General features: G+C 42.6%; 1 protein-coding gene across 2 annotated transcripts; it reads left to right on the forward strand.

Annotated features, from left to right (window-relative positions):
* The first annotated feature begins 10,226 nt into the window (after window positions 1–10,226).
* Lca5 (lebercilin LCA5) lies at window positions 10,227–58,467 on the forward strand. 2 transcript variants are annotated; one of them, XM_052187729.1, is made up of 8 exons: window positions 10,227–10,286; window positions 24,918–25,284; window positions 28,165–28,694; window positions 50,795–50,932; window positions 51,768–51,861; window positions 52,787–52,929; window positions 53,887–54,016; window positions 55,954–58,467. In XM_052187729.1, exons 2-8 carry the CDS (start codon window positions 25,086–25,088, stop codon window positions 56,811–56,813), a joined length of 2,094 nt encoding a protein of 697 aa, XP_052043689.1. In that variant the 5' UTR covers window positions 10,227–10,286; window positions 24,918–25,085; the 3' UTR covers window positions 56,814–58,467. The 2 variants fall into 2 exon arrangements, with proteins under 2 accessions (XP_052043689.1, XP_052043690.1); XM_052187730.1 differs by having other exon boundaries at window positions 10,227–10,282.
* Window positions 58,468–72,089: the final 13,622 nt, after the last annotated feature.

Below are 72,089 nucleotides of genomic sequence, written 5' to 3' on the forward strand. Positions count from 1 at the left end.
TTTTTTTTTTTTTTTTTGTTTTGTTTTTTGGATTTGTTTTTTTTTTCAAGACAGGGTTTCTCTGTGTAGCCCTGGCTGTCCTGGAACTCACTCTGTAGACTAGGCTGGCCTTGAACTCAGAAATCTGCCTGCCTCTGCCTCCCAGAGTGCTGGGATTAAAGGTGTGTGCCACCACTGCCTGGCTCCCCCAGATTTCTTATAATAAAAAGATTCTTGGGCTGGAGAGATGGTCAGAGGAAAACTCTGAGGAGTCGGTTCTCTCATTCCAGCTCTCTGTACTTTCATGAGTAGAACTCGGGTGCTGGACTTGTGCAACACAATCTTCTATGACTAGCAGAGCCATCTTGCTGGCCCCAGGCACCCCCTTTTAACTGTTAAGATTTTCCAAAGACAAGTTCAGATTCTCTTAAACCAATGCTTTTCAAGTTTCTCTGAACCTGGCATTGCCTGACATGAAGATCTTCATTCTGTAGCTCTGGACTGGGGGGCTGAGCACCTAGCTGTTGTGTGAATGTTGTTCCTTTGCGGATCTTGCCTTAAAAGGTTAAACCTCAATTGCAAAGACCCAATTCTTTATGGACTTTGTTTTTAGGAGACAGCACCTTACTACATATCCATCCTCCTGTCTCTGCCCTTCAGTGCTAAGGTTCCAGGCACAGGCCCTCATACTAGCCTCCAGCTGGTTTTTATATGATCAAGTGCACACACCTGCTTGGCTCCCTGAACATTTCAATACTCTCTCTTGTTCCAGTATGAATATTAAAGATGGGACTTTGTCTGTTCTTTAAAAAAAATTTTTTTTGTAGCCTGCATTGGAAAAAAAAAAAAAAAAACAGGAGAGGAATTAAAAAGAGCCTTTAAAGAGCTAATAAAAAATGCTGTTCAAAAAGCAGTACCTCTGGGGCTGGGGAGACAGTTCAGTCAGTGAAGTGCTTGGTGTGCATTTTGAGGACTGGAGTTCAGATGCCCACCATCCATGTAAAAAGCCAGACAACTTGGCAGGTACGTGTCAGACTAGTGCTGGGAGGCGCAGACAGAAGGGTCCCTGTGGCATGCTGGCCAGCCACTCTTGACAAATCGGTGAGTTCCAGGATCAGGAAGAGACCTCATTTCATAAGAGAAGGCAGGGGTTGGAAAGATGGCTCAGTGGTTAAGAGCACTGGCTGCTCTTTCTAGAGGACCTGGGTTCAAGTCCCAGCACTCACATGGCAGTTCAGAACCATCTAACTCCAGTTTCAGTAGTTCTGGTGCCCCTTTCTGGCCTCCTTGTCTCTGATAATTTTGTTAGTAGCAGATGAAATGGCCAGCCTTTTCTCTTGTCCTCAGTCTCTTCCCTTCAGCTAAACTAAATATTGCTTTAAATCCTTCATTTCTATTTTTGATGCTTGACAGCAAACTCACATTTTAGTAGGTGTGGTCTTGGAGAACTCATGTCACTGTTGCTATATCTGGGGCTGGGCTTGGAGGTTTCAAAAGCCCAAGTGAATTCTCAGTGAACTCTGTCTTTGCTTCTGTTGCAGATCAGAGAGTAAGCTCTCAGCTGCTGCTCCAGAGCCATGCTGCCTGCCTGCCTGCCTGCAGCCATGCATTTTTGATGGCCACAGAGTCACCCTCTGAAATGCTAAGCCCCTGACAAACTCTTTCTTCTATAAGTCACCTTGGTGATAGTGACTCTTCTGAGCAATAGAACTATGAAAGGCAAGCATTAATACAACTGTCTCACTTCTTTTCCAGTCACTGCTCTCCACTATACATTGGTTGAATTCTAGGTTCCCACCAGTCTAACATCTTGAACAGATTCCATAACATTCTGCTGATGCAGTATTTGAAACATAGTCTAGGCATAAAACACTCTTGTTTCTTTAGGAAGCTCAGAGAGAGACACATGGGAAGTGTTTTAGCTAGGGTTGTATTCTGTGAACAGACACCATGACCAAGGCAACTCTTTTTTTTTTTTTTTTTTTTTTGGATTTGTTTTTTTTTCAAGACAGGGTTTCTCTGTGTTTCCCTGGCTGTCCTGGAACTCACTCTGTAGACCAGGCTGGCCTCGAACTCAGAAATCCACCTGCCTCTGCTTCCCAGAGTGCTGGGATTACAGGCGTGCGCCACCACCACCCGGCTCCAAGGCAACTCTTATAGGACAACATATAATTGGGTCTGGCTTACAGGTTCAGAGCTTCAGTCCATTATCATCAAGGCAGGAACATAGCAGCAACCAGGCAGGCATGGTGAAGGAGGAGCTGAGAGTTCTACATCTTCATCTGAAGGCTGCTAGCAGACTACTGACTCCCAGGCAGCTAGCACAAGGGTATTAAAGCCCACACCCACAGTGACACACCTACTCCAACAAGACCACACCTCCCAACCACACCACTCCCTGGGCCAAGCATATACAAACCATCACAGGAAGATTACAAAAGAAGAGATGTAAGGATTCAGAAACAGATTCTCTGATTCAGAGAGAGGGAGGGGAATAGACTGAGATAGAGACATGTGGAGGGAGAAATGGAGACTCTACTTTGCTCTTGGGAATGGATGATGTTTAATGATGCCAAGGCTCTGGGATTGATATTAACCCCATAGTGAAATATGAGGAGGGCAAAAACATCTTAATCCTAGTTTCAGAAAGAAGACCCTGAGCCAGGCCTGGTGGCACATGCCTTAAATCCCAACACTCACAAAGCTGAGGCAGGAGGATCTCTGCAAGTTTGAAACCAGCCTGGTCTGTATAGGGAGCTCTAGGACAGCTACACACAGAGAGACTGTGCTTCAGAAAAACAAAGACAAACAAAGAAAAAAATAAAACAGAAGAACCTTTGAGTGGCTAAGGATTAGTGTGGTTCCCATGGTTGAATTCAATCCATTTTTACCCGGATATAAAACCATGAAGATGACCAGGCTGAGGAGCAGGAAAGAGGTTGTGCCGTGGGTCTGGGGGAGGGGAGGGCTGGCATCAGCTTTTTCCCAAGGGACACCATCAGGGCTTGAGGACGCCCACTCTCTTGCTACAGTCCAGCATGCTGAGCTGGGACCATGCTCCAGAGGCCTGGATGTTTCCAAGGAGTCAAAGTCTGGTTACCTTGGCAATGCTTGGCTCTACTAAGATCCACTATGTCTTTGAGAAGGGGTGGAGTTTGCCTCAGGGCTAATTGCATGCCACTTCTGACAACCTCTGGCTACCCAGCATCCCCTTCGTCCAGCCTCCTCCTTTCACATGCAATCAAGAACCACAGTGGCATTTGCCATGTCTTTTTACACGGAGAAATAAACTGGACTCTGGTCTGTATCACAAAGTCTTTCTAGCCAGGGTCATTTTGGTTCCAGTTTCAGATATTGCTACACTAGAAATAAATGCTAGCATTTAAGATGTCTCCCACTGGTGGGAAACTCTTTCATCAAGTGTCTCAAATACTCTATCCCAACGAAACCACAAAACCACTACACAAAGAGGTTGTAGTTGACCAGCATCAGTCATGAGATGCTAACATCCCTTTTTTAGACACTGTGGATTAATACAAGCTGTGCGATTGGATTTCCACATCTCGGTCCCCACCCACTGAGCTACCGAAGAGTAAACAAACCTCCCAAACAAAAAAACAAACAACAAATCTCAGTATAAAGACAACTAGTTTCTTCTATCTTTTCCCAAACTCAGGCCTCCCTCTTCTGCTAAAGAGGAGGCATTTTCCAGGGTGGGACTTGATACCCATATGGAGTCCTGAGGAAGGTGGTGGGTCCTAATTATTGTTCAAAGTTTCCAGTAATCAGGGGAAAATATCCCAGGCAAACTTCTACTTATCAGGTGGGAATGGGAAGCCTGAGACACTTTGATAGAGTCTTTTCCCACTTGGTGTTCCAGGAGTAAATGTTTTCGTGTTCCTAAATGGGTTGAATGATGTCACAGTGTTGTGGCCGACTTCACCTTCGTCCTGAGTACTAATTATGGTGTTCCATGCTGGGGCGAGGCACATAGAAGTTGCTCCCTGAGAGAGACACCATGACCTCATCCCTGCTTGCTTCTTTGATCCCTGGAAGTCTGTCAATTATAAGTGGACACTAACAGCATAGGCTGCTTTACTTAAGGCCGTGGCTTGCAAAGACTTTGTGCAGAAAGCCTGCCTGCCCCTTTGTTGTTTTCCAGTAATACCGTGCTGGATCAAGCATATCTGGGAGTGGCTCAGTGGACACAGTGCTCTCCTAGCGTGCCCAAGACCCTGGTTCCATGTCTAGCACGGCATAAAACCAGAGAGGTGATGCAGGCCTGTAATCTCAACACTTAAATGGTAAAGCCATAAGGATCAGAAACTCAAGGTCATTGTCAGTTACGAGGGAATTCAAGGTTAACCTGAAGTAGAGAATGTCTCAAAAAGAGGGAAAAGAGGAGGAGGAGGGGAAGAGGAAGAGGAGGAAGAGGAGGGATATGAGGACCAGGAGGAGGAGGACCAGGACCAGGAAGAGGAGGACAACGAGGAGGAGGAGGAGGAGGAGGAGGAGGAGGAGGAGGAGGAGAAGACATAAACTTGACCAAAAAGATACAATAGTACCAAGTGTTAGCAGGAGGCTGAGGACAGGCTTAAGTATTCCTTTCAATAGATCTGCAGTCAATCATTTAACACTGCATTTGCATACCAGTAATACAACTTCAAAAACTACTGACTGTTGTTAAAGGACCAGTGTCTGGGCAACCCTTCTTCACAAGCATCTTTACATTTTTGTCACATTTTTCTTTTCATTCTATGATGTAGGTCACTGGTCTAACAGTTACTTAGCTATACGTAGTAGGAGGGAACCAGAAGAGTCTTTTATAGTTTGTTTTCCTATGAAATCTTATTTCTAAAATTGCTTTCCAATTGTTTTGATTGCCAAGATAAAACTTCAGGTGGTGAGATCAAAGATGAGTTACACTTAGAGAGGCAGGCCAATAGTTAAAACAGAAGGAAAGAGGGGGAAATTAACTTGATTTATTCCCAGATTTCACTCATCTGAAAGCTTTGGTTGGAAAGCGCCTGAGAACGAAGCTATGCATCATTTTAACGGATTCAAGTCCAAATGACTGCAAGGCTGCTGCTTGTTTTTCTTCCACTGCCGTGGATGGGCAGGGCAGGGCAGCTGATGCATCCTGCAGGCATCACAGGCCTGGCCAGGCCCTAAGCCAAGCCAGACGCTGCAGACGCTGCGCCACAAAGAGCTGCCGCTATGGAGGGAGGAGGAGGAAAGGGCAGCGTCACGGCTCAGAGGAGTGAAGGTTCAGCTGAGAGGCTTAAATCCGGGGAGACCTGCGGCTCCTTGTGACCTCCACTCACCGTCCTCTCAATCACCGTCTGAGCCACAAATAGAACCAGAGGGCGGCGAGAGAAGGTAGATCAGCGCTTACTCCGCAGGCGGCACTTTCGACAGTTGCTCCTTAATTTAATGCTCGGGCTTTGACCTTAAACCACACAAACCGTGTGTAATCCTAAACATCTGAAAAATAATTCCTAGATCTTTTTCTTGGCTAGATTGCATATTATTATTAAAAATTAATTCTCAGAATAACCCTCTGATCTAAATAAGGGCTTGTGGCGGAGAAATCGGTCACACACTGGACAATAGGAACTAGCATACACCACTGCTGGGAAATATTGCTCTTTGCGAGCGGTATTAAAGCTTTTGCTCATGAAAAGACACAGTCCTACTGGGCTATTTATTTATTTATTTATTTATTTATTTACTTTTTGTTTCCCGTCAAGATGCAGCGCGTCCCTCCCCAGGTTGCTGCCTGAGTAGAAGGAGCCTACTCCTCGGATCCCTGGATTAAGAGGTGTGCTGATAAGGACTAATGACTGGCTCTGGGGAAAGGTCTGATTTGTGGCAGTCTTTCTGTTTTTGTGGCGTGAATATCTTCACCGCATCTCATCTGGGACCAATGTAATATCAATTAGTTTATCAAATTGCTGCCAGGCAACAATATGCCTTGGGGAGCCAGTACCATGTTGGGTGCTGCGCGCCCTTTAGGGGTCTCACAGCAGCTGCAGGTGGATTTGAACACCTCTCTGAGGTGAGGATGGGATTGGAGCTGGCCTTCAAATTTGGCCGCGCATTTTGATTTGCTAAGTGATTGAGAGAATTCCTGAGAACCTCTAGAATGCCTTATCGGGGAGATGCTGAATTGCTGGGGGCTCCACCTTCTCCCATTTCAGTTTAGCACGGCAAGGAAGGTCTGGAAACTCCAGTTTTAGAGAACAGGAATTCTAGCACTCAGGAGGATGAGACGGGAGGATTGCACCAGGAAAGGTCAGGCTGGACTTCAGAGCAAGACACTGTCTCAAAATAAAAAGGTAACTAACAAAAGTGACAAAAGTAAAAATACACACAGAGTGAGGGAGAGACAGAGAGAGCAACAGAGAGACAGAGACCAAGAGACATAGAGAGACAGAAAGAGACCAACAGAGAGGGAGAGAGACACAAAGACAGAGAAAGACACACAAACACGTACACACAGAAACAGACAGGCAGATAGACACAGAGAAATATACACACATAGGGAGAGGGAGAGAGATAGAGTCAGAGAGAGACAGAGATAGGCAAACAGACACAGGAACACATAGAAAGACAAACAGAGAGACATACAGAGAGAGAGAGAGAGAGAGAGAGAGAGAGAAACACACACACACACACACACACACACACACACACCCTGGGCGGGAGGTAAGGAACAGGGATTGAGATTGATCCTCAAACCAGCAGGGCAGTCTCTGATTTCAGAGTTAACTCTGTCCGAGGTATTGTTGGAGGACAAAGGCCTAGGTACCGAAGAAAAGATAACAGTAGAAACCATGTGAATGACTTATGTCTGTATTTTCCATTTATAAAGTCTGACAATGACATGAACCTATTGATATGGATCAAACACCTATATACTGGTGTGAGTGCATGAACAGTACTCAACTTCCTGCACTTTCTCATTCCTGACTAAATGCTGACCCTGGCTAACAGAGACGGACTGAGTCTGAATGGAGCTGTATTCCTGGAACCACAGACCTGTTTAAAACAAGAAGGATCTTAGACATGGTCTCTCCCAAGGATTTTCAGATGCGCTTAGCAACTCCATTAGAACCTCCTTAGAAGGTGTGTAGGTGGGTGGCATGCAGGGAGGGAGGGAGGGAGACAAAGTCCAGAGGCTGCAAGCCGTTGTACCCTCTGCCATGGAGGACTGCCTCTGGCCCTTTCGCAGTAGGGAACTCCTTTGATGAAATCTGCATCCTGTATTTTATTTTATTTTTTTATTTTTATTTTTTGGTTTTTCGAGACAGGGTTTCTCTGTGTAGCCCTGGCTGTCCTGAACTCACTTTGTAGACCAGGCTGGCCTCAAACTCAGAAATCCACCTGCCTCTGCCTCTGCCTCCCAAGTGCTGGGATTAAAGCCATGCTCCACCACTGCCCAGCACTTTCTGTATTTTAAAAATGGGGCTTTTATTTTTGAGGCTGGTGGTGGCAACTGATGCTGTAATTCACTGTCCTAAAAATAAAACAAAAATGAGAAAAAAACTGAACAAAAGCAAGCAGGCAAGCAAACACTGCCACAGCTAGTGAGAGGCAAAGTCAGATTTTGAATTAAGGATGCTTCTAGTGGAGCATCAGTTTTCGTTCCAGAAGCTGGCTTCCCACCACTACCTCATGTTAACACCTCTGTAAGTAGTCTAAACATGCGCTTAAGGAGTGGCTGTTCTGAAGTAAGATGTGTCAGAGGTTGGAGACACTTAGTTGAATTATCCAGCTTTCCAGGATGGGAATTCTAGCACTCAGGAGGCTGAGGCAGGAGGATTGCCCAATAGAAGTCAGGTTGGAATATAGGTTCTCAGGTTGGAGAACTTATAATTATGTGCTTTTCTTAAATTTCAAAAGGAAAAAAAAAGTCCACCAGATTGGTCCATACAAATAAATGGGCAGTGAAATTCAACTTTTGATATAGGCGTTTTTTTTTTTTTAATTTAACATGAATGCAAAGCTTCTCCCCCAATTGAAATAAATGCTACAAAACTCAGATACTATTAGAGATTCACCTTCCAATTTTAAAGAAAGTTATTAGTAATATCTAAGTGGCTCGGTTTCTTTTTCAACTGACAGTAAATCACTCGAAAATTTCATCAAGGATTCAACAATTAATCTTTTACATGGTGAAATAATCAACAGCTATGAAATACTATAGCTTACTTTTTATTTACTTATTTTATATATGTGAGTACACCAGAGCTGTCTTCAGACATACCAGAAGAAGGCATTGGATCCATTACAGATAGTTGTGAGCCACTGTGTGGCTACCGGGAATAATTGAACTCAGGACCTCTGGAAGAGCAATCAGTGCTCCTAACCACTGACCCATCAAAGATGAGCAGAGATGATCAGATTGGACTGCATGGTTTTCCCAGAGCAGCCCCATCTTCTAGGTCTTCCGTTTCCTTGAGCCTTATCTTCAGTTCATTTTTTTCCTAAGTCATTCAGTTTCGTTAAAATGCCAACTATAGATGCTCTTTATTAATTTTATATGCTAACAGCCTATTCACTTAATAAACAAATCAAGTAATACATTTAAAGCAGCATGAACAACATGAAGTTCTATTTTTAAATTGTCAAACTTCAATATCACATATTTAGGTTAACCCCCCCCAAAAAAACTGTGACAATTGTTTTTGTTTTTATTTTTTATTGATTATTTATGACTTTCATATCATCCCTTCATATCCACTCTTCACTCCTGCAACCTTCTCCCCAAAAGACACACACACACACCCCAAAACAAAATCCAAAGCATAGAAAGGCATCATTGACCTCAGTGCTTTAAGCTGTCCCCACCCCTCACAGGTGGCAGCGCTCAGGAGAGCTAGCCCTGGTATTGAACACATGAAGATGTGTGGACAGAGGGATATTCTGTGGGATGCACTATGACATACTATAGATGCTACAACTGTAGAGGGACAGGGCTTACTCACTTTCAAGATCCTAGGGCCAGCTCTCCTGTCTGTCACAGGTAGCAGGGGTGAGGAGAGCATCACCCCCACACCCACACCACCTCATGGCGGATAAATGATGGAGCCAGCCCCCCCTCGCTCTCATCCTTGGGACTGGCTGACTCATTAACAGCCTCTGAAGCAAGGACAGCCTTCTGTATTGCCCAGGTGAGGTGTAGGGCCTGCTCTTGGGGTCAGCTCTTCAGACTGCCTCTGGTGGCAGTGTAGAGGGGTGAGAGGGCAGCCTTGCCTTCCCAACTCCCAGACTCATCTCTCCCACACTCAGTGGGCTGGCTCACCCACATCCCTGCCACCAGGGCCAGCTACCTTCTATGGCAAACTGTGTACCATAGGAAATTACATGGGAAAATATATTGAAAATTACGTTTACAGTATTTAGGCAAGTTAGTCTGTTACTTGAAGGGAAAAAACACGAAGTGAGGCGAGAAATGGGAACGGCGATCTTTATTGGGCAACGGATTGGAAAATATTTGCATCAAAGAATTCGATCTGCAGTTGAAGACTGAAACCAGAGAGACACTAGCAGGCTTCAATCAGGAACTGGGTAGTCTTATTAAACGGTCTGGATGAGAAGCTCAGAGAGCTTCAAAGCCCCCGTGGAAAAGATTTTCTTTATAGCTTCTTTGCCTACTGCAAATAATGCTTCTTAGTGTGCGCTGTCAGTTTAAAAAGAAAAATTAGCCGATTGGCATGCGCTTTAGAATATTTCCTTTAAATTCTGCACAAACGTATTCCCATTATTCTTTAGCCCCAAATTTCAAATCATCTTCAAGATGATTATCTCAAGAAAGCCCAGACCCCAGGCAGGAGCACCATTAAAGTATCAAGTGCACACCTTCCTACTGATCAATTTCAGTGGAACCAGAAAAGTACATTATGATTTCTTTATAACGAAATCCAAAACATTCGGAAAGAAATCGGGGCAGTTTCCAAGGATTTTGTCCAGGGCCCAGTTTCACAGACCCTTTCCAGAGCCGGCGTCCCTCTACAAGAAGGGTTGGCATTCTTTTGGTCCGTCCTGGGCGCTGGGCTCCGCGCAGCAACTGTCCTCGCCGTCGCGGTCCCCGCAGCGGCCGACCAATGGCGAGTGCCTCTCGCCTCGCTATCCCGCCTTCCGATGCCACAGTAACCAATAAGAATGGCTGTATGGAGCCAGTAACCAATGGGAACTCAGGGAGGCGGAGGCCGGTCCTCCCGCGGTGCAAGCTGGGCCTCCGCTCCGTTGCCCGGGAGCCGAAGCCGCCGAGCCGCCGCCCGTAGCCGTGGTCCCTACAGTGAGTAAGTTCATACTCTCGGCAGTCGCAGTCTGCAGCGTCTCTAGGGCTCTGGCCGTAGCTGTCGGTCGGACTCGGGGATTGGCCGATGATCCAGGCAGGAGCAGGAGGTGCCAGCTTGGAGGGTGAGGGGTGGGCAGCGGCCGAGAGAGGAGGTCTGCGGCCAGGGGATGGGTGTGACGGGGCGGGATGGGGCGGGACGGGGCGGGGCTGGACGCCCGATGCTTTGGAGAGAAGCGGGAGAAAGTTGAGAGAGTGGGTTTTGTTAGCCCTCCAAAGCAGGAGGAAAGCAAGTGCAGACAGATCCAAGAAGAGTGATGTTACCAGAAAGAAACCTCTAGAGGCTGGTGGAGATCAGGATGGGAAAGAGGGCGCGCGGAGCCTTTCAGAGACTCTGGAACAGTCTAGGATATTATTGTTACACTGTCGTTAAAGGAGAGTGGCACTTTGGTCCAGGCTGTGGATTACTTTTATACACCATTGAGGGATGGAATGGAGGGCATAAAGGTAGTTAGCAAAACCTACCTGTTGGCAAGACTGAGTTGGGGTGGATACAGATGTCTTTTGTTTCGCACTAGCTGAACAAGGGAACAGTGTTTCCCAGTGCGAGGGGGCTGGTCCAGTTCACTGAATGTAAATTCTTAGTCATTTCATAGGCTTGAAAAGTAATGGCATCTTTGGTTGGTAACAAGTTGCTAGTGACAGTATTTTTCCCCTAGAGGAGAGGTGCACTGAATAGCAGACACATTATGAGGATTAATTTTATGGAGGTATTTGTGCCTATGTTTGGGTAAGTGGGGTTGGGGATGTGGAGGAAGGTTTTATAAAAATAGTTTTTCTTTTAGGATTGAGTGTGTGTGTGTGGTGTTTCCTGTCATGGGCCAGCTCCTGTCTGCACATCTCCATCCCGAAGTTTGTGGGTCTTAGCTCTTCGCCCAAGCAGAGAATGCTTGACCACATACATGTTTATGCGCAACCGTGCATTTGGGATTAGGTAGATGTCTTTGGGATCAACAGTCATAATCTAGGGCTTGAGAGATGATTCAACAGTTAAGAGTACTAACTATTCTCCCAGCAGCCACATGGCAGCTCACAACTGTCTGTAACTCCAGTTTCAGGGAATCCCATGCTGCCTTCTGGGCCTTCTGAGCACCAGGAACTACATACATGGTGCACAGACACGCATTCAACAAAACACCCATGTAACTAACTTACTAACTAAACAAACAAACAATCAAGCATAAATAAGTAAATTTAAAAGTCATTTAAATGTTGAGGGTTGGGGTGGAGAGCTACAGGCATCAAGGAAAAAGGTAAATGGAGGTTTCATTTCTCTCATGCTCACTAATCTGTATTCTTTCTAGCCCCTTTCCACACTCCAATTTTATATTACTATTTACAACATTTCACCCTGTGTTTGGTTGTGTATTGGTTAGTATGTTTATTCAAATGAATGCCAGGAAAGACGAGTATGCTTCAGTTCTTTAAATTGATAAATTGTCATTCGGACATCAAAAGCAGTTGACGCTTCTGGAAAAGAAATATTTCCAAAGCTGTATCTCTTCAGCATCACGGAATCACTCAAGCAGCACCTCCTGTTGTCAAGTTGTGGGGACACCCCTCCCTCTGCCCACAACTCAGTTTTCCATTTTTTTTCATTCCATAGTGTCTCGGCCAACTCCATTCTTGCTGCTGGCTTCTACTATCTATAAGTTATTAGCACACCCCCAATTTTGCATCTCTTCAACTCCTGGGTAGATAACTGTAGGTACTACCAGTTGGGTTAACCTGCCCATAGGTGGCTCTGGCTCAGTATGCCTGGTAAACACCATGCAATCAGACAATATCATCTGCATCCAGTTTTACAAGTCAAAAACTTTGAAACTCTTCCAGGTTCTTCTCCTCACAGTCTGCATTTAGTCCATCACCGAGTCTGGCTTTAAATGATTTGTTCATCATCGCCAGCATCTTCGAAGCTCCATTACCCTGGCCCTGCTACTGTAGCGCAGACCTCTGGCTCTTGGCTTAGGTGGACCTTTGTAAAGGTCATGTCTAAGCGCTTGATCCTTCCTAAAGAGCCTTTGTTCCTGTAAGCAATCTGCCTGTGATGGTAGCTTCCATCCGATCCAGCCTCATTCATTACGTACTGATGCCCACAGCCAGTGTACTCATTTCAAACCAGAGTGGTCCTATATTTATATAATGGGAAGTACATATTTTTCAATAAGCATACAAAAATATAAGCAGATAAAGTTAATTTTAATATATGGTAACTGGATAATCCAAAATATTGTTTCACCACATAACCAATATAGAAAAGATTGTTAAAGTGTGTGTATTAAAATGTCAAAAGCCTGTGTGCTATGTGTGTAAGTTTTTGGTTACTAGTCAAAGAAAATGAATTTCATTGTCCTGGCTTCCTGCTCACTTCCGTTAGCTCACTTCCTCCATTCTCATCATATATAAAGTGATGCCTGCATTTCACATAGACATGGAGTATTTGACTTTCTGGGTCAGGCTTACTTAAATAACTTGAACAACCTTAGGCTCCATTCATTTTCCTGCAGCGCGGTATTTACAGGTGAATACACCTGCATTGCACGCATCTGCCTTGTTTTCTTTACACCACCATCTGCTGATGAACATCCCGACTGGTCCATATCACGGCTATGGTGAGTGCTACAGCAGTAAACATGGAATCCCCCACACTACTCCCTAGCCATTTAGCTCAGGTCTGTCTGATGATTTCCATGTCACGTGCTGAGGAACTATTTACAGTTTGAAAGTATGCCATTGGTTTGTTCTTAGGCCCTGGCTGACTTGGTACCGGGATCAGGTTACCCAGGTGTGGCCGCTGTGCCCAGTCCTTGCTAAACCGCGTTTGCCAGTGCCCATCCTAGCCCCCTCCCCCCACATCACGCTGTGCTTAACCTCCTGTAATACATGAAAACGGAAACGGAGGAGCAGCATCGTCTCTCTGGAAACCTCCCAGCGTCCTCCTGGCACCAGCCTTGGCTTGTTTTTTATCACCTCTGCTGCCTTTTACCTCCAGCAGTTGTGTTCTGTTGGTATTTTTCTCTCTTGGCTCTGGCCTTGTCCATGCTGGGGAATCAGTGGGTTTTCACTCCTTTTTCATTTCTAACTTATCCGATGTGCACTGCCTGACATTTGGTGGCCGTTGAACAAGTGTCCAGTGGACGAATGAAAACATCCTATGATGTTTTCATTTGATTCACTAAACTCTGGGCACACATACTACAGTTACGCTTTCATTTGGCTGAGTATTTAAAGTGCTGTTTAACGGAAGCTAGCGCTTGCTGTGGTCTGAGTGACTGTAGTAAAATCATACTTAAACATCCAACATAGTTTAGACGGTTTTAGTATTTTAAAGTTTTATTTTAAACAAAGATAGTTTGATCTTTAAAGAAGAAAAGATCTCTTTCTCAAATAAAATGATTTTTCTGGAAATTTGCAGAAGCATGTAAATGGAGTGAGGAGTCTGGATTTTAATCTTTTTGTGTTTTTCGGTAAACCAGTCTGCAGTTGCAGGTCTGGAGCTGCGCTGTGGTCTTTACCTCCACCTCATCCTTCTAGACTTAACCTCCCTTCTGAGGAGACAAAGCTCCTCATTTCCATTTTTCACTTTGTTTCTTTTACTTTTCTTGTCCCGTTGCCTGCCAGAGGTAGAGGTAACCAGGGAGCAATGTTTTATACACAGAAACCCAGCACAGGGTTTTGTTAGGGAATCAACAACGCGTTAGTTTGTAAATGCTTGGTGAGCCGGACGATCTCTGTGACGCTGCTCATCCAGAGAGCTCTCTACGGATCGCAGCTCACTTTAGGATCCATGCGAATCTGGTTCTGAAGGAGCCATCCCGGCACCGAAGGAATCTTTGGTATGTTATTTCCTGACCAGTTATGTGCAACCTGTATTATTGGAGACTCTTGTTTTAAAAAATTACTTTTAGATTAAAAAAAAAATGTTGTAGAATTGATAGTTTCCTGCTATAGGAATGTTCTTGGCCAGTTTTAGGAAAGTAACTGTTTTTAGCGATTGAATTAGCAAGACGTGTATGTGCATGTGTATGAGCATGTACGCATGTGTATCTTAGTTAACTTTTTTATATAATTAATACATCAAAGCATTCCACCACACTCCTCGGTGACAGGAGAAACAGATAAAACACTGGCTCGTTCTTGGTCGCAGTGCTTACTTTAACTGAGTTGGAAACCTACACACGGAACATCTTCAGGGTTCTCTAAAGCTTCTCATTTTTTTAAAAAAAAATTGAAAATAGTTTTTTTGATACAGTATATTCTGATTGTGAGTCTTCCTCCCTCAATCCCTCCTCCAGCTTTTCCTCTTCCCCTCTTGTCCAAGTCCCTTTATCTCTCTCTCTCTCTCTCTCTCTCTCATTAGAAAAAAAAATACAGGCATCTAAAAATTATAATAATAAAGTAAGATAAAAATAGTCAGACCAACCAGAAAACAAAACAAACAGAAGAAAAATATTTAAAAAGGTCAAGAAACACATACAGAGAAACATACAGACATAGAGACGCATAAACATATGGAATTGCACACAGAGAAATCCCATGAAAACACAAAACCAGAGGAAACCATGATCTATACACAAAAGTTCTGTAAGCAAAACAGACAGACAGATGAAAGCCCAACAAAGCATTATGAGACAAACCCCTTCTCCCAAAGACGCCATTTTGTGTTGGTCACCTACTGCCAGGCATGAGGCCACCCCTTAAGAGTTCTTTGTACCCCCAGTGAAACTCTGTTGGAGAAAACGAACTTTTCCATTGCAAGTGGTTATCAAATGGGGATAGCTCTTGGGTTAGGGGTTGGAGTTTGTGCCTCCTTACCCGCTCAGTGCTGGGACGCCATCAGGCCCAGGTCTGTGTAGACCTATACATACATGGTGCCCGAGTCTCTGAGTTCACATGCACTGAGGTCTGCTGTTTCATGTGTGTCCTCCACCCCTCTGGCTCTTACAATCTTTCTGCCTCCTCTTCCACCCACGGGGTTCCCTGAGCCCTAAGGGGAGGGATCTGATGGAGATATCCCATGTAGGACTGCGTGGTCCAAGGTTTCTCACTCTGTATAGTGTCTGGCTGTGGGTTTCTGTATTTGTTCCCATCTACTGCAGGAGGAAACATCTCTGACGATGGCTGAGCGAGACGCTGCTCTTTGAGTGTAGCAGTGTCATTAGGATTCATTTTCTTGCTATGGTTCTTTAAGCTACACATTTTTTTTTAAAGGAAGGAAGTACTTGCATTTGTTTGTGATGTGTCTGAGCCCGTTGCAGTGTCTCACACTTGTAGTCCCAGCACTTGGGAGGCACCAGTAGGGACCAGGGACATCTTCAGTTGCACAGTGAGTTGTTGGCCAGCCTGGGCTACCTGAGACCCTGTCTCCAAACCAGAAATATTAGTTGAACACAAATTGAAGGTATAAATGCAGGTAGATTTTTACTGAATTTTGTCTGAAGCCCCATTAGATCTCTCAGTTACTTAAAATAAACCCGGAAAAATGTCTCACGTCAATAGAAGAGTGTTGCCAGTGCTAGTAAGATCTGTACATACAGTAAAGTAGACAATAGAAAGGTGTGACTGGGCTCACTGTAATAGAATCCATTCCATAGTGTTATAGAAGGTGGCCTTTGTGCTGAGACCAGGATGAAGGAGTCAGGAAGGACTCTGTGGAGAGCGAAGCCTGTACAAGGTTTGGCAGGTGGGAAGCACCGAAGGCCATTTGTCCCAGGGAGGGAGATGACCGCAGTGTCCTGACAAGGCTGGGGAGGAAGCAGAATGCTAATTCTGGGCAGCTTTGACCACAAGGAATCAGATGGTCTTAGGAAGTCTTTGAAGTGGATTGAGCAGGGAAGCCCCGCTGTGTAATCTCTGCTCCAGGTTGCTATTTTTGGCTGCCGCATGAAGAATTAACTGTGGGAATGAAAGTCTGCTCTCAGCAGCCAGTGCAGAAGTCCAACTGAGACAAGATGGTGACTCAGACTCAGGCAGTAACAATGCAGGTCGTAAGACACGGGTAAGAGATGGTAAAAGATGGTTTAAGACACAGCATTTGGAGGCTAAAAAGTCAGGGTTTGGAGACATGAAGACAGAAGGACCCAGGTGAGCTTACGTTTGTAACTGGAGTTCTTTAATAGAAAGAGGCCCCTTAGTGAAGCCAGGAAACTAGGCAAGCGTCACGGATGGAGGCATTTTAGTTTTGAACATGTGAATTTGAAATGGGAATAGGAAGAGGGGATGTTTGAGTCTGAAAGTCAGTTGTAGAGGTGACCTAAGGATCGGGAGTGTAGGTATGGGAAGGAAGCCAGCGGGGATGTCTGGTACCTTGGGTGTATACGGTGGCAAAGAGATTGCTTTCTGAAGGTGGAGATGCTGTAGTCAAGTAGGAATGGGATGGGAATTAACTGTTGGATGTAGGATGATATCACTATTATTGGATGTAGCATCATCACTATTGGTGATCTTGACAAAAGCTGTCTCAGGAAAACATGACCAGTGTAGGTTTCGAAGCAAATGGTTACAAGTGGAGATTCCATTCCAGATTACAGATGACTCTCCGAGAGCTTGGAGACTTAGGCTGTAGGTGCAACAGGACATGGAGTCCGGCATCCCCGCCTCCATCAGGGCATCACCATCGGCAGGGAGCTGCCAGTAGGGGGCGCAGTGGCAGGAATACAACCCCGAGCACCAAGAGTTTGAGAAAGCAGCAGGGTGAAAGGGGTAGTTTTCTTTCCTTTTTCCTTTCCTTTCCTTTTCCTTTCCTTTTCCTTTCCTTTCCTTTCCTTTCCTTTTTCCTTTTTCCTTTTTCCTTTCCTTTCCTTTTTCCTTTTTCCTTTTTCCTTTCCTTTCCTTTCCTTTTTCCTTTCCTTTCCTTTTTCCTTTCCTTTCCTTTTTCCTTTCCTTTCCTTTTTCCTTTCCTTTCCTTTTTCCTTTCCTTTCCTTTTTCCTTTCCTTTCCTTTCCTTTTTCCTTTCTCTCCTTTCCTTTCTCTCCTTTCCTTTCTCTCCTTTCCTTTCTCTCCTTTCCTTTCTCTCCTTTCCTTTCTCTCCTTTCCTTTCTCTCCTTTCCTTTCTCCTTTCCTTTCTCCTTTCCTTTCTCCTTTCCTTTCTCCTTTCCTTTCTCCTTTCCTTTCTCCTTTCCTCTCTCCTTTCCTCTCTCCTTTCCTCTCTCCTTTCCTCTCTCCTTTCCTCTCTCCTTTCCTCTCTCCTTTCCTCTCTCCTTTCCTCTCTCCTTTCCTCTCTCCTTTCCTCTCTCCTTTCCTCTCTCCTTTCCTCTCTCCTTTCGTCTCTCCTTTCGTCTTTCCTTTCCTCTTTCCTTTCCTTTTCCTTTCCTTTCCCTTTCCTTTCCTTTCCTTTTTCCTTTTTCCTTTTTTCCTTTTATTCCTTTTTTCCTTTTTTCCTTTTTTCCTTTTTCCTTTTTCCTTTTTCCTTTTTCCTTTTTTTCCTTTTTCCTTTTTCCTTTTTCCTTTCCTTTCCTTTCCTTTCTTTTTCTTTCCTTTCTTTTTCTTTTCTTTTCTTTTCTTTTTTTTTTTTTTGTTTTTTGGTTTTTTTTGGATTTGTTTTTTTCGAGACAGGGTTTTGCTGTGTAGTCCTGGCTGTCCTGGAATTCACTCTCTAGACCAGGCTGGCCTCGAACTCAGAAATCTACCTGCCTCTGACTCCCAGAGGGTTAGTTTTCAAACTTGGTAGATATGCATCTCCAGGATTACATGGGCTAGGAGGGTGAAATATGGGACAGGTGGGGTGGGCATAGTAAGGAATAAAAACTAGATAGCTGTGCTGGCATGCCAATTCTCTATGTTAGCAGATGTTATTGTTCATAGAGATCAAAGTATTTCTAGTAAGAGAATAAGCACAACAAATGACTCCCTGAACGTTAAAAGCCAGGGCAGAGGAATAGTGCTCCAGGAGAAAGTGACCTGACCTGGACCTCAGAGCCTCTAAAGTGTCAAGTATGAGGACAGACAGGGACTTAGAGCATCCCTCCCTAACCTTTACATACAGCTCCATACACAGAGCTTCTCCCCTAAACGGTATGTAGCCTTTCTGAGAGACCTATTTAAGGATATAGACCAGTAATCAATTATGGAAAGTAATAAAGATGACCCCCAAGGATCATACCCAAGATATGGACTCTGATAAGAGCAGCCGTGTGTCAGCTTTAGAAATGAACCGGGCTAAGGTGGAGTAGGGAACTCGAGCAGCAGCAGAAGAAGAGTGGAGTGGATGCAGGCTGTTGGTAACACGAAAAGCTAGTATTTGTTAGGGATATAATAACAGACATGCTTTTTTCTCTCAGCCAAAAAAAAGGCTAATTATATATTCTAGGCTTTAAAATTAGCATGTGGCTGTATGTCACAACCATCTGAAATGAAGAGTGAGTTGAATCCTCATAGTCCACAAATGGTACTTCAGGGAATAGTATACACTAGCCTCACTTTGTCCTTAGTGAACGTGTTCTTCAGCCCTCACCTAAAATTGAGGATGGCGTAAAACCCTGTATTGTCTATTTTTTTCTAGTTTATATTCCTAGGATAAAGTATATCTTTTGAGCTAGGCATTTTGATTAGCAATATTAACTAGGGCAATTATAAAATGCGATAATAAAATTATGTAAATATAGTGTTTTCTTGCAATATCTTGTACTATAGTTTTTAGTGTATAATGGGCTTTGGGATTTTGTGTGCTTGTTTTATTTTGTTTTGCTTTTCCTTTATTAAGAACTTCCAGCTTCTTCACTTAAACAGTTCACAGGGCTCCCTGACTTCACCCATCTCGACTATCAGTGTGCTAGCCGGCCATCTGTTCTCACAAAGGGGAGGAACACACAGAGAACGGTACACTTCCTTCCTCCAAGGGCGTACAGTTAAACCTCACGGAATCCTGCGCCCCGTTATCCAACTCCTCCTAACCATGACAAGTACTTCAAAGGCTTATGTTTTTATGCTTAGCCTCCCATCATCCATGGTCAACTGGGTCCAAAATGATTAAATAGATCCCAGAAACAAACTGCACAACTTCCCATGGGCGTCTTTGTATACACAGACTGCAGCATCTCTGCTCCTCTGCCTGATGACCAGGCTGGCTACGACATGAGTAAGGGTCAGGTAGCATCCACGGTGTGGATACTCTGGGCAAACGGTGGCTCACATCTCAAGCTGGACAGGGTGCAGTGATGGGATGTTATCGTGCTGCTGAGACTCATGTGCAGTTCACAAGTTGTATGTTGTTTATTTCTGAAACCCCCATTTGATAATTTTGGATACAGTTGACCATGCATGAAGGGGGATGGAGCATGAAAAGTATAAAGCTTTTAAAATCTTTGTTGTGGGGAGTAGGAGTTGGATAGTGGGGATAGGAGTTCTTTTCTGATTTAACTGTGAGTCCTTGGGAGGGGGAAGAATGCTGTTCTGTGTGTTTCTTCTCCTTTGTCAAGAACAGCTGGACAGCTGCTTAATGGTCTAGATGGGTGAGGTTGAGGAGATACATCTTTACCGCACATGACTGACTTTAACATTATCAGCATTTAAATGGGGTGCACTTACTTGTGTGGTAGTTACTGAATTACCCCGTTTAATTCTTAAAACAGTTCTCTACTTGTTGCTATTAATAGTCTTGATAGTCTCATATGTGGATGGCAGAGGGGACACATTGGGCTGATGTTTAGTTATTTTTGGTGCATACTGTGTGTGTGTGTGTGTGTGAGTATGTGTGTGTGTGTGAGTGTGTGTGTGTGTGTGTACATGTGAAGGCCAGAGGTTGACACGGGGTTTCCTCAGTCACTCACTCTCTGCCTTTTTGTGTGAGGCTGGTCTCTCGCACCGGACCTGGGACTTACCAGTTCGGCTGTGCTGGCTGCTCAGTAAACCCCAGGGATCCTCCTGTCTATGCCCTTCTGTGTTGGGATGCTGGAATGGTTCAACAATGGAGTCGTCGAGGAGAATTCTGAGCACTTGTGAGAAAACTCCAAGAGAACAAGACAAGAGTCTTCTGACCACAATTTCTTCCAAACACGGAACAGTCCTTGGAATGTGTTTTTGTGTTCCTCCCTGGTGTGGCAGATAGGAGTACGTTTACTTCAGATTATCACTCATTAAAACTTGACTAGTATTTGTTCATATGCCTCTATGGAAAAGTGTTTTGTTTTGCCACATGCATCTTGTCCTTGTGATTATATACCTTGCTATTAATAGTCTCGTGATTCTTCTTAACCCTCAGAGTATGCATTGTCTGATGCTCTGTGTAAAGTTGGCTATTGCATGAGACTTTAGTCTACCTTATGCTTAGCCAGTTACAGTGGCAAATGACTGGGGTAACTGGTATGCGCCTCTGCGACTGGTACTTTAAATGCGGGTCAGGGTCCAAACTCAGGTCGTCGTACTTGCACGGCAACCCCCTTTTCTGACTGAGTTGTGTTTTCTCTCTAAACTTGAGTTGTGTTTTTTCTATGTATTAGTACTTTGCCATTAAGACTGTTGAATTCAAACCCTTTGATGAATTTTCAACACCCTGAGGTTGCTGGACATAAATACATCAAACTAAGATCAAAGTATTAAGTCTTCAGTGGAGATATAGTTTGGTGCTAAATTATGTACTTAGCATGTTCAAGGCCCTGCATTGGACACCAGGGTTCTCTCTTCCCTTCTCTCCCACTCCCATACATTCAGAGAAACCATAGCATGATGATGAAGATGTTCTTCATCACCGTGTTCATACAGTTGGTGATCTTTCTTCTCTGACCTCTCTGGGTTATTTTGAAGCAGGCCTCAAACATCATTTAATTTTATCTGGAAGTATTTGAACAAATATTTTTAAAAGGTAAAAGATTCATAACAAATACAATTTGCACACTTGCCTCTCACCCGAAGCCACAGTAATCCTTAACGTCTACTGCCCAGCCAGTGTGTAAGGTTGCTGAGTCTTGTGTTCTCTTATGGGAGTTGTTTGAGTTGCAATTGACATGGCATACATAGAGCCCAGCCTGTGGTGGTTTCTTAAGAGTCAGTATACAGGCAGCATCTTGAGCCCTGGTAGGTTGTACGTTGTTCATGAAGATGTTTTATTGCAGGGTCACCACCACCTGCACTTTCTGTGAATTGGCCCTAGATTTGTAGGCTGGGTCAGGAGGACATTTTTCTTGGGAGTTGTGTCCCCTCAGGAGGTACATGTCTGTGTGTTTCTTTACTATGGCTGCTGACAACGGCCGTTTGTCTCATTGTTTCATGAGTAGTTGCAAAATGACAGAGTTCTAATCTTGCATTTTAATATTTCCTTTCTACTGTTTACTAAAACTAATTCTATAAAGAAGTGTTTTTATCTCATATTATTTTGAGATACAGCTTTGGCAACAGAGAGGCAAGGCACATGCCTGCTGAATCCCACCTCCCGCCCTGCATCTTGCACAGGTCATTAATTGAGGTACACTTAGCATCTCATGAGCTTGTGGAATTAAGTATATTTCATGTTTTAATTCTTTGTTGATGTAAACCTTATAAATGAGTAAAGTGTTCTTTGACCAGTAAGAGCTTCTTCAAGTTGGCACGTGAGCCCTTTGTACATCCTCTCAGGACTTCTTTGCTTTCTAGAATTACCAACAATTCCGGATTTTTCAGTTCATCTTACTTGACTCCTCCTTCAGACATGGTATTAGATATCCGTGTGCCTTCGCCTTCAGACTTTTTACAAGGAGGTGATATTTAGAAATGATTTGTGGGAATGCCTTGTTTGTTTCTTGTTTCTAGTATTTCTCATTGGACAGAGATATAAAATGTTTTCTTTTTCTTTAAAAAAAAATTAAAAGATAAAAGTCACTGTGCATTCCTATTGATGCTTCTGATTTCAGATTTGGGGCTTAAGGAGGAGTGGCCCCTTGTTCTGGAAAGACTCAGTGAAACAGTATTCTGCAAAACCAGAACGGGGAAGTGGGAAGGGGGGGTGGGTGGGAGGACAGGGGAAGAGAAGGGGGCTTACGGGACTTTCGGGGAGTGGGGGGCTAGAAAAGGGGAAATCATTTGAAATGTAAATAAAAAATTATATTGAATAAAAAAAAAAAAAGAATGTTAGAGCTCTGCCGGGCGGAGGTGGCGCACGCCTGTAATCCCAGCACTCTGGGAGGCAGAGGCAGGCGGATTTCTGAGTTCGAGGTTAGCCTGGTCTACAGAATGAGTTCCAGGACAGCCAGGGCTATACAGAGAAACCCTGTCTCGAAAAAAAACAAATCCAAAAAACCAAAAAACAAACAAATAAACAAACAAAAAGAATGTTAGAGCTCATACAAGGTGATTTTTATTTTTTCTTTATATTGAAAATTCCAATGTCCATGTATCGAAACAACTGTTTTCTTGCTTTGTCCCCGCTATGCAAGTATTAGTCTGTTACATATTTAAAAAAATTTTAATGTGTACTTACTAGTATGTGTGTGTGTGTGTGTGCATGCTCACACAAGGACAACCTCTTCCCCCCTGCACATTGTGTTTTAAAGTAATTTGAACTAGTCACTTTATACTTTTGCCAGCAATTTTATAGTAGTTACCTTATTTGTTTGATTTCTTTTGGTTCATAGAAATTGCTTTAAAAAACCCTTTCCCCCCAAATTATGGTTTCTGAAGTCTTGGCTCTGAAGTTATATACAAAAGAGGTTAGTGTCTCTCCTGACCCTGTTTTCTGCTCTCTCCTCCCTAATAGCTATTTTTTTCAGTAAGAAAACTACCAGCACATGTGGTTTTTAAAATTCAAATGCATTAAAACTAAATATTTGTTCTTTAGTCAGACCAGCGCTATTTTCAGTGCCGTTGCACAGGTTGTCAGCGACCTCATAGAACACAGACTGTGGAACCTCACTGGCATGCTTGAGAGTTCTATGGCCCAGCCCTACCCTAGAGAACTCATTGCTTTAAACATTTTATTTATTCTTTTAATTTTTAAATAAGAGATTATATATTTTTCCTGTCACATCACAAAATACCTGAACCCGAGTACTTACAAAGAAGAAAGGTTTATTTACTTAGCTCACAGTTCTGAGATTGGAAACCTAAGATTGGGACGCTGCAGTTCTGTGGTCTCCTGTGAGGACCTCGTGGCAGGTGATGGGAGCCCTCCGTGGGGGAGATCTCATGGTGAGACACGGAGTCAGAGCGATTCACGGGTCAGACCTGATCCATGGGCCTCCATCTGAATATAAGGTCTCTGTTTTCTCTGTTGGAGGAGCTCTCGACCGCTGGGCTGTACCCTCCCCCTTTGCTTTGCTTTGCTTTGAGCCTTGCTTAGCTGCCCAGGCTTCTCTGAAACACCCGATCTTCCTGCCCCATCCTTTCCTGTAGCTGGAATTACAGTTATGTGGCATCATGCTTGGGCTAGGCTTCTTGTAACTGGAATTATTGGTCTAGGTTTGGTTTTGTATAAACAACCTGCCATCTCAAGAACTCACTGTGGGAGACCAGGGTTAATTCCTTCCCAGGGTAATACTCTCACGACCTAATTCCTTTGTATAAATCTGGTCTCTTAAAGGCACCATCGACCGGAGCGTAGCCCTTGCAGGGACAAAGCTTCCAAAAATGCCTCCCGCACTCTTTCTGAGCTTTGTGTCGCCCTCTGTCAGTGCTCCCTTCTGCACTCCACGGCTTCTCACATGCTGCTCATGTGACGCCAGTGGTGGGCCTCTGAGACATGACCCAGTCGGTCCTTTTCTTACTAGATCTTGGACATTGTCCCAGACTGTAGAGTGACTACAGAGCCAGGAACATCCTCATTATATCAGTAAGTTAGAGGCCAGCTACTTCCGATGGCACTGTCTTGTGCATATGTCTTCTCGTATATTAGGAAGTACTCCATTGTTAATAGTAACTTCATCAATAAGGCGCTGTCTTCTAAATAGGGAGAGGGAGGGAGGGAGGGAAGGAGAGAGAGAAATCAATCTCATTATAAAAGTAACCCCATTCCATTTTTCTCATTTAAGTTTTTTGAGGAGTGCTTTTTGAGGCAGGTTTCTCTGAGTAATCTTGGCTGTCCTGGAACTCACTCTGTAGACCAGGCTGGCCTTGAACTCAGAGATCCACCTGCTTCTGCCTCCCAAGTGTTGGGATTAAGGGCATGCGCCACCACTGCCTGGCCTCATTTAATTTTCACCTTATTTTTTATGGGGTGCTATGGCATACTTAAGTGCTACGGATGATTTTGTTCACCAAGTATGTTTTAGCCTTTATACTTTTGTTTTCCATTTTTATAGTCAGTCTTAGGTATTTTTCTTATTTGCAGGCTTTTTACTACTTCCCTACATAGAAAAAACAAATTGTATAGATAATACAATTTGATCGTACTATCTTGTAAATTTTTAGGATCGTGTTTGTAATCCTCAGGATTCAAGGGCAATCAAAATCAGTTGACATTTATTCAGGAGGATTGTTATCTTCTAGGCCATGACAAACCTGTCTTATTTCAAATATGTAAGTTAATATATAAAAGTGTACACTTACAGTGCACTTATACTGCAGATAGCATCTTCCTTATCATTGTCTTTTGCCTTTAGTTACTCTGTTTTGATTAGAGAACTTATTTCATGACCCTTTGATGAGTCTGCTTTCTCTTTCCACACTGTAGCGAATGAAGTGTATCTTCTGTTTACTGGTGTGGACTACAGACATATTGTGAAGAAAACAAACTGCACATAAATAAATATTATTACCAGGACACCAAGGCTACGAAAACATTCTTCAGGATTTTCATGAATCTGTAAAACTATGTGACTAGAGGTCATTTTTCCAAACAATGGGGGAAAGAGCCCGAAGCCCAGATGCTGAACAAGAAAGAAAAGGAGGCAAACACCCTTTCTCTCACTACTCGTCTGACTTTGGGTCCTCACCACAGTCCTCTGGCCCGTCATCGCCTATCCACACGACGTCATGTGCCAGTACGAGGGAGAAGAATCCCAAAAGACACTTGTCAGACAACCAAGTGCATCACCCAAGTAAGTGTTTAGAGAAGATTCCCGGCACCTGGCCGCTCAGGTGCAGCTCCGCGAGACCCGGCATGAATGCGTGGAGCGTTCTCTTTAGCGTGTTTGCTGTTGTGTACCTGGGGTAGGCTGATTTGCATTTCGAATAGGCTTTATTTTTTATAAATTATATGTTGCTTGTATTTAAATATTACCATGTATTAGCATTTTTACATTCAAGTTCATATAGAAGAAAGCACCATGAGACAGCTCATTTTCTCTTCTTCCTGAGGAACTGTCTTGTGATCTCTGAGGCACTTACAGTAAAGGCAGAAGCTACAAAGCGGTTGTACTTTTCCCCCCATATCTTTGCTTTTAAGTAACTGAAAGCAGCGACATTAATTGGTTGTGAGGTATTTCCTTCTGCAGACCTGTGACCTTAGGCAGGTAGCACAGCGCTCACTGAAAACGTGCAGCTTGGATCTAGGGATGGACTTAGGACTCTGCATTATTGTCCAGTTTGTTTGCCATTCACAGCCTTAAAGGAGACTACACTATTATTAGACATAACTTTTGCTATTAAAGTGTTACTATTCTGGAGCATGCTTAGCTGTGTAGTATTAGATAAATTTCTTCATTTTAATAAATCTCTGGGTCCAGGAGATCCCATCATACTAAGCAACAAAATGCAGAGTCTGTAAGAACAACACAACAGTAAGCTATGGCAAGGGGAGTAACTGTGACGCACGGATACAGGCAGCACACTTAGGATAACATCTGCAGATGATTGAAGCTTCCTCAGGCCAGGTAGGGAGTGGGAAACGATAATAATAAAATAATAAATAAATAAAATTTAAAAGTAACATGAAAATCACAAAGATGTGTATCCCCATGAGAGCCGCCTGTTCAAGCACCCCAGGCCAGCTCCTCAGGATGCCCAGCAACTGACAGCTGAGTACTTCACTTGTTCCATTCCCTTTTGCCCTTCCCCCCTCTTCTAAGCATCATCTTTGTTTTTAACCTTTCTCTGAATCTGGTTCTTACAATTTAATGTAATGGTCTCAAGTCTATACACCCACAAAATTTGTGTCCAGTTGAACCTTAGAAAATACCTGGTATTCCTAAGGATAATTTATGCATCTAGGGTATTATTGGCTTGAATTTTTTTCTTTTCCTTCCCTGGAAGCTCCCAGTTAAGGAGTTGGGACTTTGTAAGCCTCACCTTATATTTTGAGAAGATTGCTGAGAAGCAGAGAAACGTGACTACAGCAGCAGTCAGGAAATTCAGTTATTATCTCCCCTCTGGTTTGCCCACTTTCTCCGTGTTGTCTTTTGAATTAAACCCTGAGGTTGTCTGCTTAGACTAAGCAATAGGATCAAATTAAATTAATTTCTTGTCTTAATTTTTGCTCTATTTCTGTGAAGAGACACCCATGACCATGATAATTTTTATAAAAGAAAGCATTTGATTGGGAAGTTGCTTAGGATTTTAGAGAGTTAGTCCATGATCGTCATGGCATGGAGTATGGTGGCAGGCAGGGAGAGAGAGAGAGAGAGGGAGTCTGGGCCTGGCATGGGCTTTTGAGCCCTCAAAGCCCTCCTCCAATATTAGGCCACACCTCCCAATCCTTCCCAAACAGTTCCACTAATTAGGGACCACACATTTAAATGTGAGCCTCTGGGGACTGTTCTCACTCAAACCACCATACTCCCACTCCTGGTACCAACTTCTGTCATTGTCACTGTGAATGAACCATGACCAAGGCAGCTCACATATTAAAAGGCATTTAACTATGGTGGCTTGCTTACAGTGTCAAGAGGGTTAGTCTGTTATCATCATGGTAGGGAGTGTGGGGGAACTCGGGCAGCCATGGTGCTGGTAAAATTAACTGAGAGCATTATGTTCCGATCTACAGGCAGCAGGTAGAGAGTTTGATTGGGCCTGAGGCGGGCAGGCTTTTGATTTTGAAGTTGGTTTTGTTTGATTATTTGGGTTTTGCATTTTGTATTTTAACCTTTTGATAGGCTTTTAAATACCTCTTTTAGAGAGTAGTTCTGTATATATCCTGAGACTTGTGTTGAATAAATTTTTAGTGAAAATACTTTAAAAACTTGGAGAAATGTTATAATATGTGTATATACATATATAATGTAATATGTATCCTTTTAAAATTTTTATATACTTTTAAAACGACATTCATTCTATTTATGTGTATATGTCTTTGTGTGTGTGTGTGTGTGTGTGTGTGTTTGGAAGTTGGGTGTGATTTCTTAGGAGCTACCTACCTTGTTTTTTGAGACAGTAATTTGTCATTGGTTTGTAGCTTGCCCAAGTGGCTAGGCTAACTGGCCAGTAAACCCCAGGGATTTCTTGTCTTCACCTTCATAGTGCTGGGATTACAAGTTCATACCACCATGCCTGACTTTTTACTGTAGCTGGCTTTTTTACATAGGTTGTGGAGAGCAAACTTGGGTCCTTCTGTGATAAATACATTGCCACTGAGCCATCTCTCACCCCAAAACTCTCTTTAAATAGAAACCAAGACAAAACAAAAAAAGACTTTAAATAGTATCAAGACTTTAAAAAAAAAAATCCCTGATATTTAAATTTTACATTAGTACTAGCTCGCCTGGAACTCATAGAGATCCACCTGCGTCTACCTCCCACTTGCTGGGGATTAAAGATGATGCCACCACATTTAGCCTATAAAATCATTTTTAAGAACAAAAACTATATATGTGTGTGTGTACATACATACATATATATATATATACATATATACACATGTACATATGTATAATATACATACATACATATACACATACAGATATACATATGTATCATATGTTCTGGATGGATAGATTGTAGCATAGGTATGGCCTTCACTAAGATTATTACTGTTTCCCTTTTAGCCATTAGGAAAGTGAGTCCTAAGGCTGTACCCAGCAAAAAGGGGATCCGAGTGGGCTTCCGGTCCCAAAGCCTCAACAGAGAGCCACTTCGCAAAGACCCAGACATCGTGACGAAGAGGGTTCTCTCTGCACGACTTCTGAAAATCAATGAGCTGCAGAACGAAGTGTCTGAGCTGCAGGTCAAGTTAGCCCAGCTGCTCAAAGAAAACAAGGCTCTGAAAAGTCTTCAGTATCGTCAGGAGAAAGCACTGAACAAGTTTGAGGATGCAGAGAGTGAAATCTCACAACTTATACACCGCCATAACAATGAGATTACTGCGCTCAAAGAACGCTTGAGAAAATCTCAGGAGAAGGAGCGGGCGACAGAGAAGAGAGTCAAAGACACAGAAGGGGAACTGTTTAGGACGAAATTTTCCTTACAGAAACTGAAAAAGATCTCCGAGGCCAGACACCTACCGGAGCGAGACGATTTGGCCAAGAAACTAGTTTCTGCAGAGTTAAAATTAGATGACACCGAGAGAAAGATTAAGGTAAAATTGTACGCCTTCCCATCGTGTTCTGTGGCTGGTTGTCACTGGGTGTGGGGTTCTGAGCAGCCCATCGCGCTCAGCCTTTGCTTAGACCTGAAAGTAGTTTTTAATGTTAATTTTTGGGATAGAGATGAAGGACAGAGCTGGGCTGATGGTACAGGCTTTTAGTCCTAACACTCAAGAATCAGTGGCCAGGGCGTCTTGGTGAATTTGAGACCAGACTAGACTACATAGATACCCTGTTGCAAACAACAACAAAAACCACAAAAGAAATTCAGGACGACTGAGAATGTGGGTTTAGGGGCTCGGGAGAGAGCTTAGTGTATAGAATGTCTGCCCTTTAGGCAGGAGGACCTGGGCTCCACACCAGCACTTACTTACAAGTAGCTGGATGTGAGCTCTTCAGTGCTGGGGACAGGGTGCAGACAGGCCAGTCCATGGGGCTTACTGAGCAGCTAGCCTGGTCTACTTGGGGAGCTCCAGGTCCTAGTGAAGGACCAAGGTAGACAGAAGCTGGGAAGGAAACCCAAGGCTGAACTCTGGTCTTCACACATGCGCACACCTGAGAGATTATATATCTAAAGCTAGATGTCAAAGACTGTGCGTATTATTAATAATCCATATGTGGATGGATAAGTTTGAATCTTAGTCACTTTTGGAAATATTCTCTTTGGCTTTTTGACTCTTTTAAAAAAGTGATATATAGTAAATACTTTGAACAAAATAACCCCTCTCCGCGAAGCTAGAAGTTCATGAGGGAGGAGAAAGATCATAAGGGGGCAGTGAGAAGGTGCTAGAACACTGTGATCAAGAAGCTAAAGCAAAAAGGAAGACTGTCTTGGGGGAAGAAGGGTCCACGTGGGCTGAGGGACATAGGGGTGGCAGTAAAGGGAAGCAATGAGAAGGAAGGATGGTGGCCCACAGGTATCAGATGGGTTAGTGAGTGTGGGAGCCCTTTGCATAAAAGACCCGCACAGCAACAGTCTGTGTGTAGGGAGAGGGTATGTGGGAAGCGGAGGAAGGCCTGAGTTCAAAGCCAGCCTTGACCATGTAGTAAGACTCTGTCTCTTAAAAAACGCTACTGGTTTTATTGTTCTTAGGTGTTATTGTTTTGCAGTTTTACGTCCTATTTTCCAGATCATTGTAGATGGAATGTGTTAATAGAAAAACTACATAGAAAGAGTCTCTATTCCTTTTACCTGGTGTCTCCCCATATTTTATAACCATCATACAATATTAGAGTCTGGGAGTTGGTTTTAATACAGTGAGATGATTCAGCAGACTCCTCTTTCTACTCATGAGTATCATGATGCACAGTTTAATTACATGCAGTTGTTTTTTTGTTTGTTTTTTGTTTGTTAGTTTGTTTGTTTTTGTGGACATGGCTCCAGTCGAGATGCAGACCAGCAATGCCTTTTCTCCTCCTCCTCTAACCTGAGACGCTCACTGTCTTAGTCAGGGTTTCTATTCCTGCACAAACACCATGACCAAGAAGCAAGTTGGGGAGGAAAGGGTTTATTCAGCTTATACTTTTCACACTACTGTTGATCACCAAGGGAAGTCAGGACTGGAACTCAAGCAGGTCAGGAAGCAGGAGCTGATGCAGAGGCCGTGGAGGGATGCTTCTTACTGGCTTGCTTCCCCTGGCTTGCTCAGCCTGCTCTCTTATAGAACCCAAGACTGCCAGCCCACGGACGGTACCATCCACAAGGAGCCCTCCCCCCTTGATCGATCACTAATTGAGAAAATGCCCCACAGCTGGATCTCATGGAGGCACTTCCCCAACTGAAACTCCTTTCTCTGTGGTAACTCCAGTCTGTGTCAAGTTGATACCCAAAACCAGCCAGTGCAATTGACCCCTTGTCAACTTGACACACAAATACATCACTATTAAGCCTCAACCCTTACTTTTTTATTCATCCCAAGATCTAAATAGCTTTAAAAGTCTCACAGTCTTTACATATTCAAAGTTCAATCCCTTTAAAATATCCAATATCTTTTAAAACTCAAAATCTTTTAACTGTGAGCTCCACTAAAATACTTTTCTTTCTTTAAGAGAGAAAAATATCAAGGCACAGTCACAATCAAAAGGGAAATCAGACTCATCTGTCCAATGTCAGGGATCCACTCACAATCTTCTGGGCTCCTCCAAGAGCTTGGGTCACTTCTCCAGCTTTGCTCTTGTAGCACACACCTTGTCTTCTAGGCTCCAGATGCCTGCACTCCATTGCTGCTGCTGTTCTTGGTGGTCATCGCATGGTACTGGCATCTCCAAAACTCTGCTATCTTCCACTGCAACTAGGCGTCACCAATAGCCTCTCATAGGCGCTCTTCATGGTGCCAAGCCTCAACTCCTATGCATGACCCCTTCAGTCCTGGGCCATCAATTGCAACTGAGGCTGCACCTTCACCAATGGCCTTCCATGGCCTCTCACAGTGCCGAGCCTCAGCTGCTCTTCAGGACCCCTTCATGCCTTCAAAACCAGTACCACCTGGGTGACTCATACATTACCAAGTTCTACAAGGTACAACCTTGGCTATCTCTGAAACATAGCCTCTTTGTGCTCTCAGAAAACACTCCCAGAAGATTTCACCTCAATGATGTCGGTCTCTACTTAATCACCGCTAATTTCTTAACCTGCAGCTAACCAGCATCAATAGTGCTAGTAATGCAAAGTTTTTGCTTTAGTACTTCTGGTATCTTGTTAATCACAGCTGATTCTTCAGCCCCAGCTAACCAAAACCACAGAATATTTACACTCAAAACAGCAATTACCCTGATAAGAGTCTTTAATCTTCCCCCTGAAATTTCATCAAGCAGAGTCTTCATCTTCTGCACTGTTCTCAACATTATCCTCCAAGCTCCTACAGAGCATCCCACAGAGCTCTTAACATCCCAATGGCTGTTCTAGCTCAAAGTTCCAAAATCCTTCCACAGTCCTCCCCAGAACATGGTCACGTTGTCACAGGAATACCCCACTATGCTGGTACCAATTTGTTTTATTCAGGGTTTCTTTTCCTGCACAAGCGTCATGACCAAGAAGCAAGTTGGGGAGGAAAGGGTTTATTCACTTCCACTTCCACTCTGCTGTTCATCACTGAACAATCTATTGAGTGCCAGGACTGGAACTCAAGCAGGTCAGGAAGCAGGAGCTGATGCAGAGGCCATGGAGGGATGTTTCTTGCTGGCTTGCTTCCCCTGGCTTGCTCAGCCTGCTCTCTTATAGAACCCAAGACTGCCAGCCCAGGGATGGCACCACCCACAAGGGGCCCTCCCTGCTTGATTACCAATTGAGAAAATGCCTTACAGCTGGATCTCATGGAGAAACTTTCTCCGTGATAACTCCAGCCCGTGTCAAGTTGACACACAAAACCAGCCAGTGCACTCACTGATGGGCATCCTATCGTTCTGTCATTTCAAGACTGCTATAGAACTGGAGTTGCTTATTATAGAGGCTTGACACTGCCATACATCACTTATGCCCTAACGCCAGTTGTTAGGTAACGCAGTGGCTTTTGATTTCTGAGTCGTGACTGACAGTGTAGTGACAGAATGTCATGGCGTAGCCAGTTGAAGGATATCACCCCCCTTGTTTTCACACTAACCAGTAAAGCTGCTAAGACCATTCATGTATACATTGTCTGTATGAACATGGCTTTCATTTCTCTGCTATGTGTGCTGGACATACATGTTCTGGATTGTAGGATAAGTCTGCTTGTCTGCGAAGAAACTCCCAGCACCTTTCCAGGACAGCAGTGCCTTCCACTGTGGTTCTTCTCAGCAGCATCTGGAATTAGCCCTGTATTTACCTCCATCTCACAGGCCTGCAGCACTTTGCTGTTCTGTTGAAGTGCATTTTCATAAGATTTTGGAGTTGAACACTGGTTTGTGATTTTTATTCAATATCTTTTTTTATTTTGTTCTTCGTGGGTTTTTTCCCCTCCTCATTTGCTAAATGAATTATTTGTGTGCAGTTTTATTTTTTATGTTAATTTTTGAGGGTTTTTTATTTTTCTTGATATAAACCTTTTTTCAAATGTATGGTTTGCAAATCTTTTCTCACACTCTATGACTTTATTTACCATCTTCACAGATGGAAAAATATTGCAAGAAGGAAAGATTTTAATTTCATTGTGGCCCACTGTAACAGATTTTCCTTTGATCTATTGTGCCTTATTGTCAAGTCTAAGAACCAGTCACCTCTGTTTTCCCTTGTTAATAGCATTAAAGGTTTTCTCCTGTGTTATTACCAAAAGTAGTTTATTTTCTAATCTTTATTAAGGAATAAATGACAAAATATATATGTTTAAGGTGTACAGCTCAATAGTTTATAAGCACTGTGTTTTATGTTTTTCATGTAAGATAGTGGTTTATTTTGAGTTTTTGTGTAAGAAGTTGGGGTTAGGCCCAAGAATCAGGTCTCCGCTGCTCTAGTGCTATTAGAAAAGGCAGCCAGCCCTTCCTCCTTCCCTCTTTTTTTTTTTCCGATGTATTTTTATTTTATTCGATATATTTTTTATTTACATTTCAAATGATTTCCCCTTTTCTGGACCCCCACTCCCTGAAAGTCATATAAGCCCCCTTCCCTCCCTCTGTTCTCCCACCCACCCCTTCCCACTTCCCTCATTTTTATAACTACCAGTCATACATAGTTTTAAGGGCTTCTTCTGCTCTCTAATCTGCACTGCTGTGCCGCTGACCTAAATATCTGCCTTCTGTTATCACACACCCTTGAACCTTAACACAGAGAGTGACTTCTTACGGCTTCTGTAATTTTTTTAAATCTACATTAAATCTTCTTCCTGTCTTAAAAGATTTATTTTATGTGTGTGTGTGTGTGTGTATGTGTGCTGGCAGTTGGGTTACAGGCAGTTTTGAACTCCCAGATTTGTATGTTGAGAACCCAGCTTGGGTCCTCTGAAAGAGCAGCAAGCCCTCCTCACTACTGAGCCATCTCTCAGCCTCTGTGTGTTTTGTAAAATGAGCTTGTGTGTGTGAGCACAGCCTGGAGCGTTGATAGGAATTGCTTTATGCGTAGATCACTGTGTACTGACGGCCACCTTAGCTGCTGAATTTTCCAACTCCACATGCAAGGTGTCTACGTATTTGACTCAGTTTTAATTTCTAAATAGTCTCAATTATCTTCTCAGATCATTTCTAAAGTTTTTTAATTCAAAGCTTATTTCTATTGTAAAAATAGATTTTTCAGTTCAATGTTTTATGCACACAAAGAAGCAATGTGATTTTAGAAATGATCCAAGTCTTAGATAGTGGACTTACGAGCTTGTGTCTCAGTGTGAGATCTGACCAGAGCTGTTTCTGTGTAAATAACATGCAGTCAGGGACCTTCCTGTGCTGTTAGCAAATGTCACATCTACCTCCACACTTTATTCCCTCTGTCCTGAGTGGTGTCACTTCTGGAGCCACCCCCTCCAGAGAATTCTTCTTTACCTCTTAGCTTATTCTTTTATCCTTCACAACACCTTTGGTGTCTGACTCATTGTATGTAATTATTACTAATCAACCCAGAAATTAAAATTGTCCTTATTGAGTTTGTAATTTGGCTAGGAAATGTGGCCTTACATAACTTCTTACATTTTGTCTCTTCCAATCTAATTTTTTTCCTCAGGTTAGTTGGTGATGGTTAAAGGCAGTAATTGGTTAAGAGAGGCAGTTGGTGCTTGAGCCAGTGAGGGGCTTCTTTGTGACATTCCGTGTTTCACACACTATACCTCGAGGGCCCCTGGCTGGGTCTGGCAGTAGCGTTCCTGCACTGCTCCAGCCGGCGTGGTGTGTGCTTTCCCTAAGGCTGACTGGCTGTGCGCTGCCGAGGACTGTTTGTGTTCATTTTTGATGTTTTTAAAATGTTATCTGTGTATGGGCCACAAAAAATTTATATCCTTCAGCTTGTATTACTTTACTAGCTTTTATTTTACTTTTAAATGCATTTTATTGTGTGTATTTAACATACAGAACATGATGTTATTACAAGATACAGACATATACTAAAATGGTTATAATAATAAAACAGAATGTTCGTCATCTCAAGTTGGTTGCATGTGTTTCTTCCCTGTGACATGAATAGTTACCATGTGCTCAAAGAATTAGAATCTTGAGCATATTATAGCAATTAACCTCATTTTCATATTGCATATCACATTTTTGACATTTTTGAGTTTTTATATTCATTTTATTTTTCATGCATAGTACCATAATCTTTTATGCACAATATTCTCTTCCTCTACCTCTTCCTTTGTTCTCCCTTTCACTCTCTCAACTGCATAAATTCTGTAATTATTGTTGTATTATATATAAAACATCCTGGTGAGTTCATTTACTGCTGTCCATATGTACATGTGTTTAGGGATGATGGGATTAGATAACCTGTCAGGGCGCTCATTCCTGGGAGAGGCTGTCTTCCTCTCTCAGATGCATTAATTGCCTGGAGTCTTCCTCAGTAGATGGGGCCTTATGAAATTTCCCCCATCCATGTTGATATGTCAACTGATGATATCGTTGTTTGGGTCTTATTTAGGAGACTATATTATTTAATATTTTATGAGTGCATCTTCCCTGTCATATAGAATTCAGAATCTTGCAGCAGATGGTGTGGATCTTCTAGCTCTTAGAATCTTTCTGCCTCCTCGTCCACAGTGTTCTGTGAGTCTTGAGTACAGGGGTTTTATTGTAGCAGCATCTATTGACAAGGCTAGGTCCCTGCACCTGCTGTCTGCACTTTGATCAGGTGTGGCTCTGTCTCCATCTGCTAAGACTGAAGCGTCTTTGACGAAGGGTTAGAGTTACACCTCACTGTGGGTCTCAGGATAGGTGTTCAGTTAGAAATTACGCTAGTTTAGGAACACGATAATAATAGGTTCTCCTCTAGGGTCCATGAGCTCATCAGTCACAGGGAACTGGCTAGGTTTAGTCCAAATAGATGACTATTGGTTAATGCCACCATGTGTTACTGTTAGACCCTTGGTGTGTTTGCTGTGCTGGTCACTATTGTGGGTTTTAGGCTTTACAGCTGGGTAGGAGTTTTAATTGCTTTTCTTGGCAGCTTGCATGACACCTTGAGAAACTATGAGAGCTAGTGTCCTCAGGGAGGAAGTTCCAGGTCACTTCCAGCCTGATGTCCTGTGACTGAAGTATGTGGTCTTCATCAATAAGGCCTACCTTCAAGTTCTGGGAGATAGTCAGGGGCAACAGTATACCTGTACTGCTTTGGGGACTCCCTTGGACTTCCCTGACATATGACTGGAAGGGAGATTTTCCATCTCTTACACTGTGGTTGTTGTTAGCCTGTGGCTCTTTGGTTGGAACATTTCACCCAAATGGCATTATACATACATATGTATATGTATATGTATATGTATATATATGAATATGTATATTACATGTATTTGTATATGTATATATAATGTATGTTTTACATAAATATAGCAATGTGTTTCTCTATTTTTTTTCAATCATCATCTTCTTAATCCTTCTTCCTACTCCTCAATATTGCCCTCTTCCTCCCTCCTGAAAGTTCCCCTCACCAGTTTTTCCTTTCCCCCTCCATACCACCTGTATCTCACTACCCTCCTTTTTAGCGCTCCTCCCCATTCTGGTCCGCAGTCCCTTACTCCATTCCATGGTTCTGCAGTGACTCCAGGTTGTGGACTCGCATCTAAGGATTCAGTATCATGATCCACAAATAAGCTAGAACATTGGTTTAAATCCTGGCCTGGGGCGTCTACCCCACCTTTGGTTATTGACTTCCCAGATTGCAGTGTGCCTTTAAATTTTTCATAAGCCTTGAGCAGCACAATAGCTGGGTAGCTGCCTACCCCATGCTGTTAGAATCTACTTCCCTATCAATAACCCCGAATTATTACATAGTATGTTTCATCTGGGATGCTCTTAGCTCCAACTGGGCAGCCCTCAGGACCCTGCGCTCCTCTATCTTAACTCATGGCTATTTCTCCTTTTTCCTCTTCTGCATGTTTTTCTTCTCCTCCCGCCAAGCTCCTGAAAGTTCAACCCCACCTATGGCTCTTCTGCTGTTGGCATCTTTATTTACAAACCATAAATAACTGCGGGCGGGGCCACCTAGCTAGTGTCTGGGGCAGCCAGTCTTGGGAGCCCACCTTAGCATTAGAACATAAGCAGCATCAGGCCAACCCACCACACGTGGGACATTTGCCTTTCTGGATCCAGGGTACCTCACACAGTGTAATATCAGTCATTTACTTGTAAACTTCATGGTTCTTTTCTTTACAGCTGAATAGTATTCCATAGTGTATACATAACACACTTTGAGTATCCATTTGTCAGCTGGAGGATGTTTAGGTTGCTTTCTTTTCCCAGCTATTGGGAATAGTGCAGCAGTGAACATGGCAGAGCTATTACCTGTGGAGTAGGAGGCCAGGCCCTTTGGGCATGTGCCGAGGAGTGGTTTTGAGGGTTTTCCACACTGATTTCCAGAATGATTGGACCAGTTTGCAAAACCACCAGCAACGAATAATGGTTCCCATTTACCACATTCGTTACAGCCTTGGCTGTAATTTGTTTGGGTGGTCTTGGCCATTCTGACTGGGGTAAGGGAACATCTCAAAGTTGTTTGAATTTCCAATGGGAAATTTTTCTAATGGGGAGGGATAATTAAAAATATTTTTCTTTCTTCTTTTAAGACCGCTTGGTTTCGATCCATAGTCTATTTTTACATAGGGGCTCTTGTTTTCTTGACTCCTTTTTTTGGTTTGTTTCTTTAAAAATTCTGAATATTACTCCTCTATCAGATATATAGATAACAATGATTCTCCCCTGCTGTGGGCTTCCTCTTTAGTGGGTGGATTAAGCTATACAGAAGCGTTTTAGTTTTAGGAGGTCACACTCGGCAGTAGTTGGCCTTATTCCTCGGCAAGTAGAGTCCAGTAAAGAAAGCCTTTGCTTAGACCACCGCTGTAGGAAACACCTACGCTTTCTTCTACCGTTTCACCGCTTCAGGTGTCACACCTTTCCTGCACTTGGAGTGAACTTTGTGAGGGTCACATGGGTCTCTGTGTGGACAGCAGCCTCCTCAGCACCGTGTGCTGGAGGAGGTACCCCTTCTCCAACAATTTATACAGTGAGTATTTTTTACATCGAAGAGGAAATGGCTGTAGTTACACATTCTCAGATTTGGGTCATCCGATTTGTTCCGTTGATCTCCATGTCTGTTTGGGTGCCAGTACCATGCAGTTTTTATTACTGTAGCTCTGTAACATAGCTTGGGCCTCTGGCATCGTTCTTTTTCTCAGGACTGCTTTGACTTTCCAGGTCTTTGGTCATTCTGCATGAACTGTAGGCCATTATTTTTATTTGAATGAGGACTTTAGTTTTCTTTTATTTCAATGGAGGTCTTTGTTTTTGTTTTTGTTTTTAAATGTTAGTGTTCTGTTCTTGAGCTAGAACTTGGGAAAGGCAGCTTCTTGTTTATACAGATGTCAGTAGTTTGGGGTACGATCGATAGTTTAGAGGTGATATGTGTGTAAAGAGATAAATAGTGAAACATGTCAACCTGAGCAGTGGTGGCACACGCCTTCAATCCAGAGGCAGGCAGATCTCTGTGTCCGATCTGTGCTACAGAGTGAGTTTCAGGACAGCCAGGGCTACACAGAGAAACCTTGTCTTGAAAAAACTTAAGTGAAGGATTTCAGTGGTGTCAACTCCCCTGTCAGTTGTCCTCCCCCTTTAGGAATCAGCTCACCTATAGAAGCACTTGCTCCAGGCCCAGGAACCCTTTAATGGAGATAATCATGCTAAACACTGTACAAAGAGCTGGCACCTAAATCAGACCACATGTTTAGCTCTTATTTAAAATTACTGTTTACCTTTATTTTGGGTTTTATATGCTTTTATTTTTGGTTTACTTTAACAAATTTATACATGAATTTGTCTTATTAATACCATTTAAATTAAAAGTATAATACATGATACACTCATAAAAAATGAATGCATCATTGGGATACCATGTTTTGAGATCTATTATATATATATCAATCATGGTGTCTTAGTCAGGGTTTGTATTCCTGCACAAAACATCATGACCAAGAAGCAAGTTGGGGAGGAAAGGGTTTACTCAGCTTAAGCTTCCACACTGCTGTTCATCACCAAAGGAAGTCATGATAGAAACTCACACAGGGTAGGAACTTGGAGTCAGGAGCTGATGCAGAGGCCATGGAGGAGTGCTGCTTACGGGCTTGCTTCCCCTGCCTTCCTCAGCTTGCTTTCTAATAGAACCCAGGACCACTAGCCCAGGAATGGCTTGCATGATGCCCTGGGCCGCCCCCCCCCCTTGATCACTAATTGAGAAAAATGCCTTATAGTTGGATCTCATGGAGGCATTTCCTCAACTGAGACTCTTTTTTTTTTTTCTGTGATAACTCCAATTTGTGTCAAGTTGACACACAGAACTAGCCAGTACACATGGGAGCTTTCAAAATTCTTTCTAACAGCTTTTAAAATGTATATCACATTTTTGTGATTAGTTAGCTTTCAGAGTAACAACACTGTTGTCTGTGTTCACCCTTCTGCATCACAGCACTGTGTTGGCTGTAGTCATCCCTCTGTAATGTGTTGGCTGTAGTCACCCCTCTTCACTGTGTCGGCTGTAGTCACTCCTCTGCACTGTGTCGGCTGTAGTCACCCCTCTTCACTGTGTCAGCTGTAGTCACCCCTCTGCACTGTGTCGGCTGTAGTCACCCCTCTTCACTGTGTCAGCTGTAGTCACCCCTCTTCACTGTGTCGGCTGTAGTCACTCCTCTGCACTGTGTCAGCTGTAGTCACTCCTCTGCACTGTGTCGGCTGTAGTCACCCCTCTGCACTGTGATGGCTGTAGTCATCCCTCTGCACTGTGGTGGCTGTAGTCACCCCTCTTCACTGTGTCGGCTGTAGTCACCCCTCTGCACTGTGGTGGCTGTTGTTACCCCTCTGCACTGTATTGGCTGTAGTCACCCCTCTGCACTGTGTTGGCTATGGTCATCCCTCTGCATCACAGCTCTTTGTTGTTTTCTTTAGTCACTGTACTGTGTAACAGTAGGCCTTAGCAATTTATTGAATAGTCTTCTTTAAATAGCATCCTATTTTATGTTCTTTAATATGTTAATACAAATTTTAATACTTAAAACCTGATTTGAAAGCACAGAAACATGCTTTAGTTTTTAAAACATTGTCAGCAACACTTCTCCAACCAAGCTTTTGCTTATAGGTTCATTTGCCACATTAGAAATTACAACTTAACAGTTAAAGTGTTTCTTAACTTATTAAGCAATGATAAATAAGGTTTCCATTACATTATCAAATGTCTTCAGTATAAGTGCTAGCTGAGTGGTTATGAGCATGGCCTCTTGTGCAGAGGACCCCGTTTCTGTTCCCAGCACCCCCACGACAGCCCACAACCACCTGGAACCCAGTTCCATGTCCTGTTCTGGCCTCCACAGGCACCAGGTATATAGGAAACCTACATGCCTATCTATAGCCAAGCACCTAGACACATAAAATTAATCTTTTGTTGGTGCTTTGTTTTCTGAGACAGGTTTCTCTGTGTAGCCCTGTCTGTCCTGGAACTCATTCTGTAGAACATACTGGAAGTCAGAGATCTGTCTTCCTCTGTCTCTGCCTCCCGAGTGCTGAGATTAAAGGCGTGCACCATCACCACCTGGCTAAATGAATATTTTTTAATAATTTTTTTCTAAACTTGAAATAATTCAGGATGAAATTGGTTCGCATTACATATTTGTAAATTTCTTTAATGTCTGACTCAGTAGAAGACAGCTGGGTCCTCAGATCTTGCTTCTGCATTCAGTCTACTGCAATATGTTATTATGATTGATAAGTATGCAGACAATTCAACCTCACACAGATGTTTGCAGTAATTAGAAAACAGAGGCATATTTAAATAGTACTTTACACAAGTAGATGTTCCTTAATATTATTCTAAAACTTATGTTGGTATTCTCCAGACTTTGGGTGCCTTCCTGACCAAGACTATAGAAGCAGATTAATCATACAGTCACCAACAGTCTGTCTTGAAACAAAATCAGGGATTATGACTGTTATAGGAATCCACAGTCATCAAACAGAAAATTGTCTTCTAGCCTTCATGAAAAGATAAGCTGTAATCATGTGTGCATACGTTTTGCCTTTTTAAAGAATTATAGTGAGCTGTAAGGTGTGCATTTGGTATGAAATTTCTACTTTTAACATCAGATTGAACGTTACTTTGTCAAGAAAGCATGGTGAAACTATTGTGATGGCATGTCCATCTCTAAGCAGCTGGTGGAATTTAGGAAGCAGTTTGCTATCGTGGAGTTCAGTATTTATTGCTGGGAACTGGAGACGATGGCCTGGGTAGACTTTTTATCTGGTAGCTTTTCCTACAAGAGACTGTTGCTCAGTTTCCCTTTATTCCAGGGGTGCCCTTGAGTAGACCGCTGCCTCTTGTTAAGACAGTACTGCTTCTCAATAAACAGTCTTTCGAGGCAAATTGAGCATCACTTCCCTTTTCTCTCTGGCCAGGTAGGTCCATTTCTCTGCCTGCCGTACCTCCCTCCAGCGGCCAGACTCTGCTCTCAGAGCCTTTCAGCTTGTTAGAGCCCAAATCCAGAAACTCTGCCATGGCCCCGCCTCCTTCAAGTCACCAGGCCACCTCTGCTCTTGCCCCCTTGTTTTGTGACTCTTGTCTTAACCTCCAGGCTTCAGCTGGTGGGAGCATCTGAGGAAATCAGATAATGGGGTTCCTAAGGTGCTGATAAGCTCTGGGATCTGATGGGTCTAAGTCATACTAAATAATTTATTATCAATCATCTATCTACCTATCTACCTATCTACCCATCTATCCATCTATCATCTCTCTCGTCTATTTATCGTGTTTGTGAGCATGTGTAAGCATGTGTGCATGCACGCATACGTATCTCTGTCTCTATCTGTGTAATGGCTTGCATACCATGGCATGCTTGTGGAAGTCAGAGGATGATTTGTGGGTTTTAGTTCTCTCCTTTTTTCCCTGTGGACTCTAGAAATTGATTTTGGGTCATCAGGCTTGGTAACAAGTACTTGTTTGTGTCTTCTAAGCCATCTCACTGGCCCTGAAGTTATAATGTGTAAGCTTTTCCTGTGCCTCAAATATGTTTAGGTTGGGAAACCTTTCATTTCTTCTGACTAAAATTGTTGTTTTTTAAAAGACTTTACTTTTAATTTTGGGTATATGTGAGTGGGGTATATAGATATGTCAATGCAGGTGCCTGCAGAATCCAGAGGAATGCGCAGGATCCCACAGGGCTAGAGTCACAGGTAGCTGTGAGCCATCCAGTGTGAGTTCTGGGAATTGAACTCTAGGCTTTTGAGAGGACAGAAGGTGCTTTTTACTGATGAACCATCCCTTCGTAGGTATCCCTTCAAATAACTATATAACTATTATCAAATGTTATCAAATTACAGAAAAACTGCTAATGTTTGAAACATGAGTGCTTGAAAAAGAAAATTCAGGTTGCTGCTAATTTTTACTCCAAAACAATTCTAAAAAAATGGTTAGGACATATATGTCTATGTATATGCATGTGCATATTTAAATATTATTATACATATATATTTAATGACTTCAGCGGTTATGTTTGGAGGATCCATGAAAGCTTATTAATTTCATAGAGCAATTGTTTTAGTTTGTATTAATATTTACATAAGACTTTTTGAGCTGAAGAAGTAACTGAGGCTTTACCTTCTTTAACAAGAGGGCCTTTAACACTGAAGAGGTTTGCAGTGAGGTGCGGTTTCCACAGTTTGTGGAATGGTCCCCACTAGGAAGTAGTCTTTGCCTTGCAAGCCCCCAGCAGTGTATCAGTACCATACCTTCTTACCTCAGATGGGAGTGTCCCTAGCAACTGCTTGATACATTTCTTCTTCACTGAGAAGTGTGCTTTGCATGCAGGGGAGGCCAGGCCAGGCTGTCAGGCTTACACAGCAGGCACTGTATGGACTGAGACAATCCCCGTCTCCTCATGTTGTTTCATTGAAGAGACACCAGCAAATTGAAAATACTGTTAGAAGACTTTACAAGCAGATCTGTGGCTGTAGCCATGTTTGGTGCAGGTGAAACTGCTGTGAACATGGAGATGTTTCTAGGTGTTGCTTTGTGTAGCATGTTAGGTCTTGTCCCCTTTCGATTGACCGCATTCCTAAAGGTCAGGAACTAGCCTAGTTTTGTTTTGTGCTCACAGTATTGGGTATGCTTTCTGGAACTAATGTTTCTGGGGAGAATGAGTGGCTGGATGGACTCACGAGGCTTTTGGGAGAGGTGCAGAAATGTGGAGGATAGCTAGTTTGAAGATGGTGAGATCAAAACTGTGTCCCCATGGCTCAAAATTTGGCTCCAAATAGGATCATAAAACTTGATTAAGGTTAACTGTTAACTTTTCATTCATAAGAATAGTTTAACTTTGTATCTGTTGTGGCACCTCTGGCTGAATAGTTCAGGCTCTAATGAACATATTTTTAGTTTTTAAGGCTGTATTACTGTTTAGAATACCAACAAAGGGAGTTATTTAGAGATGGTAATAACTGCAGGGTAGAAGTTATTGCTAAGTCTAATTTATTGCTCAGAGTACATATAGTAACATGTACAAAATATTAACCAGCTGACATAGAGCAAACAGGACAGCAGCAGCAGCAGCAGCAGCAAGAACAAGCCAGTTCTGTAAGACATGCTGAAACAGAGCCAGTCTTTGTGTTAGCTGAGCAGGCAAAGGTGATTGCAGCCAAGTCTGATGACCTGAGTTCAATCTCAGGGGCCCATGTGGTGGAAGGGGACAACTGCCTCTTGCAGGTTGTCCTCTGACCCACACGTGTGCTCTGTGGCATAGGTGCATGTACACATATTACACACACACACACACACACACACACACACACACACACACACACGTAATAAGAAAATGTTTTTTAAAAGAAATGATCAGACTAAGAGAAAATGTCACTTCATTGTTCAAAGGACTGCAGTACAGAAAAGGAGACTCTCTTTTGGGGGTAGGGAGGCGGTTCTTGGTGCAGCCCAGCCTGATGAGCATTACACAGAGACTGACTTCCACTCATTTGTAAGGAAGAGCTTTCTAGTCATTGGCATCACCTTGTCATCTGCCGGGGTCCTCCTGTGCGGAAGCCTGGAGGGTGGTCTGCTGAGGTGAGTGCCAGGCCTCGTGCTTCACAAGGCTGAAGTCTTCAACTGAGCTTTAGCAACCCTGGATAGTGGTTAAGGTGACATGAAGAGACCCGGTGACATTCCCAGTGGCATTCAGTTGGTGTTTAAGGAGTTCCTCTTTGTTAAGGAGAAGGAGTAAACAAGAGATCAGCCTTCTCAGTTTGGCGCAGAGCTGTTGAGCCATGGCCACCCCATCTGTCTCTTGAGTTAGGATTCTGACCTACTTAGCTTTTGAAAAGTTAAATGTTTAATTTTTTGTTTATTAGCTGTTTCTTTAAAGGCATTTTGAAATTTATTATGAAGCAGTGGGGATAGTCTCCATCATCCTTCAGTCAGAGATACCACTTCTAAGTTGGTTTCCATTTAATTTCTTTACATTTTAAAGGCATTTTCCCCCTCATGTAATATTGTACAACAGAAGAGAATATCTGAAACATTCATGTACTTATCTATTTTTGCCTTTGGTCTTAGGTTGTTAATAAAGTGCCCTGTGACTTCCTTCCTCAGGACTTACTTTACTGAAGCCGTGAGGAGCATCTCCAGCCCAGCCAGTTTATTTTCAAACACATCTTTAGAACTGGTCTTTTAATTTTTCGTGTGTTTTTTTTTTCTTGTCCACTTTTAAAAAGAGGAAAGAACTCTGAAAATGAAATAGTCTCATCACCTAGAGATCAGAACTTTTTAAGCATCCTTTTGAATATTTCTCTGTGAGTGAAAATCCTACACAGCAGGAAACGCTATGCTGGGCTTTTGTTTGAAGTAATAAACCGCATCTTAGCAGGCGCTGGGATGGCTGCCTTTGCCTCAGTGGCTGGAATGGTGAATGCATTCCTGTAACATTAGTGCGATACATTTAGATTTATTGAGATACATTAGGGGATAATGTTACTTTGCTTGATGCAGTTTTACATATTGCTTAATTCTTTATACTAATACTGGAGATTTTTATGTCAATGTTCACATATAATTTTATTTTATTCTAAGCTGTCCTTGTGCAGTTTATGAACCTCAAGGCTATAAAAGTCTCTTAAAGGATGTGTAAGGGGTCCTCTTGCCGCTCTTTACCGCATTTCCCCTCTTTAGCCTCTGGACTGAACACTTCTTTCACAGTGTATATTTGGTTTTTCGGTTTCTGCTGATTGTGCCTTTCATTTAACACTTAGAGACTGGTGGCTTGTATTCCATGTTCAGTCCTTTGGAGTAATTTATATTTGCTCATTTCACCCCAGGCTTTATATTTCCACTATTAAGTTAACATCTATTATTAGTAGTGTGTATAATTGTACTTGTTAGTGGGATTCACTTGGTATTTCCACATAGGCATAAGACATGGATCGCTATAGCTATCTGTCTCCTGTATCCACCCCTGATGATCTCTATTCTTGTTTTAGGATGATGGATTTTTGTTTCTGCATGTGTGAAAGAGTGTGTGATATATATCTTTCTTTGTCTGGCTTATTTTGCTTAACATGATGACTTCCTTTGAATTTTCTGAAAATGACAAGGCTTTTTTCTTCTCAACTAAATAATACTCTATGGTACACAGGTATATGTATATATGGTATGTGTGTATGTATGTAAATGGTATATGTATGTATGTGTGTATATGGTGTGTGTATAATATGTATGTATGATATATATGATGTGTATATGGTATGTGTGTATGTATGAAAAGAAAAGGAAGGAAGGAAGGAAGGAAGGAAGGAAGGAAGGAAGGAAGGAAGGAAGGAAGGTAGGTTGGTTTTCTCAAAGAGCCAGAGGCTGGTTCTTACTGTTAGGAATAGTGCTGCAGTACTCATGGGCAGCAGGTAGCTCTTGTGAGTTAAACCTCCCTTTGTTAAGTTGGTTTAGTCAAGTGTGCTGTCTCAGGAAAGTCACTAGGGTTTAGCGATGACTCCATTAATACTGGCTTCTCTGTTTATTGGGAGACAGTTCGTTGAGGCTTCAATCTTACTGCTTAATCTAGGTCCATTAAGTTGTGTTTATCACCTTCATTCAGATCCAGCAGATCTTCTCAGACTAGACATGGACCTGTTTCTTCTAGCTTGCAGTTTACTAGAAGTTTTCATAATATCAAGTAAAATCCTTTGTTGTATTTCATTGGTATCTGTTGCCACATCCTCTTTTCATATCTAATTTTATTAATTTGGGTTATTATGTTCTCTCTCCCTCTTCTTTCCCTCCTGCACTCCTTTCTTCTCCCCTCCCCCACTCCTATGCACTTGGGCTAAGAGTTTTTTCCTTCTTGCTGATAATGTATCTTTTCAGACAGCTGACTTGGTTTCACTGATTCCTTTAATGTTGTTCCTTCCTTCCTTCCTTCCTTCCTTCCTTCCTTCCTTCCTTCCGTCCTTCCTTCCTTCCTTTTGTGTTTTAGTTTGTGAAGACAGGGCTTCTTTGTATAGCTCTGGCTGTCCTGGAACTAGCTCTGCAGACTAGGTTGGCCATGAACTCAGAGATTCACCTGCCTCTGCCTCCCAAGAGTGGGGATTAATGGTGTGCGTCAGCTTTAGAGTTTGTTTCACTATTTTTTTCCTCTGATCTTCATTATTTTCCTTCATTTTCTAATTTTGGGTTTGGGTTGCTCTTGTTTTTCCAAGACCTTGGTATATTATCAGTAGGTTATTTGTTTAAGACCTCTCTGGTTCTTTTAATGGAGGTCTGTATTGGAGTAACATCCTTTCTAGAACTATCTGGTAAGTTGTGTTTTTTACTTTCATTTGATTCTGAGCATTCCCCTTGATTTCTTCAGTGACTGACTGAAGTGTTTTTCATTCAGTGTTTGCATGCTTGCTTTTTACCCCATTAGATGTGTTTTAAAATTATTCTTTGAAATTTTATGATGTATACCTTGTCTTTGTTTCTTGCTGTGGTTTTCTATTGATTTCTAATTTTATAAGAAATTACCTCAGTCTTTAGATATTTGGTAAGATTTACATTATGGCTTAAAACTGATCTATTTTGGAGACTGTTCCATGACCTCTTGAAAAGAAAGTATGTTCATAGTTGTCATGCATGTTCCACAGATGTCTGTTAAGTCTGTTCCCTATGGTTCATCTTAACTTTGAAATTTGTCTTTGTCTTGATAACATGCTCACTGGTGAGAGTTGATCTGATGAGATCATCATTGTTTTATCTGGACCTGTAGTATTTGTTTATGGAACTGAGTGTAAGGATGTGTGGTGCATATATGTATACAAACATTGTATCCTCTTGATGGATGTTTCCTTTTGCTAAGGATATATTCTTTACCACCTCTGATTCTGCCTTGAAGTCTGTTTTATCATGTATCACCCACCCCAGTTCCTGCTTGTTTACAGCTTCTATGTGTGCTGGATAAATCCCCTCCAGCCTTTCCCTTTCGGAATGAAATTGGACCTTGTCACCTCGTCAGCTAGTCTGAAGTTTTTAATTGGAGAGTTGACATCCAAGTACTTAGGTTCAGGGTCAATACTGAGTCATTTGCTTTGAGAGTGACTTTGTTGGATCTTTTCCATTGGTTTCTTTGTGTACCTTTTGTTCTTTTCTCTCATTATTTATTGTAGAAATTTGCCAAATACTGAGTTAAATATGCTAGATTCCTTCCTTATTCTCATGTTTAAAATCTATTTCTTGTATAAAATATCTTCTATAATGCTAGCTTAGTAGTTGTGAATTGCTTTAGCTTGTACTTTGGAAAGCACTTCCTCTATATTAAAGGACACCTTTGGTCTATATGGTAGTCTTTGTAAGTGGTTGTTTACTCTTGGGTTTCAGAAACAACAGTACATGTTTCTGTGCTGTTTGGGCTTTCTGCAGAGAGGTCTGATGTTTGTCTTTGTTGCATTTTATCTGTAATGTGCCTTTTCTGGTCACGTCTATTTGGAATTCTAAATGACTCTTGTACTTAGATGTCTATCCACACCCCACCCCTTGATTTAGAGAACATTTTTAAACTAATTTCAGCTACTATATTTTCTGTGCCTGTAGTTTGTACTACAGCCCCTTCTAGACTTAGATTCTCAGGGTTGGTTTCTTGATCATGTCCTGCAGTTTATGAATATTGTGGCTAGTGGAGTTTATGTCCTGATGAATGACAAGAAATTCTTGAGCATTGGGCAAGGGCCATGGGCACCTGTTGAACTTCTGGGCCCTGGCCCGGCAGTTGTCTCGCCTGAAGCCTTTGCTCATCTTCAGCACAGCTGGAATCTTCGCCCCAGATGCTGGCTGTGGCTTCCTAACTCATCCACCACCTCACCTTTCTGCTTTGCTCTGGCTTGTGGTTTCCACTTAGGTTCATCTCCTGTGTGTATGTGAGGTGAGGACCTTTGTGAGGCAGAATTCGAAGGTGCTTTGTTTTGTTTGATTTGGTACAGTTCCCTCTGCTGTCCTTGGCCGAAAGGTTCCTTGATCCCAGCAAGGAAATGTCTGTGCAGTCTCAGAAATTGAGGTAGACAAGGGTTCCAAATTCCCGAGTGTATAACTTCAGACAGTCGGTCTCATTTTAAGGTGACTCCTGGCATTTTCCAGGTTTGCCGTTGTTCTGAACTTGTCACTGCTGCTCCCTGTTGACTCTTTCCTACTGAAACAGGTTTTCTTTCAGTAAGGACCAGTACGTAAGCTTTGTCATCTTTTTTGAGAATGTTTTGTTTTTACTCTGGATGTTGGTTTTTCTACGTCTCACTTGGGTTCCAGCTGGACAGCTTGGTCATTTGGAAACTTGAGCATATTTGATGCCATTTTACCTGTGGTGTGTATCCTCTCCAGTTTAATAACGTCCTCATTTGCTTCAAAATAATTGGGGGTGCAGTTTTCTTGCTACCTGTTTTGTAGAAGTTCAAGCTTAAGTAGAGTTGCGAATCTCAAATGCTACAATGAATGCTCAATATTTTACCAACTCACCTATTGTAAACATTTAAAATGTTTGATTTGTATTATGTAGTTACAGGATCTCATGTTCTTTTTGTGTCATGTGTGGAAGCACAGATTGACTTTCTGAAGGGAAGTTACATAAACCATTCCCCTTGGCCCTAAATATACCAGTTTTGTGATTTAAACCTATACAGCAATTTCATTTATTCCACTGTCCCAAGTACAGTTTTGTTTGTTATTTCTGTTGACTTAATTTATATTATACTCCTCCTCCTGTACTACAAGATCCAGCCTGCTGTGAATACAGTACTGATCTGTATAGGTCTTTTATATAGAACATTTTGACTTAGTACTTTGTCCTTGTTGCTATAGTTTGGATTTTTTGAGAGAGAATCATACCATGTAACCCAGGCTGACTTTCAGTTCATTCTCCTACTGCCTCAGCCTTCCTGTATCTGAGATACAGGCATGCATCATCAGGCTCAGGTTACAACATCCTTAATTTTGCATTTCTCAGATGCATCTATGTTACTCACCCACATTTATCCATTGGCATATAGGTGATATCATTTCCTTAAGATCATTCTGAGGTCCACAAAGTCTTCCTGGCCAGCTGTTCTTTCAGTCACACTGAATAAATTGTTTTTTCCTCTGCTTTTCATCATTGACTACTTAATTGACATATCGAGGAAAGTTGCCAAGTCAAGGCAACTGGCTGGGGCCACCAGAGCCCCATCTCGGCACTATTGCCCTGAAAACCCCCACCCTAGATTCCCACTTGCAATGATTGATATCGGTAGCTGTTGATCACTGTGAACCATTATCACTTAGCCTTCCTAGTCTCAGACATTCTGACAGAGAGGTAATATTCCTTTATTGTGGCTTGGCTTTGCATTTTCTTCCCAGCTAATGATTCTTTTGTGTTTGGTGCCTATATGTCTCTGTCTTCTTTTATATATTACCTGCTCAGATATTTCTTCTACATTTTTTAACAAGCTGTTTGGTTTCTTATTACTGAATTTTATGAATATATATTTCATATATATGTATACATATATATGTACATATGCATGTACATACATATATGTGTGTGTGTATGTGTATGTAAAACGTATATGTTTCTGTATTGATATAAGCCAGATAAGTTGTTTCCTCCCAACAACTGTTTTTATTCCCTTTTTTTCTTTCAAAGATAGGAGTTCTTATTTTCAGTGAGAACCAAAAACTTTATTTCTTAACATTGCCCTGGAGAAATTATTAATTTATGTTTTAAGTTATTTATTCTAGGATATTCACTATGGCAAAAACCGGAAGCACAGAAAAAAACTGGGACAGCATAATCTGGTTAAATAAAGTGTGCTGATTTACCAAATAGAATGTGATTCCATTTTAAAGGACTATGGCACTGAGGTCTGTGGCTTTGGTTTTGTATGACAGTGAGGAAAAAGCACACAAAGATGTCAGGCTGTCCCTCTGAGTTGTCGCAATGGCGATTGCACAGTGGCGAGATTCTAAGTGCCTTTTATTTCCTTTTTTATATGAAGTTTTGTTTTGTTTATAAGACTTTTTTTTCATCTAGAAGATAGGCAAATAACAACTTATTTGAAGATAAAACATTTTAATCTGAATTCTTCATAACCCTGACGAGGCGTGTTCCGAGACCAGGGGAAGCGCTGGTTTCCTGAGAGGGCGATCCAGTGCAGCTCTGTACCTGTGCTGTTTGCTCTTGTCCACCTCGGTCTTTCCTGCCCAGCAGTGCATTCTGGGAGCTCCTGCTTCATCAGTTCTGCCTTTTGCTTCCTCACGCAACTGTGCTGCAGGCAGATGTGTAACGGTTGATTGCCCATCATCAGGAGAAGCAAGGATCACCAGTCTAGGCGTCTTCCTAACTGTTGTGAGCTTTTTCCTGGTTCGTGTTCTGCTCCTGCACACTAAGCTTAGCTTGGTTTTAAGTCTAGTCAGCGCTCCCAAGCTGTGCTCTGGCACTGTTAAGTCCTGTGTTTCACTGTTGCATTTGTTGTTGTTACACAGGAGCTATCGAAAAACCTGGAGCTGAGTACCAACAGTTTCCAGCGGCAGTTGCTGGCCGAAAGGAAAAGAGCGTTTGAGGCTTATGATGAAAATAAAGTTCTTCAGAAGGAGCTGCAGCGGCTCCATCACAAGCTAAAGGTAGCCTGCTCTTGTAGACGGCACGATTTCTCATGCCATATAAGCCACTTGAAAACCTAGTACTTAAAATAAGTCACCCTTCATATTCGCTACTATATAATCTACCAAATTCTAGTGTCTGTTACTTAGAAACCAAGCATTGTTAATGTAATTGCTATAATGAAGAAAACTACTGTATATACCAATAGGAACAATATAAGTGAGATGAATAACAGTTCTAGAAGAGGATCATGGGAAGGAGCACTCTTGAATGATCTAGTGTTCTTCACATGACCCCAGCAGGGCTTGCTTTTAAAGTTTCTTTTGTTTAGAGGCAGCACAATTCATATTAGTTAATTGTGTTAAAGATACTTACATTTTACAGAGTTCATTGATGGACTGAAATTTCACTCAGAATTCTGCAGAAGTATGCATTATCTTATATAGTTTTTTTCTTGGATCACCAAGTTCTCAGAAGAAGGCATCCCCATATTGTGAAGAGCTCTAGGGTTGAAAAGTTGCGATCCAACTTGTAAGTCATTAGTGACTCAAAATCCATAGTTAAGAGAGGCACTGCCTTTGTCTCTGTGCTAAGCCTGGACGATAGCTAGGCATGAGTAACTGGGGAGGAAGCAGAGCTTGTGGTATTTGCATATTCCCCTTCTTCCCCCTCTTCTCCCTCCTCCCCCTCTCTCCTGCCTCCTCCCAGGAAATATTTCTTCCTCCAGTTTGATAGTTATGGTGGAGAACTGACCTAGAGATATTTCAGTTTGATAGAGAAGATACCAGTCAACACAATGAGGATGTTTCATTTCAAATTGCTTACCTTCCTTCCTTGTATTGGGTTTGTTTTCAGGAAAAGGAGAAAGAATTGGATATAAAAAACATCTACGCTAATCGCCTGCCCAAATCCTCTCCAAAGAAAGACAAAGAAATTGCAAGGAAACATGGTATAGTAGGATTATTGCTACATCCGGAGCTGTTAATAACTAATGGCTATTAAGTGAAGGGTGGAAGGGAAGGAGCGTCCTTGGAATATATTTGATCTTTTGTGATGAATCAGATTTACTAGGAATCACATTTCTTTCAGCGTTTGTCTTTGTTAAAGAGAGGTCATTAAACTCATGTTTAAGGGGGACAGGGAGATGGCTTCGGAGTTCAAGAGTACTTGCTGTTCTTCCAGAGTACTCTGGGAAGGTGCCTCACAGTGACCTGAAACTCTAGCACCAGGGGCCCTGATGCCTTTTCTGGGCTCTTTGGGCGCCCAGACATTCCTGGCACACAGACACACAGACAACCTACATACATAAATTAAAAAAAAAGAATAGAGTGTGTAAAATTAAAAAGATAGAGTTTACACAGCCTTTGGAAAATTGAGTATGCTCCTGTGCTGAAGCATCGGGGAGCATGCTAATGCCCCGCTTTTATGGTATCATTAAAGAAACGTAATTTTAATAAAAGGTTAAAAACCTTCATATTGTAATGTTGATAATATAAAGTATATAATTATTCCCAGTTATGACGCACCTACCTCTTACAGTTGTACTCTCTACAGGGTCGTTTCACTCACCCCTTCTTCTTCCTGGTGTATTTTAAAGCAAATCCCAAATAGTATTTCACTTCACTTCATAGTTTGTATCATTCATGAAATTTTACTGTTTAAAAAAACAAAAGTATAATTCTCCTGTGAATTACAGAATTTTTAAAGTATTAACTTTGCAAGAGATTATTAGCATCTGTAGTATAATTGCCCTCAAATCACATGCTTGGTAGTTAATCCTTCATGAACAAAGTGTGTGCTCCCGTTGAGGTGAATGTTGCTGATTGGACAAGTATCTACAGTGTTAGAAAGCTTTTCTATGGTTTTCTTGGTAGTGTCCTGCCAGAGTGACTTTACAGACCTGTGTACAAAAGGAGTGCAGACCGCTGAAGACTTTGAGCTGGAGGATTTTCCTTTCACAGCACAGACAGTTCTCTGTTATGAAAACAGATGGGATGGACCAGAATATCTTTCTTCGGTGAGTTTAGCACAGTGACTGGAGTCTAACTCCAGTAAAGCTGTTTGCACAGATGTGGTCGGAAGTTCTGCACATACATCCACCTCTCGCTGGTCTAGCATCCTCTGGGAGGTGTGCTAGACACCTTCTTGTTGCTGTGACCAAATATCTCATAAGATGCTGCCCTCGGAAGAAGGGGTTCAATCTGGCTCTTGACTTGAGGGGGTGTGATCCATCATGGTGGGGGATGGGAGGCATCTAGTCAGGAGTCGGAGAGGAATGCGGCCACTGGCCACTCGGTCAGCCCTCCTCTTCTTCCCCTTCCGTCCCCAGCCATTAGGGTAGGTCCCCACACACTCAGCATGGGTCTTCCTCCTCAGTTCAGTTCCTCTGGGATACACTCAGATGTGCATATCCTAGACAACTGATTCTAAGCTGACAATCAAGGCTCACCATCGTGGGGGGCTAGTGAACCAGTTTATAACATTGTTTGAGTTAAATACTACTTAATTGATTACTAATTAGAGATTTTAGTCAAAATGTAGATTTAAAAGATTTATTCAGTGTGGCTGTCAGTGCCTGTGTTCTGTAATTCAATGTCAGTCATCATAGTTGGTTACCATAGCCATTTCTAGTTAGCTGGATTAATCAGATTTTGTTGTAAAGGTGGACAAATCCCAGTTACCTTTACAGCTTACCTCTTGACAGTTTTATGTAGATTTTTTGGTTTTATTTTTATTATATTGATTCAATATATCTTTGTTTTCTCCTTAAAATATTAGCTAAATTAAATGATAATCTTTTCTTTTTTAAAGAATCTTTTTAAACATGGTAACTTGTGATTCATTCACTTATTAAGTGAAGATTTGATTTAATTTGTAACTTGGTGATCATACTTAATGGATGATCCACCGAGTTTAAAGTCGCTTCTCCTACCTCCCCTTTCCATATGAATTTGCATTTGTGGATGCATAACAGTACCTGGAATACCAGGAGCGCAACGAGCATGGATCGGAGATTCTCAATTCGGTTTTGGAACAAGAAGGAAAGTATGGTGAAGATGAGGATGCGTGCTCTGCCAGGCAGGAGACTGGCAAGTCCGAGAGTGGTGAGAATTTGTGGGGGCAGTGGGTGGGCTGTCAGGCTGCCGCAGGCCAAGGCGGCAGTGGAGGGTGGAAACCGGGGAGTCAGAACATCTGGATAGAGTTAAGAAAGAAAGGAAACGAAGACTACAAATTGCTCCTGGGGTTTGGGAATTATGAATAAATTAACTCCAGTGAGTTTAGATGAAACAACATTTAATCAAAGAGAAAAAAATTTCCTATGTGGTGACTAAAACTTGAGAAAGAACTGAGAGCACCTGTGTTGCGTTGTCCTTGAACTGAGTCTTGGTCTCGCTGAGACATAAAAGTCAGAGCGCTGCAAGGCCCGGAGTGTTCGCGCCATTTTCGTTTGTTTTTAATTTGCAGATCTTTCCTAGCATTGTGTATAAGTTTGGAGAGGCAGTTCACACAGTGTAGATGGTGGAAATGAAGTTCACTTCCATCTGGATCAAGGATGCTAGAGATGCAAGCACCAGGGGTCCCCGACTAACTTCCATATCCCAGTTAATTCCATGGAAGTTGCACATAGAGGGATCTTTGAGTTTGTTTGTTTCGAACTGAAATGCACAGAACAGAAATTTATGATCCAATTGTTGCTTGAAGTTGTTAATGTGCATTTGGATGGGAAGTGCTATTTGCGTCATTGTGGGCCAGAGGCCAAGCAAGATGCTTTTATGGGATAAGCCACAGGGTGGGAAATCATTATAGGCAGTTGAGTTTAGGGAACAACAGCAACAAAAAGGAATAAAATGACCAGAGACTGTGGCCTGCTCCCTTAGGCTCTCCCCATTCCCTAGTCTAGACAGGGTGTTTAGAATAGGTGTCGGAATGTGTCAGAATGTATGCTGTGTACTGAAATTATGATATCTTAAGTTCTTTCACTAGAAAATGACTTCAGAATTATAGAAAACTGCCAAGAATGTCCATAAACAACGACAACAAAATAAAAAAACAAACAACATAAAAAACCCTTTGAACCTTTACAAGTGAACTCTGCACTTCACAGCGGCTCCCTTGAGAACGTGGCCCATGTTTGTTCTGAGCACAGACATTCTCTTATAGTCTCCATCAGTTTCCATATTCAGGAGCTCTCTGACATATTTACCTCTTTGTCGTCCAGATTGTGATCTTGTTGGTAAACATGAGGTTGTTCCTTGAAGCATTTTCTTCCCTCAGAACTTAATTATAAATTGTGTTTAATTCTCTAGGGATTTTTCCTTTGCAGTGGTTTTTTTTTTTTTTTTTTTTTTTGGCTTGTTTTCAGTCTGTGAGATAAATATGTATATACACACACACACACATACACTCACACACGCACACACATTTGTTGGTGCTGGTGGTAGTTTTTCAGGACAGGGTTTCTCTGTGTAGCCTGGAATTCACTCTGTAGACCAGGCTGGCCTCAAACTCACAGAGATCTGCCTGCCTCTGCTTCCTGAGTGCTGGGATTAAAGGCATTGCATCACCACCTCTTGGATTGAAATTAATATTTTTTTATGGGTATATACCTCATTTAAAAAAAATAAATGTTCTTCATTTGAGATTCAACTGAGATTTTTGTCTTGATTTGAGTTGATGCACTTACTATTTGAGATGTATGTAAGGGTTGCTTTCTCAGGACAGCCAAGAATTTATGTGTAAACTCATTGATCTGTGTGTCTCGTCACACCTCATGAATTGGACAGTACTCCATAGAGAACCTTGCTACTGTTACACTGAAGAACAGAGTGAGCCCTGGGACCCTTAAGTGCAATTTGTATGAATTATTTTCTAATCCAGAATGTCAAGCGTAGAAACAGAATTATTACAATGTCCATTACACCCTTCTTAGAATGTCAAATGTAGATTAAAAGACATTTTTTCAGAAGATGGTAGCTGAATTTTTGTATTTAAAAATACTTATTGCTTTAAAATTCCTTTTTTAAAATTTCATTTCATGCAGAATGGGAAAGAGAAGAGCTTGATGAGGTGAGAGGCAAGTCATCTCTTCTGGGGAGGGCGGAGACGCTGGCCTTGGAAGCCGGAAGGTTCCCCGCAGAAGAGTATCAACCTCAGTCTGTGGATAAATTCAATGACGAGGCAGAAAGACTAAAGACAGAAATGCTTCTTGCCAAACTGAACGAAATCAACAAAGAACTCCAAGATCCTCAGGGCCTCAGCCGGCCCCCCTTGCCATTATTACCCGACTTCGAATCCAAGCTGCACTCTCCAGACAGAAGCCCCAGACCTTACACCTTCCCCGAGTCCTTAGACAGATCATTTAATGGACAACATTTGCCGGACTTGAGTTTTTTAACTCCCAGGGGAGAAGGCCGGAGCCCAGGACCGATCCGGAGCCCAGCCCCTCCAGATGAGTTTTCATTTGGTAGCTATGTTCCTTCATTTGGAAAAACAGGGAAGTCAAACCCACCAAGCCAAAAAAGCAGCCTTTTAGATTTCCAAAGCAACAGTTCTGAAAGCCTGAGTAAAGACAATCTAGACTTAATTTCGAGGAAAGAGAAAAAGGCAACCCTGATGGAGCAGCTGTTTGGCCCCAGTGCCAGCAACAGCACTCTCTCCTCCAACAGCACCGACCCACGTTTCCCTGCTGCCAGCAGAGGTGACCTGGGCGCTCTTCACGTCCTCTCTGGGGACAGAGGTAGCAGAGTCCGGGAGCCTGATGACGAAGATGAAGTCCTTTTCCTCAAGGAAGGAAGAGGTTTTAATCCAAACAGACACCGGTTGAAGCACACAAGCAATAAGCCAACAGTCTCGGCCGTTGACTCTGTTGATGAGGACATTGAAGAGGTTACCCTCAGATGACTCACTGGAGCATACAGAGTAGATATATTTTTTCAATTGTAAATATTAAAGTATTTTAATACAGTATTTATCATAAACATTTAAACTTTCAGTGGTAAAGTAGCCTTAGTAGGGAGTAATTTTTAGTGGCTAAGTATGGCCCAATTAAACAAATAGTGCCGTACCACAAAGCCACGTTGCTAAGAATGCTTTTTAGTTTTGAAATGAGCCCAAAGGAGAGTTGTTGCTTGCTGATTTTCTGTAATACAGCTAGGTCTCACTGAGTCAGCACTGTGGGAAGTTTTACCTCACGAATCTTCCTCGTTTCAAAATTTTCCCTCTAGTTTTGATCCGACCTCAGTGAGCCAAGTATTGTTTTCCTGCTGATGGCTAAGTGGAAATTGAGGGTCTCCAGTAGGATTAAAGACCTCAGGTGGCAGACAGCAGTGGCACTTAGGAGCTGTGCCCTTGTCTGAGGTGACAGAGCCAAGTCACTCTTGAGTGCCGATGGCAATAATGTTGGGACTTCCTTTTCTTGTGGAAATATCCCCAGTTACTGAAGTGTACACTGGGTGGCTTCTCCAGAGGAGTCATGAGTGCTCCTCAGGTGCAGGCCTGACGTCACTCGCTGCTGCTTTGCTGGCCCCTGGTGTGGATCACGGTAGAGCACAGGAGATATGGTTACCTTAATGGCATCCCTCTCTGTGGCTGCAGGTGGCTTGGGCACACTGTCCTTCCTCTCCTCTTCTGTACACGCCGTATTCTGGTGACCAGGTGGAAGATTCCCTACCAAATACAGACAGTAGAAGAAATGCCAGCCCAACACAGAATGATTTTCAACTCAATTATGTTTCCAGAGTGATATGTTTGGAAGTTTTAATACATATTTTTAAGATTTGAACTTGTGCTCAAACTCAGGAGACAGCAGTGCAATGATACTCTTGGGTTTACAGGACTGATGCTGATGCAACCTCACAAAGAAGGTTTTAGAATTGGGGCTCCTGCCTTGCTGAGTAGATGCAATACTTTGCTGTTGAAAGGCATAGGTTTCCCATACTCAGTCCAGGACAGCTGCAGGGGCAGTTGCTGACTTGGTCTGGTCTGTCAGAGCGGTAATTTATCAGCTATGGAGCACCGCTGTATGTACCGTGGGTGACCTGAGCAGTGTGTTCCTTTGTTCACAGTGTGAATCTTACACAGGTATACATACTATACATACTGACTGGGGGACAGTGCTGCCATGGTGTCTGGGTTCTTCTGCTGATACTTGATGAGACCTTCCCTGGTCAGTCCTAATCCACAGCTCCACTGCTCTCGCCCCCCTGGTCATTTTTTGGGGGTGGGGGTGGGAGAACAAACTCTCCTTAAAGTGCTAATAATTTTTAAAACTTTTCCCAAAAGAGGATTTTAGGTCTTCTGTGAATAAGCATTTACTATATTGCAAATCATTGTAATATATGTTAACATGTTATTTGTGATACAGTTCTTGATAAAGCATTATGTAATGTTAATTTTGTTCGTGGCTGTAAGTTTTCTACCAAAGTATTCTAATTTTAAGGTTTTTAAATTGTTTTTTTTCCAGAAAAATTTTTATTCATTACTTTTACTATATTTATGCCTTTTTCTATTTGACAGTCTATTTAACCCAATGAAACAAAGAATTATTAAAATTAAATTAAGGTAAAAGCTTAAAGGCATTATGATGTTTAGTATTAAGATTTGATATTAAAATGTACAGAACTTAGAGAGCAAATCAGTTTTTTCTAAATGTCAAGTTAAATTTATTTGTATTCAGAACTCTTACTAATAAAAAGTTAAAACACACAGTGATTCTTTCTTTGAATGACACTTTATATTTGGAGGATGGAAGCAGGATCCGGAAAGTTTTTATTTCATCTTTCACCTTTGTTTTGTTCAGCACTTTTAGTTGAAGTACATGAACTTGTACTAACTCAGGCTAGATGGTGTGGGCATCTTATCAGATAATTATAGTTCTAATTAATCTCTTTGACCTTAATAGCTCCTGCAATGACGCATATTTCACGTGGCAATAAAGAGAAGGTGTGGGTGGGGAGGATGAGGCTGAGCCTGGCTTTCCTCATCTTCATTTCACATCCCAGGCTGGTGTCCCTGGCTGCTCAGGACACCGAAGGGCACTGCTGAGGACAGTGAATGCTTCAGGTGTCCAGAGATGACCCTGACTCGGCAAATACCTGTAAAGAGAATACCCGTAAAGAGAATACCCGTAAAGAGAATACCCGTGAAGAGAATACCCGTGAAGCCTTTTCCTCGGCTTCACCATGCGTCTCCTTCTCATATTAAGTCCATTAAAAAAAAAATCAATTGAAAGTCCTCTCCTCTTACTGAGGTGAGTAGGGAGGGTGAAGACTCACCCTGTAGGTGCTGCCCTCATATGGCAACTTGTATCTGTGGGCTGTGGCTTCCTCAGTTCATAACGGTCTTCTGTGGTCCTTATGGTGGACAAGTAAGGGAAACAAACGGAGGTTATGCTTTGCAAAGTGCCCAGCACGTTATAAGGACTTGATAAACAGCTGCTATCATCATAGCTAATTATGACAATTGAAATACATAATTGCAAATGTGGAGCAGATACACACACACACACCAAAACTAGGCACACAAGACATAAACAGATAAAGCTTCTAAGTCCATCCATACTAAAGACATCCTGTCTTGGGCCTGTGCTTCCTGGTCCTTTATTTAGCACTCTGAGTTTTACAGAACAGCAGAAAAAGAATTCGGGCAGAGTTTCTCAAGACAGGTTTGTGGCATGAGGCAAAGGGAGAGCCTTGCAGGGATTAAAAGTCTGGACAGTGCTGGCCCGGCCGTAGGAGTCGTGAGTTAATAATTCACCCCCCACTTCTGCTCCAGTGGATGTGTCTGGAGAAGCTTGGAAAGCTCTGCTGTTGAGGCAGTCTGTTGTGTAGGGCTTGTATACATGTGTTCACTGAGTTGACACACCCAAAGCCATGCTTAGAGTCACAGGCCCTCAAATGTTGGCTGCTTTGTTGTTGTTGTGGAAAAGGAATTAAGAGGGAAGAGCCCGAAGTGACACTTACTGCTTTTGGGTCCTTTGGTTCATTTATCCCTCAGGGCCTTTTCCTGGGTAGCTGGTACTTTGTCACTCATGGCTCTCTTTAGAACTGAGGTAAACATGTCACCCGTGTTACAGCGCATTCCCAGGTTTCATAAGTAGAATATTGCACTCAGTACTCCCAACATAAGAAGTAAAACCAAACAAGCAAGCAAATGAAAAACCATTGTGCATCAGAACTCTATAAAAATGGCTTCTACAAAATCGATTACTTTTGCTTTGTCTTGTTTTCAGGTAATCTTTTGGTAAGAATAAGTTGATAGCTTCAAACCTACGTGATTCCTTCAGCTGGCATTATCTCCCTAAAATGTCTACAAACTGGCAGAAGAGTCATTGCCCATGTTTTGCAGTGATATGCCCACTCTCTGTGCTGGTTGCCTTAATCAGGGAAGGATGGACTCTCTGCTCTTACCCTGCTCAGGACAAGGTTAGGAATGGGGAAGGCACGTTTCCACTGATGAAGCACTTTGGACAGTTGGTGGCTGCTGGGGAGAGTCAGTTTTCTTTAAGAGTGCAGCCTCTGGTAGGTTCACTCAGATCCAGTGGTTGGCCCAACCCAATACCCATGAGTAGATGGGCTACACAAACTGGAGTTGATTTTTCTTAAAAGACATGAAGTTGGGAGGGGGTAGATCTGAGGGGAGTTGTGTATGGGAGAAACGGTGAATGTGGTAAAAAAACAAACAAAGACCTTTGTATGTGTGTCTTAAATTCTCAAAGAATAAAAAAATTTAATTGTTTAAAAAATTAATGTTTATTTCTGGCATATGTCTCTACATTTATGAATATATTAAGTCAGTCCATAACACAAAATAAAAATTAGAAATGAGCCAAAACAGGATAGAAACACATTTGGCTTTTGAGGTCAGGAACTAGGTTAGACTTGACTGCTTACAAATTACAATTTTCATCAAATAATTTGTCTTCAAGTTCCGTATATGTGAAATTGGACTGATTATATCTTTACATGCTTATGAGAATCAATTGAAGTGGTATGTTTTTAGGAGAAGAAAACAGTAGATGGAGGCATGTCACAAGAGGGATAGTATTGTCGACTCTGTATTTAAGAGATACGCATGTGGGCTGGAGAGATAACTAAAGGGATAAAGCAAAGCGATTGTCTGCCTGTTGCCTGTGCAGAGGGGGTGGAGAGAAGGGGATCCCTGGGGCGAGCGAGCGAGTGAGCGAGCGAGCTAGACCAACCTAATCAAATAGATGGGCTTAGGTTTAGCAAAAGAATGATCAAGGAAGATACCTTATGTCAACATCTGGCTTACACACACACACAAACACACACACACACACACACACACACACACACACACACACACACACACACGCATACCACTACTTTCATATGCAAAGCATTCATTGCCATCCAAATATCTTTTAAATAGCCGAGGCTGTTGGTACGAACATTTGAAAAGGTAGGCACGTTCTTAGCCATCTTCACGTGAGATGGCTCTTGCCCTCCTTGACACTTGCCCTCCAGAGAAGGCGGCCCTCCAGAGAAGGCGGCCCTCCAGAGACGGCTGTTCTGTGAAGGAACAGCCTATGGCTGTGGGAGAAGTGAGTTTGCACAGAGGTTTGCTTCTCCGCCATACTCACAGAGAAATCAGAAGCCAGAGGATTGCCTGTGTGCCTCAAGCAGAGCACAGTGCCCCCTTCAGCTGGCACCATCTCCCTAAAATGCCTACAAACTGGCAGAAGGGTCATTGCCCATGTAATGCAGGGATATGTTCACTCTCTGTGCTGGACTCTGCTAGACAATGACACCCAGGCAGGCGGCAGTGTTGGGGATGCCCTGAATTACAGGGCTAAAGAGAGCTACCTGACTCCACTAACTGATCTGTGTCCTGTGTCCTGTGTCCTATGCAGTGGGGAATTGATTCTGACTAGGTACATTTTTTTCATACAATCTATGTAACAGGGCATTGTTATATCTGATTTTTACCCTGATACAGGAAATCAAGAGTTCCTATACAATCGGTGATGGATGCCTGGAACTATGTGCTTCTAATCTATGAGCTATGGGTAATATTTGGGACAGGGGGAGTCCTTAAAATAATGAGTACAAACCTGCATGCCACTTAAAATAATTTCCAAAAGGATGTAAAATCAATAGACCCAAAAAGCACCGACCTGGGAAATGGTCAGTTGTGTGTTGTGTCCAGGGCATTTGTATAGAACAGTAAGGTCCATGACCCTCAAGACTTAGTTTTCTGTAGATATCTAAGCATGCCTCATCCTAGGCAGGGCATAGTTTCTCTGGCCAGGACACTGGTTTTCTCTTGAACAAACTGAGCAACATTTAGATCGATCTGCTTTAAGCTCCCGGCAGTAATTTTCATGTCTCCCCAGAACTGCTGAAACATATGGAAGCTAGGCAAAGATACCTGTTGACAGCTATGCTCTACGCCTCCTGTGTGGAGACAGCATCAGAGTGAATCTTTATTTGAATGAGCCCTTGAGGGCATCCTGATAGATACAGCTGGCGTTTGAGAACCGTTTTCATAAGGAAAGGAGGTGTTCTTTTATGTACAGGAATGGCGGCAGTGTTTTGCAAACTCAAATCTGGTGCTTGGAGCTTGTAATGCCAGTGTACAGACCAGATACGGGGACTCTGCACCTCACACTGCATGTTCTCTAGAAAGAAACTATCTCAGAATTGTGTGTGTGTGTGAGGGGGGGGGGGTGATGTTTATCGATGGAGATAAGGCTACATGACTGCTTAGATCCTTAGGGCGATGAGCCTGGCTTTTCTACTTTGAGATATAGTTCCCTTGCTGAGGTTAGCTGGCCCAGCCGCCTCTGGAAAGTCTCTGTCTCTGTCACCTGTCTTCCTGTAATGTGCCAAGATTACAGGCACTTACTTTACTGCATCCAGCTTTTATGTGGGTTCTGAAGGTCCAAATTCAGATCACTAGGTTTGTATAGCAAGTGCTTTTTACCTGCTGAGCCATCTCCCCAGCCCAGAAATTATCATCTTTTTAATGGCTACAACTAGTTGTGGTCTGTTACTGTCAGTTTTCTGGCTACTATATCAGAAAATTTGAAAAAGTGTGTGTGTGTGTGTGTGTGTGTGTGTGTGTGTGTGTGTGTGAGAGAGAGAGAGAGAGAGAGAGAGAGAGAACCAAAACAATTGGGCAATTCATACAGCATTCCTCTTATCTTAGGGTTTCTATTCCTGCACAAACATCATGACCAGGAAGCAAGTTGGGGAGGAAAGGGTTTATTCAGCTTACATTTCCACATTGCTGTTTATCACCAAAGGAAGTCAGTACTGAAACTCAATCAGGTCAGGAAGCAGGAGCTGATGCAGAGGCCATGGAGGGATGTTCCTTACTGGCTTGCTTCCCCTGGTTTGTTCAGCTTGCTTTCTTATAGAACCCAAGACTGCCAGCCCAGGGATGGCCCCACCCACAATGGGCCCTCCCCTCCTTGATCACTAATTTAGAAAATGCCTTATAGCTGGATCTTATGGAGGCATTTCCTCAACTGAAGCTCCTTTCTCTGTGATAACTGCAGCCTATGTCAAGTCATCACACAAAACCAGCCAGTACACCTCTATTATATCCTGTGAGCCTCAGATTTCCAGAAAAAAAGGGGGAAAAACTTGGAAATGCATAGTATCTCCTCTAATTAGTGACTTAAGTTTGATATTCTGTATGAACACACAATTCTTTAAGCTAACAGGTCTCAATAAATTTAGGTTGTTCTTTTTTCTGAAGGTTTAGAAAATGGCATGTGTGTGTTGTATATACATATCTGTGCTGTGCACATGTGTGTTTTGTGCAAGATACAGTTATAAAACCTGTGACTACAGCTTAAGAAACACTAAAAATTTTAAAAGGATTAATCTGCATGACGAAGATGGTTTATGTAAAAGTAAAATAGAACTAACTACTTGAACTCTTGTGCATCCTTGAGTACCTGGGAAGATGCTGTGTCATTCATGGTTGTGATAGTTTGATAGAAAAATGGCCCTTATAGGCCCATAGGGAGTGGCAGTATTAGGAGGTGTGGTTGGAGGAAGGAGTCACTGGGACAGACTTCGAGGTCTCAGATGGTCAAGCCATGCCCAGTGTGTCTCACTTCCTTGCTGCCTGTGGATCCAGACGTAGATATCTCCAGCATCATTGTCTACCTGGACACAACATGGTCATGGTTGCCACCGTGATGATAATGGATTAATGGACTAAATTTCTGGAACAGTAAGCCACCCCCAATTAAATGTTTCACTTTATAAGAGTGGCTGTGGTCATGGTGTGTCTGCACAGCTAACTAATAAAATGGTCAGTTTCCTCTGGGTTTTTATGAGGTAGGATTTTGTTTGCAATGCGAATCTCCACATGTCTTTCATTGGCTTCCTGGCTTACTACAAGTCAAACAAACAAACCATTTCATCTTAAACAGACCTGTTTTTGTGAAATTTGTTTATGTGGAATTTGTTATTGTATCAAATATGGAGACATGTTAAAAAAAAATACAATGAAGATGAGGTAGCGGTTATGATGGTAGAAATAACTATTCCTGGTGATTTCTGATGTGTCTCCAGAAAATGTACATTGGGCAAGGCAGTGAAATTGTAGCACTGTTATACGTTTTGAACATATTTCTAAAACTGTGATTACCTCAGTACAACTTTTGCCTGGGGACCAGCAGTCTCCTAAGTAATTAATGTCTTGGTTCTGGTCCTTCCACTGTACTCAGAACTTTGTTCATTTTCTCTGACTCTTCTGCCTGCTCAGAAACATGCTCTTGTGACCTCATTTACATACGCAGTTCTCCCCTTCCCCAGCCATTTCAGTTGTAGCTTAATTTCTGTTTCTGTTTTTAAGTATCCTTTTGATGAACTAGAAAGTTTGATGGAGTCCAGCGGCATAATTAAATCCATGGGCAGTGTCAGTTGGGTGTTCCTTAGCTGCAGACATGTTGCTAGGATACTCTTAAAGTCACAATTCTCCTGATTAACTGCACAAGCTAGATTGCCCAAGTAGCATTTTTATCATTCATAGAAATACAGGTCAGGTTGCATTTAAATTTATAGCAAGATGAGTGCTATCCAACTCCGAATGCTTTTAGCATCACAGAAATGTATTTAGGTATGCGCAGGAAGAATGTGTACGGAATAATAATTTAGTGGCTGAGAATTAGTCATCTATTTTAGGGAGAGCTCAGTGTCCATGGATTTGAAGCTGAAAGAATTCTGAATTTAAATCACTACTGGGAGACTCTCTATCCATTGTGTGTGTGCTCCACAGAAATCCCACTGTGGTTATTATGATTGTTATTATTTACTGGTGTATTTGATTCCAAAATTTCATACAAATTGCAATCATGGTCCCTGGTTGATTTAGCAAAATAAAATCAAGACTCTTACAAAGAAAAATAGAAATCCATCTATTGTAATTGACTCCATATGGACAGTTGCTTTTGAGGTTAAGGACTGACAAATAGCTTTTTTTGGGTGGTGTTCTAACAATTATTTTATGGCTAATAAATTTGAAGATGTCAGTAACTGTGTCTATTCCCTGTCTATGATGCACTTGTTAATTTGGTTTTTTTTTTTCATTTAGCAAGTGCTTGCAGGACTTCTATTGTATATAACACAAGCACTAGAAACCATAAGAGGAATTTTAAATGTCTCTGTGACATCGATTTTCATTTTGCAACCATCAGTTCCATACTAATGCAGAAGATGGATTGCACAACTCAGGAATCGCAGATAAGATGTAATGAAAGAGTCAGTGGGAATCCACTACATAAATGAATAGTAGAGTTATTTATGAGACAGCATTGACAGCTCTCGGTAATCAATTGGATGAGGGGGAGGGAGGGAGAGGCTTTCGGTTACAGTGACAGGAGCAGCCATAAGGACTGTTAGAGGAGCAGATTTGAGATGAAGTGACATAGTTTCATTTTAATTCACCTTTTTGTTTTGGTACATTTTGTTATGTTTAATTCAAGATCTTTTTTTATAGCTGGAGCTGGCCTTGGGTTCTTGACCGCTGATGCTCTGCGTGCTGATGTTATAGGCATGTGCCCCTCTGCCTTAAATGTATTGAGTCATTGAACATGCATACAGACATGTGCAGGCAGCAAACAGAAGGCAAATCTACAGCAGAGATGTTGATTTAGGGCTTTATTATACACATTTGGCATCTATAGTCAGGAATCTGCACAAGGTTATTTAGTGTGCAAAACACATGAGTTGAAACAGGGTTGTAATAACACTGAAATGATTGTGTCCATTAGCTTGTACCTTTAAAAATGGTTTCCTTAAAAATAATTCCTCAGGAGAGCAGGAGAGCTGACCCTTCCCTTCACCAGCTGTGGTACTGCACCTCACTTGGGCAGCACAACAGAAGTGGTGAGGAGGGCATGAGCTGGCCCTCAGTGGGTGGGCATGTGAGAGCTGACTGACTCCACAACTCGTCTGCCATGGAGTGTAGTGGGTGAGGGAGAGATGTCCTCCTCACCCACCCTGTTGCTCCTCATCACCTATGGCAGGCAGGAGAGCTGTCTCTGCCCCTCACCAGCTGTTACACTCCAGAGATTGGGGCCTGCGCCTTGTCTAGGCAATGCAGTAGAGCTGGCCCTACCATCACAGGTGCAGGTGAGCTGGCCCAAGGGTATACGAGCGGGAGAGCTGGCTCTGCCCCTTGCAGCTGCAGCATTGGGTGAGCTGGCGGCTGGAGTGCCGGAGAGCTTGCCCTGGTGGTGTGGGTGTGGGAGAGCTGGTGGGCTGACCAGCTCACGTGTCACCCAGACCCAGATCCGGGACTTTGGCCCACACCAACTTCTACCCCCAAATATGAGTGGCTGGAGTGTGTGAAGCTGCCAGGCCTACAGGTCCAAAGCTGCAGGAGCTCCAGGACACAAGGCAACAGCAGGATACCAAGGTGAGTCTCAGTGAGGATCCAGCATTGAGAATGTAGTGAAAGCCAGAGGCGTCCAACCAGACCAACCGCGCATTGCAGTCCACGTTTGAAAGCAAAGAAGTGTGAGCAAAAGGGTACACTGTAGGACACACGGACACACTACAGCTTCTACAAGATTTTCCCCTTTGGCTGTGTGTGTGTGTGTGTGTGTGTGTGTGTGCAAGGGCAGAGGGCAGGTAAGGAGCCAGGAAGATGAGTGGGATTGGGGTACATGATATGAAATTTACAAAGAATGGATAAAAAGTGAAATAAAAAAGAATTCCTCATTTGTACACAAAATTTCAAAAATAATACCTGAATTACACAGTTGAAGCTGTTCCCTGTAGCTCTGGTAGACGCCGGCTGTTGGCAAAGGGAGAGGAGGTGAAGTGAACCTCTCATTCTACCGACCCACCTGAAGAGCTGCTCGGAGGGCCTCTGCCTGTCTGTCTCCTGGCTGTGTCTTGCTCCAGTGATCCTCGTTTTCCCCATGTCAGGACCACAGATCTCCCTATGTCGCCCTCTTACAGAAATCTATGGACCAGTGCAGTCTGTGGTTCAGAACACGGGATAACGTGAAAAGACTTGCTGTGCTTGCTTATTCCCTACAGCTCCTAATCTGAGTCGCAAAAATCCCCTGTGTGTAAGGAACGTCTTCCTACTGATTTCCTAAGAATCCTTCCATAACAGATGCAAACGGAAGCGCTATGGACTACTGTCTTTAGTCAAAGCTAGCTTGTATGCTGGGATGTATGTAGGCTTATCGGTACTGCCCTGACTGTGGTGGGTGCCGTTCTCCCTGTGGTGGGTGCCGTCCTCACTGTGGTGGGTGCCGTCCTCGCTGTGGTGGGTACCGTCCTCGCTGTGGTGGGTACCATCCTCACTGTGGTGGGTGCCGTCCTCCCTGTGGTGGGTGCCGTCCTCACTGTGGTGGGTGCCGTCCTCACTGTGGTGGTTGGGCTCGTCTAAATTACTCATGGCTCTTTAAGCAAACACTGATTTCCTTTTTAAAAAAAGAATATTGTTTGAGAATCTCATAAATGTACATATGGCCCATGAGTCCTCCCCTCCCCCCACCAAGTTCTCCCCTGTACTCCCAACCACTTTTTCCTAATGTGATAAAAGATGCCCTGCGATGATAAGAGAAAGACTATCATGTTCACAGCCCAAGGGATACTGAGGACTATAATGGACCAAGCAAGACAGGAGCCCAACCAGATCCTTTCCAGGGCTCTCAGAAAGCATGTGACCACACGAACACCCCGATTAAAGCTTCAAATCGCCGCAACTCTAGGTACATACATTTCCATGTTTTAAAGAAACATTTAAAAATATTTATTATATATACTGTTGCTTTGCCTTTTGGTATCTTGATGCACCATGTGAACCTCAGGTGCCTTAGAAGCCAGAAGAGGGCGTAGGTTCAGCTGGCGCTGGAGTTCCAGGCAGGTGAGAGCTGTTCTGCGGGTGCTGGGAACCCAACCTGGGTCCTCTGGCAGAGCAGCCAGCGCCTCTTAACTGATGAGCCATTTCTCCAGCAGCATGTTACAGCAGTCACACATGCTGATGAGCTTCATAAATAATTGTATGCAGGTATATTGTGCCCTTTGAACTCACACAGAACCTTTTAAAGCCAAGATATTTTTATGTGGATTTCATAGTGAATTTAGGAATTTTGGATTGAGTAGAATTTGACAGAATGTGTACTATAAATTATCTAAGAAAAGCCTCAAGAGCAAAATCATCTGGTAATCAGAGACACACAGAGTTGATGAGTACAGACTTTGTCTCGACATTTGAAATGAACCATCCAGGTGTCCATATTTTAAAGAAATATGTTGACAAGGACCCTAAGACTTAAAAATATTTCAAGAACGCACTTTTTATCCTGCTGTTAACGAGAGGTAGAACCAGGGCTTAACCCTACAGGCATTTCATCCCAGAGTCTTTAATGCTCGTATGTAAAAACTGGAGTCATTCTGTCTGCAAGCACATACTGAGCATCTCACATGGGTATCTGCCTCAATCTCAGTGCTCAGCCTTGTAAACTGGTGGAAGCAATATTTGAATTTCTGGCCTGAAGATGAGGGGGTGAACGATGCCTGTAGAGCGTCTGATTTAGCAGCATGTGTTGGGATGCAGTGTGGAGCAACAGACGCAAGGGGAGAATAATCCAGAACAGGAGCAAGATGCATATATCTATAATAATATAATGGACACCGCAATATGAGTGAATACTTTGTACACTTGAATGGCTAAGATACTTATGTGTGGGTGGATAGGCATATACTTGGAGGCAGGGGGTGGGAGGAGGGATTGGGGGGCCTTGGGGGAGGGGGGAAACCGGAAAAGGTTTTAGCATTTGAAATGTAAATGAAGATTATATTCAGTAAATAAACAGACAAACAAACAAATAAATAAATGATACATATGTAGCAGAGGATGGCCTTGTTGGACATCAGTGGGAGGGCGAGGGGAGGCCCTTGGTCCTGTAGAGGTTTGATGCCCCAGTGTAGGGGGATACTGGAGAGGTGAGTGGGTGAGTGGGTGGGGGAGCACCTCCATAGACAAAAGGGAGGCGGGAGGGGGCAAATGGGATGGGGGCGTTGTGGAGGGGTAACCAAGAAGGGGGATACCATGTGAGATGTAAAAGAATGGAATGATTAATGAAAAAAAAGATTTCCCTTCCTTTTCCTTAGCCATTCAAGCACACAAAGTCTTTACTCATATTGCAGTGTCCATTTCTGTGTTTCAAAGCCACCCCAGTTACAGCAGTTTGCTAAGGCAGCCCCAGGAAGCCAACCCAATGAGCTTTTCCTATCTTTACATAGACAGCATCTTCATAAACAACAACAACAACAACAAAAAATGTCATGACATTGCATGTATATAAACATACCAGAGCCAATGGCCAGTCTGCTCTTGGAGGTGTTTACTGCTATGACGGACACTTCACCGCTTGGGTAAGAACATCAGCTCCACATGGCTACGTTTTGTGGGTCAGATCCCCAGGAGTGGGACCTCGCTGGTTAGCAGTTAGTAGGATATCACCCTCCAGGATTGTATCATTCGCACAGTCACTAGCACACTTTGACTCAGAGACATTTCCGTGCTGTTGAGAAAGCTTGCATTTTCTTCACTTCAAGTGAGATGTTAGGAACTACTACTTATTATTTTACAACTGCAGGTTCAAATCCTTTCTGTTACCAGGTTATTGATCTCTCTTTTCAGATGTGTTACCACCTTACCCCTATGTGATGTGACTTGGGACCCCCCTCCCCCATTTGAGGCTGGAGCTGTGTGGGCTGCGCTCATAGAGAACCGACACCCACACTGGAGGGCGTACAACCAGCTGTGACTTCAGTTCCACAGCATCCCTCCTCCCTCTTCTGGTCTCTGCAGGCATTGCATGCACACACACAAACGCATGGAAAACATACACAGACATTAAAAAAAGAACCCAAAATACAAGCAAACAGCACAAAGGCTGACATGTTAATAAATGTAAATAAAAAAATCCCTATATTTATTCTCATCTTTTGATTTTTTTTACTACATCATGTTTACTCTTAAAGTTTTATCTGTAATTTATTATTAATTATTCTAGACTCAAAACAATTCTATTTCACTTTCTCCAGAAGTGACTAATTTTTTTTCTAAATGGCTATGAAACTATACTGACACCTTTTCTTTTCTTTTTATATTTCTCTTCCTTTCTTCTCTCTGTCTCTGTCTCTGTCTGTCTCTGTCTCTCTGTGTCTCTCTCTTTCTCTCACTCTTTTTCTGTCTCTCTCTAATTCTGTTTCCCAAGACAGGGTTTCTTTGTGTAGCCCTGGCTACTCACTCTGTAGACCAGGCTGGCCTCAAACTCAGAAATCCAACTGCTTCTGCCTCCCAAGTGCCGGGATTAAAGCCATGTACTACCACTGCTGGGCTCTGACACTATTTCTTATTTCTTAAAAGTCCATTTGAGGGTTTGGTCTGCTCTAGGGTCTAGGTTCAATTTCTCACACAACAAAAAAACAAAACAAAACAAAAGAAAACAAAAAGGTCAAATTTGGAGTTGGATTTGAATTCCAACTTTTGAAATATAAAACTTAATTATTACTTGAAAATTTGATACAATGCATTTTGGAATTCCATCTTTATAACACACAAAATTATTATACACAATACAAACCATTTCAGATTCCCATTCTGTTCTATTTGTTTTGTGCCTATCCATGTGCTGACTGTTACCTTGTCTCTGCTGGAAACTATGCAACTCATCTTAATGAGTCTCAGTCCTAGACTCTAACTTCATTATGCATCTAAAGTTTGTCAGTGTACACACACACACACACACACACACACACACACACACTTTTATGCTTTAAAGACCTTAGAAGTTTCATTTGCTCTTGTTTTCAAAAGTCTTTTTAAAGGAGCTCTGACTGGGCCAGACCTTGTAATCCCCAATGCCTCCAACCCCCAAGTGCTGGTATTACAGGCGTGCATCCCCATGCTAGGCAAACATTTACACTTTAACCCTCCTCAGTGCTGAGGGTCAAACCTAGGCCCCTTTGCACACTAAGCAGACACTTAAGCTAAGCTACATTCCATACTTAGCTAAAAATGTTTAACTTGGAAAAAACCCTTGGGGATATTAAACATTTGTTCATTTATTTATTCACTCATTCAGCTATCTATATATTATCTATCATCTATCACCAATTATCTATGAATTTATCAATCTATCTCTATGTCTGTCTGTCTGCCTATCTATCTATCTATCATATCTATCTATCTATCTATCTATCTATCTATCTATCTATCTATCTATCTATCTATCTATCTATCTATCTATATCTGTCTATCTATCTAGTATGTGTATGGGTGTTTTGTCTGCATATTATGACTGTGGACCACATATGTGCAATGCCCATGGAGGCCAGAAGAGGGTGTCAGATCTCCCGGGACAGGAGTCACAGCTGGTTGTGAGCCTCCATGATTCTGATGCTTCTGAAGCCCAGGACACCTGGAAGAGCAGCCAGCAGTCTTAACTGTTCAGTCATCTTTCCATCTCCTGGGGTATTTTTATTAAAATAGCATTGATACATCTGTAATGTTGCCTTGCGTTTCTGAGGATTTGGCCTGTGAAGTTCCTCTATAAAGTTCACTAATGTTGTAAGGGTTGGTTGGATTGTTTGTGCCTGGTGTTTGCATATTTCTTGGTACGTTTATTCTCAGGCGTCTTTTGTGTTTTGTGTTGCTGCGGAT

Source organism: Apodemus sylvaticus, chromosome 7 (assembly GCF_947179515.1).
Source record: "Apodemus sylvaticus chromosome 7, mApoSyl1.1, whole genome shotgun sequence".
Taxonomy (NCBI): Eukaryota; Metazoa; Chordata; class Mammalia; order Rodentia; family Muridae; genus Apodemus; species Apodemus sylvaticus.

Excerpts from the sequence above, each read along its gene's own strand:
- Lca5 (XM_052187729.1), top strand. The coding sequence starts at position 25,086 with ATGGGGGAAAGAGCCCGAAGCCCAGATGCTGAACAAGAAAGAAAAGGA. Across the intron at positions 51,862-52,786 it reads AGAAATTGCAAGGAAACATG|TGTCCTGCCAGAGTGACTTT; the intron begins GTATAGTAGGAT and ends TTTTCTTGGTAG. Across the intron at positions 54,017-55,953 it reads GACTGGCAAGTCCGAGAGTG|AATGGGAAAGAGAAGAGCTT; the intron begins GTGAGAATTTGT and ends CATTTCATGCAG.